The sequence below is a fragment of the Phoenix dactylifera genome, chromosome 13, assembly GCF_009389715.1.
Source record: "Phoenix dactylifera cultivar Barhee BC4 chromosome 13, palm_55x_up_171113_PBpolish2nd_filt_p, whole genome shotgun sequence".
NCBI classification, from domain to species: Eukaryota; Viridiplantae; Streptophyta; class Magnoliopsida; order Arecales; family Arecaceae; genus Phoenix; species Phoenix dactylifera.
In genome coordinates this window covers 12,780,708-12,834,841 of record NC_052404.1, presented here as the reverse complement: position 1 = coordinate 12,834,841, position 54,134 = coordinate 12,780,708, and the positions used below count along the sequence as shown (strand labels likewise).

Sequence of the window (54,134 nt, the reverse complement as noted above, 5' to 3'; positions counted from 1 at the left end):
CAGCGAGATTGGTTCTTATCTCGGCGGGGAGATCGGCTTCTCAGGCGGCCGCGCTCCTCACGGTGCTTCTTTAGCTTCTTTGAGGCCTGCTCGGTCGCGCCCTTTCTGGAGGCGACAGCCTCCTCGACCTTCGCGTACTTCCGAGCCCGGACCAGCATTTCTGTAAAGTCGGTGGGGAAGTTCTTTTCGATGGAGAAGAGGAATCTGTAGGAGCGAGCCCCAGTCTTTAGCGCCGACAGGAAGGTTGTTCCGGCTGGACTTGGAGAACCGGATCAGCTGGGGATGGCGAGTTCTGGACAGAGCGTCCAGGACTCGGTGGAAGTCGCCGGGAAGCATTGGAGGCTCCTTTACTTCTCAACTTCATGGCCACGACTTGGGCCCTTCCTCTAGCGCCAACTGTTGCTGGAAATTGGACCCGGGGACGACCGGTCCGCCGGAAAAGAGGAGCTCCGGCGAGAACTAGCGGGCGGCGATCCATCGGCGAGCGGTGTCCTCCGCGAGGGGCCTGCAAAAAGCCGGTGGCCGGGGTTTCCGGCGCCGGCCCTCCGATGCCTAAGTCAGAGAGGGCAAGTGTATTCAAAAGGGAGAGAGTATGTGTCCAGAGTTTCTTTTTTTGTCCAGCCTCCTCTAAGATGGGAGGGTTCCCCTTTTATAGAGGGGCGCTGGGTTACCTGTGATGTGACGGGGCGAAGTTGCCGTACGGATGAGCACGTCGCATGAGTTGATGCACGATCAAGTGAATTAATGCCTTGCTGTTGGAGACGAGGTCAGGATCAGGGAGTTGTCACGGCTGACTGGATGCAGCCGAGTTGACTTGCCATGGAGGACTGAAGATCCGTAAATAGCAGGAGCCATGCGCATTAATTGTTGAGTAAGCCGGAGGTCTGCAGCGACCATGCTCATTAATTGTTGAGTAAGCCGGAGGTCTGCAGAGACCATGCTTATTAATTGTTGAGTAAGCCGGAGGTCTGTAGAGACCATGCGCATTAATTGTTGAGTAAGCCGCTCAAGACGTGGTCCCAAATCGGGTCGTAGGAGGATGTGACCGCAGCGGACAGTCGGCGAGGTCCGACTTCCGGGGTCGGATGCCTTCCGAGATCGGGTGCTTTCTAGGTCGGGCGTCAGGTCGGTTGTCCGAGGTTGGGCGCCAAATCGGTCATCCGAGGTCGGGCGCCAGGTTGGTCGTCCAGGGTCGGCCGCCAGGCCGGTCGTCCGAGGTCGGGTGCTTCCGATCATGTTTTTTGGGGGGATTTGTATTTCCCTCAACACATGGCATCGGAGAGATGGGAGGACCAGGAAACAGAGAGGAGAGGCACGGGAGGTGAGGTGAGGATTTTTCTTTTTCATTTTCTCTCCGTTATGTTACGACTTACGACCCATGAAGCATACTGCATCCTTAGCAAAAAAAATGAAGCATACTGCATAACAAGAATTATTTTTTTATTCAAATTGCTGACATGGAGAGTGACTAGCGGCCCGATCAATAGCTGATGTGGTAGAGCAGGTATAAGTTATAATTTCTCCAGCTTTGCTGTGTCTTAAAAGACCAATGACGCTATGTAAACTATTGTTTATTGCGACCTGTTGAGTAGCATTAGGTAATTAAAAAAACAAATCCCTTCCCAAGAAAATAAAAAATTTAAAAAATGTATAGCTGGTTTGAAGCTTGTCCGCTGAAATTATGAAATTATGAATGGGTTTTGTTGCAGCCAAAACCTGATCTTGTAGATGGAAGGCCGCAGACAGATCTATATGCCAAGATGGAGATCTACACAGTAAGGAGGGAAGAAGAGCTCAACGGTTGTAGGAGCTGATCCAGCCAAGAGCCCTCTGATACTTAAGTGAGACAAGATTCGGAGAACAACAACAGCAGGAGGAGGAGACTCAGAAAAATAGAGAGAAAGAGATATGAGAGAGTATGTATGTATTTTTTGTGATGCGTACCTAGTATCTCGGGCCTTCTACTATAGATGAAGAATTCTTGTCCCGCCAGAGTTGAGCTCTAGAATTTTGAGTCGACTAGAGAATTATCTCTAAATTTTTCTTATTTAGATCAGCCCAAGAATTTGAGTGCAACTGAAACTAATCCCCTGTTGTACCATGTGTCATCCCACGATTGACTGATCTACTTTTAAAGCTTTAAATGTCGAGCCCTGCTCCGCTCTTTTTTTTCTTTTTTTTTTGCTTAAAAAAAAGGGAAGGGGGGAGGAAGGGACAAGCCCACCGTCGCGTAGCAGCTCCCACTGGACCCATACCCCACCAGAAGAATGTTCGATGCGGGTAGAAATGACCGTATGTGGGGCACCCCGACCGGTTTTACTCATATCCTCTCCACCCGTGGGCCCGGCTCGGTTACTCCTTCGGGCTCCGGCACGAATACCACATGTGAGTACGTCACACCTGGCACCATCGAGGCTACCAGCAGAGCGATACACCCTTTCAGACCCCGTATTTGAGCAGGGAGCATCTGGTCTCCATAATTTAATCGACGTCCGTGCATTTCGAACTTGGAACCACTTTGTTAGAAGTAAGACCATGCTCCTACTGGGCTACCACCTCAGTGGTTGCTCCGCTCTTTTTTGCATTTGAAGATCAATCCATTTACAACATCCAAAAGGAGAACCCCCGAACCCGTTACTCCACAGCTCGGCTTCCATTCTCACTTCCATAGGCAGAGCATATTCTACGATGAAGTCAGCTAAGACCTCTGCTTTTATTGCAGCGAGGTCGGTAACGAATGTTAAACCCCCACAGCTCCACTCTCTATTTGACGGGTCATCTGGACTTCTCTTGCTTCCACAACAATTGTCTAAGGGTTGCCTAGTGAGCACCCCAATGATATGAGCCTAGGAGTAAGGCCTTAGCTTTATCACCACTGCATGGACTATCTTCTCGAGGTTCTTATACCTAGTTTTGCATCCTCAAGGACTTTGCTAGCATAATAGATGGGCCTTTGTTACTTTTTTTCCTCCCGGATTAAGACCGAGCTCAGTGCCATGGGTGAGACGACTAAATAGAAGTAGAGTTCCTCCACTGCTTTCAGCTTCATGAGCATCGATGGCAAGCTAAAGTATTCCTTTAGCTTTTCAAAAGCCTTCTAGTATTAGCCAGACCATTGGAAGTTTTTGATCTTCTTGAGAGCTCTAGAGAAGGGAATACACTTTTCAATTGACCTAGACACAAAGCGGCTGACAACCACAATCCAACCTATGAAGCGCGGCACTTCTTTAATAGTTATGAATGGGGACATCTCCAGGATAGCTCGATTTTTTTTGAAGTTTGTTTCTATACCCCTCTTGATCACCATACACCTCAGGATCTTGTGGCAGTAACTCCAAATGCACACTTGCTCAGATTATGCTTCATTTAATAGGACCTCAGTGTCTAGAAGGCTTCCTTCAAGTTGAAGATGTGCTGCTCTACCGTCAAACTCTTCATAAGCATATCATCAATATATGCCTCCAAATTGCAGCCGAGCTGGTCCTTGAAAATCTTGTTCATCAGCCATTGGTAAGTTGCTTTTATATTCTTTAATCCAAAGGGCATGACTTTATAGCAGTACATCCCTCTCTCAATGATGAAGGTTGTTTTTTCCTCGTTTGTCGAATGTATTTAAGCTGATTGAATCCCGAGAAGGCATATATGAAGCTCAGTAGTTCATGTCTTGAGTAGCATTGACGAGATGGTCAATCCGGAGCAGAAAAAAGCTGTCCTTGGGGGATGCCTTGCTCAGGTCGGTGAAGTTGATGCGGATCCTCCACTTTATGTTGGCCTTCTTGACAAGGATGACATTAGCCAATTAGTTTGAATGGCACACATCTATGATAAAGTAGCCTCAAGGAGTTTGTCCACCTCATCATTGATGGTTTGCTGCCGCTCAGTGGTAAAATTTTGCTTCTTTTACCAAGCAGGCCTACAACTCAAGTCCATGTTCAAACTATAAACCACAATGAAAAAAATCAATACCTAGTATATTGGCTACCATCCAGGCAAACATATCAGCATTGGATTTGTGGAAACAAATGATTTGAGCCTTCATCCCCTCGTCTGGAAGTGACTGTCACTGTAATTGTCGGTACCGCCCGAAATGGAACTATTAATACTGACTTCAAAACGAAGATAATTATCAATGCGACTATTAATGTGATTATTCCAACTAGATTGAGTATCATATATGTCACCTAAAAAGAATAGCAGCAGCGTGGATGACAACGTCCTAGCTCATTTGAGGAAGATCCCGGCTCTTTTTACTGTCTACGTACGAGGAAAGTCTCAGACTGACTTCGCCAAGCTTTCCAAGTATCGTGAGGTAGCTTACGCTGAGACGGCGGGAGCCATTACATTCACCACGGAGGACATGATCCAACCTAACAGTCTAGTGATAGTCTTCTCTGTACAATTGGACCAAGTTAGGTCTTCTACCAATTTTGCTCGCTTCTTGTTCAGCTCGTCCCACATGTCCAAGCCTTGAGAGTGGCCACATAGCATTGTTGAGCCACAACTTGGTCACCTCTGGCTTGTTTAATGTCGTGCTTGGTGGGGAAGTGCATCAAGAGGTGATAAATGGACACGACGACCCTCATGGCATTCAGGCCAGGTTGGCCAAAGATGGTGTCATAGGTGGAAGGTACCTTGATGACCTAAAAGTCAATCATAGCAGTTACCTACCAAGGTTCCTGTCCACCGAATGGGGAGCATGATGAAATGTTCAACAGGTACTAAGTCTCCAAAAAATTTGACGACAGGAGATTTCACCTTCCTCAGTCGATCTGCCCTAATCTTCATCTTTTCAAAGGCTTTATAGAATAGGCTGCTAGCCAAGCTTCCATTGTCGACGAAGATGCATTGTACTCGATAGTTCGCCATAGTAAGTGCTACTATTACAGCATCATCGTGAGGAGTTTGTATCTTCTCTAGTCTACATCCAAGAAAAAGATCAGCTCTACCATCCTGGGCCTCTTCAAGATGGTTTCCCCAATGCTCGCTTTCCGAGCATAAGCTTTCCAAGATGACGAGCTATCACCCCAAGCCACTGATCCTCTAGAGATCATAGCAATTACCCCAGCCATGGGATGGTTCTCTTTTCTCCACTTGGGGGTCTGCCTGTTTTGCTCAACATCTCTATATCTTTGCTGGCTCTCCATGTACTGGCTGAGATGCCATCTTCAGATGAGGGCTTCAATTTCATTGGCTAGTTGCCAATAGCCCTTTATATTGTGGCCATGGTCATGATGAAACATGCAATACTTGCATAAATTCCACTTTAGGTAGATACTCTTCAACCTTTTCCAACCAGCGCATGTAGTCTCGATCTTTGATCTTCATTAGGATATAAGTCCTTAAGGTATTTAGAGGAGTATATCTTTCAAATCCATAAGGTAGGTTTCTAGCTCGTCGAGAGTTTTGCTCTTCTTGTTGATCTTCTTTTTGAGCTCTCTTTGGACCTCCTTTTGTTGTGACCCGATGCTTTTTCTCAACTCGGTATCCATTTACTTCCTTCTAAGTTGCTAATCGCCTCTTCAGCATTAATGTATTTTTCCTCTCGTATCAACAGCTCAGATAGATCTTTGGTCAGCCTCTTTGATAAAGAGAAGCTGAAGCACAAGTTTCTTAGGCCACTCACAATTGCAGCTATAGCCACGGCCTAGTCTAGGTCATGTATTTCCAATACCTCAATGTTGAAATAGTTTATAGAGTCCCAGAGTGACTTATCTTGCTTCTAATTAATGGTCATCAGACTCGTCGAGATCCTTCTGTACCTTTTGCTGTCGATAAAGTGATCGACAAACTACTGGCTGAGCTGATCAAAAGAGTGATAGAGCTAGGTTAGATCCCGAGTATCACGATCGAGATGCTTTCTAGAGTAGCAAGGCAAGGTCAACACATGATCGTATCTAAAGCTCCATGCAGCAGCATATAGGCTTTGAAGCTCTCCAAGTGATCCAAAGGATCTAAGGTGCCTTCATATTACTCAAACTATAACATCTTGAACTTTGGATGTAGGGACTCTACCATGATTTTTTTCGTAGGGGGTGGGGGCTCTAGGTCATCAGGTGCTTCTATCGGCTTTCCTTTTAAATTCATCATGATGGTTCTGATCTTCTGGTCCAACTCCTCAAATTTTCTATCAAGGCCAGTCTTCCATGTGGGAGTTCTCTCAGGTCATCTTGATAGAGACTTCCTGAGACTTGAACTCATCTCTAAGCAGGTCTGACCCCGGCTGTTGTGTCTAGTTCCTGCAGGGCTACTCGAACGAGGGCAATGGTTGTTCTATGCAAGTTGATCTAGAGGCCTATGCTTTAGCTTGATGATTATTATACGGTGGGAGTAGATTCTATACCATTGTAATCAGAGCTTGTACCTGTTGGATGAGCAGATTAAACTACTTCGTCGATACAGTAACTATAGTCTAAGGAGCTGCTGTCGCAGGTTGAGGATCCGAGCCATAAGTCAAGCAAGCTGGTTGTCCTGTGGGGCTTGTCTGTTGCTCCCGGTTTGGTAGTTTCTCTTCGACTTCATTCTTTTTGGTCTCATTCTTCGTTTCCCACTGTTGGGGGGAAAAAGCATTCCTCCGAGCAGGAGGCAACCAAGCATCCCTCCGAGCAGGAGGCAACCAAGCACCCCCTTCGAGCAGGAGGCGACCGGGCACCCCTCTGAGCAAGGGGCGGCCGAATGGATCCTGACTTAAGGACTTGAAAGTGCCCAAGCAGCTCCTCCGACTAGGAAGCATCCGAGCGGTAGACTGCCATTATCGCGTTCTCCCATGAATCGTGCCCTGTCCTTGCCAACAATCGATACGTATGGCCTTCCTAGACATTCAGCTTACGCAACAATTAAAATGTATGGCCTCTCCAAACGCCTAGTTCACTCAACAATCAATGCATGTGACCTCTGCAGGCATGTGGCTCATGTGGCTCACTCAACAATTAAGGCGCATGGCTCCTGTTGTCTACGAATGTTTAGCTCCACACGGCAAACCTATTTGGCCATAAACGACAGCATGGTTCCATAGTAATTCAAAGACTTCGGCCTGATCTCCTACGAAGACAGCATTGATTTACACGATCGAGCATTAACTTCCACTGTACATCCAACCATACGGCAGTGCCTTCGCCCTGTCACATTACAGATAAACCCGTTCCCCCCTATAAATAGAAAATTCCTGAGGGGGAGGGGGGGATTTTTCCCGACTCTCTGACTCGAGCTCTGCTCTTGCATATTCTTGGGCCATCTCTCTGACTTAAGCATCGGAGGGCCGGCGCCGGAAAAACCCGGCCATCGGCTTCTTGCAGGTCTCCCGGAGGATGCCGCACATCGCCAGATCGCCGTCATTCGCCAAGCCTTCCCGGAGCTCCTCCTTCCTAGCCCAGTGGTCGCCCTCGGGTCCAAATTCCAGCAACAGTTGGCGCTAGAGGAAGGGACCGAGTCGCGGCCATGAAGCTGAGAAGCAAGGGACCCTCTAATGCCTTCCGACGTCCTCCGCCTAGCCCTGGACACTCTGTCCAGAACTCACCACCTCCGACCGATCCGATTCCCCAAGTTCGGCCGGAACAGTTTGATGCCCTGGTGCAGCAGGTCCAGGCCTTGGCTGCTGCTGTCCAAGGCCTGCAACCCAGGGCCGTCCCGACAGCACCGTTCCCTCAGGCCCCGGTTCAGTCGGTGCCCCCTGTAAGTGGACCGGCCCTCCAAGGCCAAGATCTCCACGCCCAGGTATCCCCCTGGAGAGAACCCCCAGTGAGGGGTCCAGGCGACTGGCCGCAACCATCGGAGGTCGAGTCAGTCCCAGGGCAGCCTGCGCCAGAGCAGACCACCGTGGCGATCCCCCAGAGCGACAAGCTCGACAAGAAAGTCGACAGGTTGGAGCACCAGATCGAGGCGCTCCACAGCAAGAGGGCGGGACGCAAGGGCGACTTCGAGTTTACTACGAGGTCCCCCTTTTTCCAACAAATCGAGGACGAGCCGGTCCCGCTGAGGTTCAAGATGCCCCAGGTGGAGCCTTACAACGGCAAGACCGACCCCCTCGACCACCTGGAAAGCTATCGGGCCTAATGGCCCTGCAGGGAGCCTCAAAGGCCATGCTTTGCAAAGCCTTTCCAGCAACACTCTGGGGAGCAGCTCGGCTTTGGTTTACCGGGCTGAAGCCTAGTACCGTCTCTTCTTTCGAGCAACTCGGCAGGCAGTTTGCCACCAATTTTGCTGCCAGCCAACCCCAGCGGCAGACCTCATACTCCCTCCTTGATATAAAGCAAAAGGAGGGAGAATCCCTTAGGTAATATCTGGACCGCTTCACCGCCGTAACATGGGAGGTCCGGAAGCTCAACCAGTCGATTGCCATGTCGGCACTGAAGACTGGGGCCTGGTCTTATAGATTTCTCTTCTCCATCAAGAAGAATTTCCCTGCTGACCTCACTGAGATACTGGTCAGGGCGCGGAAGAACGCAAAGGCGGAGGAAGCTGTTGCTTCCAGACGGGGCGGAGCCGAGAAGACCTCCAAAAAGCAAAAGAGGCGTCGTGAGGAGCGCGGCCGTCCCAAAAGCCCGTCTCCACGTCGAGCCAAGAACCCGCCTTGTCTGAAAAGTCCACCCCGACTGCGGGGACCGCCTCGACCAAGGTCCCCGCCTCGTCCGAGATCTCCACCACGGTCCCGCATACCCAACGGGAAGTACGAAAATTACACTCCCCTTACCGCTCTTCGGACTGAGATCCTCATAGAGATCAAGGGTCAGGATTATTTTCGGCCTCCGCCCCCGAGGCGGGACCCCGGGGCCTGGCGCAATCCCAAGAAGTACTGCCATTTCCACCGGGATCACGGCCATGATACGGAGGACTGCTTCTAGCTCCGGGACGAGATCGAGGCACTCATTCGCCGAGAAGTGCTCAACCGGTTCGTGCGTAACCGGCGTGAAGAAAAAAGACCAGTGGAAGATGCCGAGCCGAATGCTAACAAACCCATAGCTGGCACCATCAACACCATAGACTGGGGGGCCCCAGTCGGAGAACCAGCTGGGGAAAGGCTTCTTTCAAAGCGCCCCCGTACTTCTGAAGTCATCTCTTTCTCGAATGAGGACCTAGAGGGAGTCGAGACTCCCCACGACGATGCAGTGGTCATCTCCATGATTGTAAATAAATTTGATGTAAAGCGTGTCCTAATAGATAATAGAAGCTCGGCAAATATTCTGTATCTCGATACCTACTCTAAAATGGGGATGACAGAAAAGCAGTTGCGGAGAATAAATGCTCCGCTAGTCGGATTTATTGGAGACTCAGTCCCAGTAGAGGGCGAGGTCGATCTCCTAGTTACGGTCGGACTCGCCCCCCAAGAAAGTACCGTGAGGACGAACTTCCTCGTGGTGCGTTTGCCCTCGGCCTACAACGCTATACTTGGAAGACTAGGGCTCAACGCTCTTCGGACCGTGGTCTCAACTTTCCATCTGCTTATGCGGTTCCCCACCAACCAAGGGGTCGGCGAAGTCTGTGGGGACCAGGCGGTAGCAAGGCGGTGCTACATGGCGACCTACGGAGCAAAGCAACCAACCAAGGCGTCAGCCTCGGCGCCGGAACACGGCCCCTCGGTCGAAGCCTTGGAAGCACGAGATGGCCCTCGAAAAAAGCGAGTGGAGCCTAGTGAGTTACTCATACAAATTCCTCTACGTGAAAACTGCCCCGAACTAACTGTGCAGGTCGGCTCCGGCCTTGATGCCCTCGAGAGGGATCGCCTCGTCAACTTCTTGCGGGCCAATAGGGACATTTTCGCCTGGTCGCCCGCCGACATGCCAGGGATAGATCCAGAGGTAGCGGTCCACCGACTTCAAGTGAAGCCAACCTGTAAGCCCGTGCGGCAGAAGAAGCGAAGCGCCGCCCCAGAATGCAACGAGCAGCGGCTGAGGAGGTTGACAAACTCCTCCGGGCCGGTTTCATCCGGGAAATATCCTATCCGGAGTGGCTCGCTAATGTGGTCCTCGTCAGAAAGACTAGCGGAAAATGGCGCATGTGTGTGGACTACACTGACTTGAACAAGGCCTATCCAAAAGATAGCTTTCCACTCCCTAGCATCGACCGGCTCGTGGATTCCACCTCGGGGCACAAACTACTATCTTTCATGGACGCATTCTCAGGGTACAACCAGATCCGGATGGCACTGGAGGATGAAGAGAAGACAGCCTTCATCACCGACGGGGGCACCTACTGCTACAGAGTAATGCCTTTCGGCCTAAAGAATGCTGGAGTGACTTATCAGCGGCTAATCAACCAAATTTTTAAAGACCAAATGGGCCGAAACATGGAGATCTATGTTGATGACATGTTGGTGAAAAGCCGAATGGCGCAAGATCATGTGACCGACCTCAACGAGGCATTCTCTACACTCCGAAGGTACCGGATGAAGCTCAATCCTGCCAAATGTGCGTTCGGAGTCACCTCGGGCAAGTTTCTTGGCTTTGTAATTACACAGCGGGGAATCGAGACCAATTTTGAGAAGATCCGAGCGCTCCAAGAGATGACGCCCCCAAGGACAGTCAAAGTACAATGGCTTACAGGCCGAGTTGCAACTCTCGGAAGATTCGTCTTCCGGTCAGCCGAGCGCTGCCTTCCATTCTTTGCAGCTCTCAAGAAGCCAAAGAACTTTTTGTGGTCGGCAGAATGCCAGCAAGCCTTCGAAGAGCTCAAGCGCCTTCTCGCTTCTCCTCCACTGCTTACGAAGCCTCAGTAGGGCGAGCTTCTCTACCTATACTTAGACATTTCTCCCGTAGCAATGAGCTTGGTCCTGGTTCGAGAGGAGAGCAAGCTTCAAAAGCCGGTATATTACACCAGCCGGGTTTTGAGGGATGCTGAGACCCAATACTCCAAACTGGAAAAGACCGTCTTTGCCCTGGTCGTCTCAGCTCGAAGGCTCCGGCCTTATTTTCAAGCTCACACGGTGGCCGTGTTGACTGACCAGCCAATAAAGCAGGTCCTCCAGCGATCAGATCGAGCTGGTCGGATCACGAAGTGGGCGGTCGAGCTCGGGAAGTTTGACCTCGAGTATCGTCCGAGGCCATCAATCAAAGCCCAAGCGCTGGCTGACTTCATCGTGGAGTGTACCGTGCCAGACAAACCTGAGCCCGCACCTACGGCGGAGGGGCCTTCGGAGCAGCTATGGACCTTACATGTGGACGGCTCCTCAACCTCGGGGGATAGCGGAGCTGGCCTCATCCTCGCCAGCCCGGATGGGGTGATCGCGGAACAAGCTCTGCGCCTCGAATTTTCCGCCTCGAATAATGCGGCGGAATATGAGGCACTCATAGCCGGGCTTAAACTGGCTAGAGAGTTGAAGGTCGAGAACTTGAAGGCCTTCAGCGACTCCCAATTGGTTGTGAGCCAAATTTTGGGGGACTTCGAAGTAAGGGAGCCGACAATGCAAAAATATCTCCAGAAGGTGCGACACCTCACTTCGACTCTGGGTTCCTTCCACATCCAACATATTGCCAGGTCGGAGAATCTCAAAGCGGACCAATTATCAAAACTGGCGTCCTCCCGCATGAGCGAGCTTCCAAAAGCGGCGACACTAGAGTACCTCCAGATCCCCAGCATAAAGGAGCCCGAACCAACTCTTTGTATCGACGTTGAGCCAAGCTGGATGGATGAGCTCGTTAGCTACCTACAGAATGAAGTCCTCCCCAACGATGAGCGTGAGGCTCGTCGAGTCAAGCGCCTAGCCTCGAGATTCATACTGTATAAAGGCAAGCTCTACAGAAGATCTTTTACCTCTCCCCTCCTCAGGTGTCTCCGCCCGTCGGAGGCGGATTATGCAATGCGTGAAGTCCACGAAGGCATCTGCGGAAACCATTTGGGAAGCCGAGCACTGGCATACAAAATTTTGCGCCAGGGATACTATTGGCCAACACTCCAGAAGGATGCGCTGGATTTTGTTCGGAGATGCGACCGGTGCCAGAGGAATGCCAACATCCAGCGCCGACCTTCAGCCCCCTTGACCTCAATCAGTTTCCCCTGGCCATTCGCTCAATGGGGAATTGATATCCTGAGACTGTTCCCCTTGGCGACTGGGCAGAGGAAATTTCTGATCGTCTCCATTGATTACTTCACGAAGTGGGTCGAGGCCGAGCCAGTGGCCCGGATCACCGAGCAGAAGATGCGGGACTTCGTTTGGAAGTTCATAATCTGTAGATTCGGGCTTTCCCACATCCTCATATCAGACAACGGCAGTCAGTTCGACAATGCTCGTTTCAGAGAGTAGGCCAATAGAAACCACATTGCAAGACCTTTGCAACAGTTTTCTTAGAGGCAAAGTGTCCACCGCAAGCATCAGTATGGCAGAAAGAAAGTACGCTTTGTATATCATGATCCGGTATGCATCGTCTAAGGATTTGATCGTTGCAATATTTAAATAAATAGGGATCGTCATAGTAATAATTTTTTACTTCGCGCAAGAAAATTTTTCTATCTGTCGACCCCCAATGCTCTGGCATCCGGTTTGTAACAAGAAAATTTACAATATCTGCATACCATGGCATACTAGAAAGTGCAAACAACTGCTTTTCAGGGAATGAGTCCTTGATGGAAAATTGTGGCATTGAATCATGAAAAACTAGCCGTGATAAATGGTCAGCAACCACATTCTCTACTCCCTTTTTATCTTTAATAGTGATGTCAAATTCTTGGAGTAGAAGTATCCATCGTATTAAACGTGGTTTGGCCTCTTTCTTATCCAACAAATATTTTAACGCTGCATGGTCTGTGAAGATAACAATAGGAGCACCAAGGATATAAAAGCGAAATTTATCTAAGGCAAATACTACTGCAAGCAATTCCTTCTCGGTGGTGGTGTAATTCATTTGAGCATCGTTTAAGGTTTTGCTTGCATAGTAAATGACATATGGCTTATTATCCTTGCGTTGTCCTAGGACAGCTCCTATTGCATAGTCGCTAGCGTCGCACATAATCTCAAAAGGTAATGACCAATCGGGTGGTTGCACGATGGGTGCAGTGCTAAGCATAGACTTCAACTTTTCGAATGCCTCCTGACAGGTTTCAGTCCAATTGAACGGTGTATCAAGGGATAGGAGGTTACATAATGGTCGAGCTATGACACTAAAGTCCTTAATGAACCTCCTATAGAATCCGGCATGACCCAAAAATGATCTGACATCTCTAACTGTCTTGGGTGCAGGTAGCTTAGCAATTAAATCAGTCTTAGCTCTATCTACTTCCATTCCTTTTGATGAAACAATGTGTCCTAGGACAATTCCCTTTGGCACCATGAAGTGGCATTTCTCCCAATTCAGTATCAAATTCTTTTCTATACATCGAGCTAAGACTGCTTGTAAATGTGACAGGCAATCATCAAATGAGTCACCAAAAATGGAGAAGTCATCCATGAACACTTCCAAAAATTTTTCGTTCATGTCTTCAAAAATGCTGAGCATGCATCTTTGAAATGTTGCGGGTGCATTACACAACCCAAATAGCATTCGTCGGAAAGCAAATGTGCCAAAAGGACAAGTAAAGGTAGTCTTCTCTTGATCTTCTGGTGAAATTTTAATTTGATAATATCCCGAATAGCCATCAAGAAAACAATAGAAATCATGCCCTGCAACCCTCTCCAATACTTGGTCTAGGAAGGGTAGAGGAAAGTGATCCTTTCGTGTGACTAAATTCAGCTTTCGGTAGTCAACACACATGCGCCAACTCGTCGGGACACGAGTTGGAACTAGTTCACCTTGTTCATTTTCTACTACCGTCAAACCCGACTTCTTAGGAACAACTTGAGTAGGGCTTACCCACTTGCTATCGGAAATTGGGTAAATAATACCCACATCAAGCAACTTGAGGACTTCTGCCTTAACCACATCTCTCATCGTAGGATTTAACCTTCGTTGCATTTGCCTTGTGGTTTTGGCATTGTCCTCCAAATATATTCGGTGCGTGCAAATTAAGGGGCTAATTCCCTTCAAGTCGGCAATAGACCACCCTAAGGCTCCCTTATGATTTTTTAGAGCACCAAGTAATTTTCTTTCTTGGATATGATCAAGTTCAGACGAGATAATTACAGGAAAAGTATCCTCGGGTCCAAGAAATGCATACTTAAGTTCCTTTGGTAAGGGTTTCAATTCGAGCTTGGGTGCTTGCTCATGGGATGGTATTATTTTCGTTTCTCGAGGTGGCAACTGTTCAAATTTTTCTACTTTTGGTCTCCACCCATTGATCATCATGGCGTTCGAAAAATTCATACTCGGTTTGACCAACAAATCATCTTTATTGGTGCCATTAGAACACCAATCAATTAAACTATCGCCGGATGGATCGTTAAATGCTTCAGCTAACAAATATTCCTCCGCGATAGTTTCAACCCAATCAACCTCCTTACTCTCTTCGGGATCATTAGGTTGTTTGCACACATTAAAAATGTTCAGTTCTAAGGTCATGTTACCAAAAGAAAGCTTCATGACGCCATTCCTACAATTAATTAATGCATTAGAAGTCGCAAGGAATGGACGTCCTAAAATGACCGGAATCTGAGACTGTGAGTTCGAAGCCGGATGTGTGTCCAATACGATAAAATCGACAGGAAAGTAGAACTTGTCTACTTGGACTAATACATCCTCGATAATCCCCCTTGGAATTTTAACTGACCTGTCAGCTAATTGCAAAGTGACGGAGGTTGGCTTCAACTCACCTAAACCAAGTTGCTCATATACAGAATATGGCAACAAATTCACACTTGCCCCTAAATCTAACAATGCTCGCTCTATCCTAAAGTCGCCTATGATGCATGAAATGGTTGGGCAACCTGGATCTTTATATTTAGGGAGAATGTTGTGCTGCAATATAGCACTCACATTTTCAGTTAAAAATGCCTTCTTTTTAACATTTAATCGGCGTTTGACAGTACACAAGTCCTTCAAAAATTTGGCATATGAGGGTACTTGTTTGATTGCATCAAGAAGAGGTATGTTGATCTTTACTTGTTTAAAAAGCTCAAGAATTTCAGAATTAGGTTCGAGCTTTTGCAACGGCTTTAACCGTTGTGGAAAAGGTGGAGGAAAAGGACATTCAACTTTCTTAGTAGAAGTTGGGACCTCAACTTCTTCTTTATCCCTTTCATCAACTTTGGGAGCATCAGAATCAGAAGTGACCTGCGGTCTCAATGGGACGGGTTGATCAATGACTTTCCCATTACGCAAAGTCATGATGCTCTTTGCATGCTCTGTATGCGAACTAGAAGGAGCTGTATTATTACTACCGTGCACTTGTGGGTTAGGTTGGGGTTGAGCTGGAAGCTTACCCTTCTCTTGGGTACTTAGGACGGTAGTCAACATTGACAATTGGTTCCTTATGTCTTCAAAATTTCGAGTATTTTGAGCATTGATATTAGCTTGACCTTATAGAAAAGTTTGTATGGATTGCAAGGTATCCTCGATATTTGGCTTTTGAGAGGGTGGTGATGCAAAAGTAGGATGTGCAGGTGGAGGAGCTGAATGGTGTGACTGTTGAGGATGATCGTTTCTCCACCTAAAGTTTGGATGATTCTTCCAACCAGGGTTATAGGTATTTGAGTATGGATTGTTATAAGGCTTTTGGTAGGAGTTCATAGCATTTGCTTGATCGTGCAAGACTTCTTTGAATGCCGGTATGGTGGGGCAATCTGTAGTGGTATGACCCGACATATCGCAGATGCCACAACACTCATTTCTAAGCTCTATAGTTTTGACAGGCTCAACCTTCCTAAGCTCAATTTCTTCTACCTTCCTAGTGAGGGCTGCCATTTTAGCATGAAGATCATCCTCAGTTCTGAGGTTGTAAAGGCCTCCCTGTACAGAGCTAGTAGGCTTAGGCAAAGACTTGTTGTTTCTATCCCCGTTATCCCAAAGTTGGGCAGTCTCAGCAAGGGAATCCAAATACTCCCATGCCTCATCAGGGTGTTTTTCTAAAAATCTACCATTGCACATGGTCTCTACAAACTGTTTCAACTGTGGAGATAAACCTTCATAAAAGAAGCTAATGGTTCTCCAAGTTTCGAACCCGTGATGAGGGCATGAGAGAAGAAGGTCTTTAAATCTTTCCCAACATTCATAAAATGTTTCATTATCTTTTTGTTGGAAATTGCTGATATGTCTCTTCAAAAAGTTGGTCCTTTGTGTGGGGAAGAACTTCTTTAAAAATTCTCTCTGCATATCTTGCCAATTTCTTATTGATCTAGGTCGCAAAGAGTTTAGCCATGTTTTGGCCTTATCCTTTAGAGAGAAAGGGAACAATGTCAATTTGAGGACATCCTCGGTGACGTTTGGCACTCTAAATGTAATACTCAATTCTTCAAAATCTTTTAAATGAAGATACGGACTCTCGGATTCTAACCCGTGAAACTTGGGCAGTAATTGAATTACCCCGGGTTTGATGTCAAAATGTCCTACATTATCAGGAAAAATTATGCATGATGGTTGACTAGTCCTAGCCGGTTGTAGGTATTGTCTTAGAGTCATAACATGGGGTTCTCGTTCTCGATTGTGGTGACTCCCCGCATCTTCATTTAGATCAGCCATCTCACAAGGTGTGAGATATTGTGAAGGAATTTCAGAGGTATGTCCTAAGGGATGATCTAAAGTTGTACGACTTAATCGACCGGTGTCGTCCCTATTCCACTTTAACATGCAAAATATTTCCCTCTCTTTTTTTTTCTTTCTTTTTTTTTAAAAAAAATAAATAAATATAAGTACCAACTAAAGATACCCTAAAACGACATCCTAAAACAAAAATCCTATTCACAATCAAACATGCAACAAAACATTACACCTCAATTTCTAATGTTTTTCTTAAATTTCTGGACAGCTCCTAACTGGTTTGAAGAGGGCACCTAAGCCTCCAATCCGGTCTAATGAACCGAGTTGACCAGGTAAGCTCCCAGGTAAGTGGAGGGGTCACGATGCGTTCGCAAAGGTCCCACTTAAAACCCACTTGCCTCGAACAGATGAACTGTCTCCCTTATAGGGACAAAGCTTGCCTAGACATCAACTAAGCCACAGAGCGAAATTGGTGCAACTTTCGGTGGTCTTCGTCCTATTGAGCTCGAATGTCCTTAGGGGCCAACGTCTAGTTGATTTTAGTTAAGCTTGGGACATTTATGCACTGGGGTGATTTTTGGGCTAAGGACGAGTGATGAAATCCCGACCTTATCTTTTTAAATGGGTTCAGCCCTTAGAATATTTTATGCTGATGCCTTATACTATATGCAACAATCAAGATATTTTTTTTTTAATATTTTATGACATGACATTAAATTTCATTGAATAGGTGATCAAGCAAATTATTTATTTATTTTTTTTTAAAATTTTATGAGTTGAAGTCTGAAATTTGAATTCTGAAATTTGAAATTTGAAATTTAAAATTTTAGGTTTTTTTTTCTTTTCTTTTTTTTTAGTTTTGAATAATCACCCTTGATCTTTTCTTAAAGTTTTTTTTTTAATCAATTTTCAATTAGCAACAAGGGTTGATGAGATATAATAACAATAAAATTCTGATTCTAAAAAAAATTAAATGCAGAAAATTCAAAGTAAAAAGCAGCAAGGTTTTATATTAATCTAATGGTCTTAAAAGTCTCAGAATGTCAATCAGACCGTTCCGATTATTGAACAATGTGTCTTACACTAGCTGACCAAATTTGAGTCAAATCAGACGGCTAATTTCTATGATATCAGAGTTTGATGCAAACTGTGCAGGGAATTAAAAATAGTAGTAAAGATGCAATTTTTTTTTTTTCAAAAGAAAAATACTAACTACTAAGGTAAAAATTAAATCTAAAATTATACTAATAACTCAGCCGTTCTCCGGCAACGGCGCCAAAAACTTGGTGCAAAAATAAAATTGCTCTCCCAAGTGCAGGAGAATCGCACAAGTAATATAACTCGGGAGTCCGAGGTCGATTCCTCAGGGAACGAAATATGGATTATTAGCGTAATTTCAGATGTAATTTTTAGTTAATCTTTAGAAATTAAAAGCAGAGAATAATATGTGATTAAACAACGTTCAAGAATATAGAGATGGCTAGGGATCCGGAATCCTCCTTAACAATATTACTTTCAATAAATAAACTCGGCGATTCTTGATTAAGGATTAATATGATAAAATAGTTCTAATCATGGAGTATACAATCTTAGAACATGAATTCAACATCCAAGTATTTATCGTGCCGATTACGTCTACGATAAATCAAGCATCAAAACAATCCATGCATCAATATATATATAAACCATACAAGATCTATCTTATAGATGAGTAAGCAAGAATCAAAATCATACCAATGGATATTAAACAATTAGAATACAAGTTTAGAGTATACTTGATGAAAGCAACATGCCAAGGGTTCATCCATCATCCTTTGCCAAAGGAATTAGGCTCTCATTACAAACATCACCTCTTCCCTATTTTTTTCTTTTTTTTCTTTTCGGAAACAGGGCATACCCTGTTTCCTTCTTCTCTTTTCTTTCCCCTGCCGCCGCCCAACTCCTCCCTTCAATCGCAGAGGCTCCTCTATTTTCCCGATGAGAACCCGCCTCCCTCTCAGCCGACTACCTTTTATAATCAACTCTCTCCCTCCATGGATCTTCGGAATGCGCTGGAATCAATGCTTTAGAGGCAAACGGCTGGGTCTTGGGCGCGTGAGGCTGAGGCGTTGGAGGAGCTGATCTCGGCCGGATCCGGCGCTGAGAACGGACGCGATGGAGGAGGCGGAATGGCTGGGATGCTCGGGACTTGATACGGGAGCTGGGATCACGGGCTCGGGGCTGATCGCGGACTGCTAGGAGGTCGCAGAGATGCGGGTTGAGGCTTATGAACGGCTGGGAGGCGCTGATCGCTGTGGAGGAGCGCGATCTGGAGGACGCCCGGAAGGGAGCTGATCACGGACGGCTGGGAGGTTTCACGGGCTTGGGAGGATGCTTGGGAGGTGATCGCGGACATGCTCAGGTTGTGAGGCTGAGAAGGAGGAGAACGCGGACGAGACGGATGCCGGAGGTGATCGCGGACGTGGACGTCGTGCGGATGCTGGGAATCCGGAAGCTTGGATGCGGGCGTTGATCGTTGGTGAGGTGGAATCTGGGAGAATCGCCAAAGACGCTGGCTCACGGATGCAGGGGATGAAACTCGGACTCGCGGAGGGTTGAATTGCGAAGCTGGGATGAGCGAACGAACGGGATGTCTGGATGGCTGAAATATGGCATGCTCTCCACCGTGCCAAGCATCTGCTGATCATTCTCTAGGCCATAGGTTGATGATGTGTAGTTCTAGGATGATCTTTCCTTAGATGTTTCATTGCTCGTTCCCTCTGGATGGTCGCCAAGTGTTGCTCCAGTGTGATTAGGCTTGACTGCTATTTGTGGTTGTGGGCTTGATAAATGATAGGTTCGACCACGCCATAGTGAGATTGGGTGCGTACGTCTTGGGGCCATGCATCTTTCTGAACCCAATTGTACCAAATGTACATTTTATCTCTAGTTTATGATAACCTGCACCCCTCAAAAAAATATAATATTAATGCAACACTTTTATCATTATTTATTAGCAGTAATACTAATTTAAGTGATGTGTAAATCGCACTTTTGTGCTCTCATCACACCCCCCAACTAGCTTATTGCTAGTCTCTAGCAATTAACGAGCAAATAATAATATGAGAGTACAAAAAGTGTTGGTCAATCATTTGACTTTTTATTAAAGTTAAAGACATAAAACTAAGATATGTACCCACTTTCGTAGGGTATCACGATTGCACTTAGCACGTGCAACAAGCCGTTAAACCTCTAGGTTACCCTAGTGGACGAGTGTTGTCTCGTGAGGGTTTGCAGTGATGTTACCCACAAACATCATTCATAAAATGATATATAATGAAATTTAAGTCAATGCACACGTGATATATATTTTTTTTCAAGCATGGCAACTATCAAAGCAAGGGTAATACTGAAGTGTAGTATGCATAAACAGATGACTTTCTTAGAGCACTAATACCTCCACCACAACATGGTACCGCTTGAATTTTAGGTGTACTACTCAAGTTCACAAGTGTTTACTACAGTTTATTAGGGCCTGATCCATCAAATTTTCGGAATATCTCATGTTGTCTAAAATTGTCAAGAATGGTTCGTATGTAAAGAAAGAGCTATCAATCCCAACTAAATATCCAAAGTACACAAAGGTCCAATACAATGGAGTCAAACCAGCCATTACCACATGTCACTGGGTTCAGCCCGACCAACCCTATTCATGTTTTTTTTTTTTTCCTTTTTTCAGACATATGGTGATTACAATAGTCCAACCCCCTTAGGCTCTAGCAAGGTCCATGTAGCGAGTTTTCGGCCAATGACTCTTGATCCAGTTGGCTCAAGGCATTAGGTGAAAACACCCCTCGGGCTTAATTACTCGAACCAAACTACACCACGAGGTTAGACTTGTCATCTCCTCATTTATTTATTTATTTTAAATTTTTTTTTTTCAAAATAGAGAAGGTAAACTGAACCATATAACGTGACTGCATTGTGACTATAGGTCAACCAAGGTCGGAACATAAGGCACTTAGGTGATCTAGCCAGGGTATTCAACCTCTATCTTTATGTGAAAACCAAATCATGAACCTTATAGTACGGACAAGGATACTCGTACTTCTTTTACAGATACGGCTTAATAAAAATGCATTAAACAAATATGAACTCCTGAGGCCTTCCTATAATCATTAAGTACATGTGCGGGGATCTAATAATAGGTCTCTGATCAGTCATAATATGCATGTGTTCCTTGCCGTAATAGTTGCACAAACTCAATATGAAAATACATGTGCATTTGCTTAGAAAAGAATGCAAATTTTTTTTTTTTTTAATCAAAATACTTCCCTCCCCCCAACTTAAACATTGCATTGTCCTCAATGTAATAGATACAAGAAAACTATATACGAGAGACAGTAGAGAAAATAATATTGGAGAGAAGAGGAATACCTTGAGCTGCTGATATCCAGAAAATAAGACTTACAAAACTAGAAAAATAATTCTGACTAATATACACATACCTTTGCCTTCATGTTCAGTCATAAGAAGGCTCCCCCAAGGAAAAGGAATCCTCTTCATCTGAAAAATTCTCAAGAAAAGGTTTTAACCTGTGTCCATTTACCTTAAAAATTCTACCATCCCGTGGATTCTGAATCTCTACCGCCCCATGTGGAAAAACAGTTTTTATGATGTAGGGACCTGTCCATCTTGATCGTAACTTACCAGGAAACAGATGTAAGCGGGAATCATATAAAAGAACTTTTTGCAAAGGTTCAAAAGATTTTTTCAAAATTGATTTATCATGTAAGATCTTTATTCGTTCTTTGCAAATTTTAGCGTTGTCATAAGCATCTCTGCGAATCTCATTAAGCTCGTTTAATTGCAATTTTCTAGCTAGACCGGCATCTTGTAAATCAAAATTCAATTTTCTAATTGCCCAATACGATTTATGTTCTATTTCTACGGGCAAATGACACGCTTTACCGTAGACTAGCCGGTAGGGAGACATGCCAAGAATGGTTTTGTATGCAGTACGATAGGCCCATAATGCATCTGATAGTTTTAAGGACCAATCTTTTCGTGATGGGTTCACCGTTTTCTCTAAAATACGCTTGATCTCTCGATTGGCTAACTCTACCTGGCCACTAGTTTGCGGATGATATGGGATAGCAATTCTATGGGTGACACCATATTTTTTCAATAAGGTTTCGAAAGGCTTATTACAAAAGTGTTTTCCACCGTCACTAATTATGATTTTAGGCATCCCAAATCGTGAAAAAATATTTTCTTTTAAAAACTTTAGGACAGGTTTGTGATCATTGGTCTTACAAGCAACAGCTTCTACCCATTTGGACACATATTCGACACCGACTAAAATGTACTCATATCCAAAAGATGCTGGGAATGGGCCCATAAAATCGATGCCCCAACAATCGAAAATTTCGATAATAGTAATGGGTTGAAGAGGCATCATTTGCCTACGAGTTAGGCTTCCAATACGTTGACATGGATCACATGTCCTGCAGAACTCGTGGGCATCTTTGAACATAGTAGGCCAATAGAAACCACATTGCAAGACCTTTGCAACAGTTTTCTTAGAGGCAAAGTGTCCACCGCAAGCATCAGTATGGCAGAAAGAAAGTACGCTTTGTATATCATGATCCGGTATGCATCGTCTAAGGATTTGATCGTTGCAATATTTAAATAAATAGGGATCGTCATAGTAATAATTTTTTACTTCGCGCAAGAAAATTTTTCTATCTGTCGACCCCCAATGCTCTGGCATCCGGTTTGTAACAAGAAAATTTACAATATCTGCATACCATGGCATACTAGAAAGTGCAAACAACTGCTCTTCAGGGAATGAGTCCTTGATGGAAAATTGTGGCATTGAATCATGAAAAACTAGCCGTGATAAATGGTCAGCAACCACATTCTCTACTCCCTTTTTATCTTTAATAGTGATGTCAAATTCTTGGAGTAGAAGTATCCATCGTATTAAACGTGGTTTGGCCTCTTTCTTATCCAACAAATATTTTAACGCTGCATGGTCTGTGAAGATAACAATAGGAGCACCAAGGATATAAGAGCGAAATTTATCTAAGGCAAATACTACTGCAAGCAATTCCTTCTCGGTGGTGGTGTAATTCATTTGAGCATCGTTTAAGGTTTTGCTTGCATAGTAAATGACATATGGCTTATTATCCTTGCGTTGTCCTAGGACAGCTCCTATTGCATAGTCGCTAGCGTCGCACATAATCTCAAAAGGTAATGACCAATCGGGTGGTTGCACGATGGGTGCAGTGCTAAGCATAGACTTCAACTTTTCGAATGCCTCCTGACAGGTTTCAGTCCAATTGAACGGTGTATCAAGGGATAGGAGGTTACATAATGGTCGAGCTATGACACTAAAGTCCTTAATGAACCTCCTATAGAATCCGGCATGACCCAAAAATGATCTGACATCTCTAACTGTCTTGGGTGCAGGTAGCTTAGCAATTAAATCAGTCTTAGCTCTATCTACTTCCATTCCTTTTGATGAAACAATGTGTCCTAGGACAATTCCCTTTGGCACCATGAAGTGGCATTTCTCCCAATTCAGTATCAAATTCTTTTCTATACATCGAGCTAAGACTGCTTGTAAATGTGACAGGCAATCATCAAATGAGTCACCAAAAATGGAGAAGTCATCCATGAACACTTCCAAAAATTTTTCGTTCATGTCTTCAAAAATGCTGAGCATGCATCTTTGAAATGTTGCGGGTGCATTACACAACCCAAATAGCATTCGTCGGAAAGCAAATGTGCCAAAAGGACAAGTGAAGGTAGTCTTCTCTTGATCTTCTGGTGAAATTTTAATTTGATAATATCCCGAATAGCCATCAAGAAAACAATAGAAATCATGCCCTGCAACCCTCTCCAATACTTGGTCTAGGAAGGGTAGAGGAAAGTGATCCTTTCGTGTGACTAAATTCAGCTTTCGGTAGTCAACACACATGCGCCAACTCGTCGGGACACGAGTTGGAACTAGTTCACCTTGTTCATTTTCTACTACCGTCAAACCCGACTTCTTAGGAACAACTTGAGTAGGGCTTACCCACTTGCTATCGGAAATTGGGTAAATAATACCCACATCAAGCAACTTGAGGACTTCTGCCTTAACCACATCTCTCATCGTAGGATTTAACCTTCGTTGCATTTGCCTTGTGGTTTTGGCATTGTCCTCCAAATATATTCGGTGCGTGCAAATTAAGGGGCTAATTCCCTTCAAGTCGGCAATAGACCACCCTAAGGCTCCCTTATGATTTTTTAGAGCACCAAGTAATTTTCTTTCTTGGATATGATCAAGTTCAGACGAGATAATTACAGGAAAAGTATCCTCGGGTCCAAGAAATGCATACTTAAGTTCCTTTGGTAAGGGTTTCAATTCGAGCTTGGGTGCTTGCTCATGGGATGGTATTATTTTCGTTTCTCGAGGTGGCAACTGTTCAAATTTTTCTACTTTTGGTCTCCACCCATTGATCATCATGGCGTTCGAAAAATTCATACTCGGTTTGACCAACAAATCATCTTTATTGGTGCCATTAGAACACCAATCAATTAAACTATCGCCGGATGGATCGTTAAATGCTTCAGCTAACAAATATTCCTCCGCGATAGTTTCAACCCAATCAACCTCCTTACTCTCTTCGGGATCATTAGGTTGTTTGCACACATTAAAAATGTTCAGTTCTAAGGTCATGTTACCAAAAGAAAGCTTCATGACGCCATTCCTACAAAGTCGCAAGGAATGGACGTCCTAAAATGACCGGAATCTGAGACTGTGAGTTCGAAGCCGGATGTGTGTCCAATACGATAAAATCGACAGGAAAGTAGAACTTGTCTACTTGGACTAATACATCCTCGATAATCCCCCTTGGAATTTTAACTGACCTGTCAGCTAATTGCAAAGTGACGGAGGTTGGCTTCAACTCACCTAAACCAAGTTGCTCATATACAGAATATGGCAACAAATTCACACTTGCCCCTAAATCTAACAATGCTCGCTCTATCCTAAAGTCGCCTATGATGCATGAAATGGTTGGGCAACCTGGATCTTTATATTTAGGGAGAATGTTGTGCTGCAATATAGCACTCACATTTTCAGTTAAAAATGCCTTCTTTTTAACATTTAATCGGCGTTTGACAGTACACAAGTCCTTCAAAAATTTGGCATATGAGGGTACTTGTTTGATTGCATCAAGAAGAGGTATGTTGATCTTTACTTGTTTAAAAAGCTCAAGAATTTCAGAATTAGGTTCGAGCTTTTGCAACGGCTTTAACCGTTGTGGAAAAGGTGGAGGAAAAGGACATTCAACTTTCTTAGTAGAAGTTGGGACCTCAACTTCTTCTTTGTCCCTTTCATCAACTTTGGGAGCATCAGAATCAGAAGTGACCTGCGGTCTCAATGGGACGGGTTGATCAATGACTTTCCCATTACGCAAAGTCATGATGCTCTTTGCATGCTCTGTATGCGAACTAGAAGGAGCCGTATTATTACTACCGTGCACTTGTGGGTTAGGTTGGGGTTGAGCTGGAAGCTTACCCTTCTCTTGGGTACTTAGGACGGTAGTCAACATTGACAATTGGTTCCTTATGTCTTCAAAATTTCGAGTATTTTGAGCATTGATATTAGCTTGACCTTGTAGAAAAGTTTGTATGGATTGCAAGGTATCCTCGATATTTGGCTTTTGAGAGGGTGGTGATGCAAAAGTAGGATGTGCAGGTGGAGGAGCTGAATGGTGTGACTGTTGAGGATGATCGTTTCTCCACCTAAAGTTTGGATGATTCTTCCAACCAGGGTTATAGGTATTTGAGTATGGATCGTTATAAGGCTTTTGGTAGGAGTTCATAGCATTTGCTTGATCGTGCAAGACTTCTTTGAATGCCGGTATGGTGGGGCAATCTGTAGTGGTATGACCCGACATATCGCAGATGCCACAACACTCGTTTCTAAGCTCTATAGTTTTGACAGGCTCAACCTTCCTAAGCTCAATTTCTTCTACCTTCCTAGTGAGGGCTGCCATTTTAGCATGAAGATCATCCTCAGTTCTGAGGTTGTAAAGGCCTCCCTGTACAGAGCTAGTAGGCTTAGGCAAAGACTTGTTGTTTCTATCCCCGTTATCCCAAAGTTGGGCAGTCTCAGCAAGGGAATCCAAATACTCCCATGCCTCATCAGGGTGTTTTTCTAAAAATCTACCATTGCACATGGTCTCTACAAACTGTTTCAACTGTGGAGATAAACCTTCATAAAAGAAGCTAATGGTTCTCCAAGTTTCGAACCCGTGATGAGGGCATGAGAGAAGAAGGTCTTTAAATCTTTCCCAACATTCATAAAATGTTTCATTATCTTTTTGTTGGAAATTGCTGATATGTCTCTTCAAAAAGTTGGTCCTTTGTGTGGGGAAGAACTTCTTTAAAAATTCTCTCTGCATATCTTGCCAATTTCTTATTGATCTAGGTCGCAAAGAGTTTAGCCATGTTTTGGCCTTATCCTTTAGAGAGAAAGGGAACAATGTCAATTTGAGGACATCCTCGGTGACGTTTGGCACTCTAAATGTAATACTCAATTCTTCAAAATCTTTTAAATGAAGATACGGACTCTCGGATTCTAACCCGTGAAACTTGGGCAGTAATTGAATTACCCCGGGTTTGATGTCAAAATGTCCTACATTATCAGGAAAAATTATGCATGATGGTTGACTAGTCCTAGCCGGTTGTAGGTATTGTCTTAGAGTCATAACATGGGGTTCTCGTTCTCGATTGTGGTGACTCCCCGCATCTTCATTTAGATCAGCCATCTCACAAGGTGTGAGATATTGTGAAGGAATTTCAGAGGTATGTCCTAAGGGATGATCTAAAGTTGTACGACTTAATCGACCGGTGTCGTCCCTATTCCACTTTAACATGCAAAATATTTCCCTCTCTTTTTTTTTCTTTCTTTTTTTTTAAAAAAAAAATAAATAAATATAAGTACCAACTAAAGATACCCTAAAACGACATCCTAAAACAAAAATCCTATTCACAATCAAACATGCAACAAAACATTACACCTCAATTTCTAATGTTTTTCTTAAATTTCTGGACAGCTCCTAACTGGTTTGAAGAGGGCACCTAAGCCTCCAATCCGGTCTAATGAACCGAGTTGACCAGGTAAGCTCCCAGGTAAGTGGAGGGGTCACGATGCGTTCGCAAAGGTCCCACTTAAAACCCACTTGCTTCGAACAGATGAACTGTCTCCCTTATAGGGACAAAGCTTGCCTAGACATCAACTAAGCCACAGAGCGAAATTGGTGCAACTTTCGGTGGTCTTCGTCCTATTGAGCTCGAATGTCCTTAGGGGCCAACGTCTAGTTGATTTTAGTTAAGCTTGGGACATTTATGCACTGGGGTGATTTTTGGGCTAAGGACGAGTGATGAAATCCCGACCTTATCTTTTTAAATGGGTTCAGCCCTTAGAATATTTTATGCTGATGCCTTATACTATATGCAACAATCAAGATATTTTTTTTTAATATTTTATGACATGACATTAAATTTCATTGAATAGGTGATCAAGCAAATTATTTATTTATTTTTTTTTAAAATTTTATGAGTTGAAGTCTGAAATTTGAATTCTGAAATTTGAAATTTGAAATTTAAAATTTTAGGTTTTTTTTTTTTTCTTTTTTTTTAGTTTTGAATAATCACCCTTGATCTTTTCTTAAAGTTTTTTTTTTAATCAATTTTCAATTAGCAACAAGGGTTGATGAGATATAATAACAATAAAATTCTGATTCTAAAAAAAATTAAATGCAGAAAATTCAAAGTAAAAAGCAGCAAGGTTTTATATTAATCTAATGGTCTTAAAAGTCTCAGAATGTCAATCAGACCGTTCCGATTATTGAACAATGTGTCTTACACTAGCTGACCAAATTTGAGTCAAATCAGACGGCTAATTTCTATGATATCAGAGTTTGATGCAAACTGTGCAGGGAATTAAAAATAGTAGTAAAGATGCAATTTTTTTTTTTTCAAAAGAAAAATACTAACTACTAAGGTAAAAATTAAATCTAAAATTATACTAATAACTCAGCCGTTCTCCGGCAACGGCGCCAAAAACTTGGTGCAAAAATAAAATTGCTCTCCCAAGTGCAGGAGAATCGCACAAGTAATATAACTCGGGAGTCCGAGGTCGATTCCTCAGGGAACGAAATATGAATTATTAGCGTAATTTCAGATGTAATTTTTAGTTAATCTTTAGAAATTAAAAGCAGAGAATAATATGTGATTAAACAATGTTCAAGAATATAGAGATGGCTAGGGATCCGGAATCCTCCTTAACAATATTACTTTCAATAAATAAACTCGGCGATTCTTGATTAAGGATTAATATGATAAAATAGTTCTAATCATGGAGTATACAATCTTAGAACATGAATTCAACATCCAAGTATTTATCGTGCCGATTACGTCTACGATAAATCAAGCATCAAAACAATCCATGCATCAATATATATATAAACCATACAAGATCTATCTTATAGATGAGTAAGCAAGAATCAAAATCATACCAATGGATATTAAACAATTAGAATACAAGTTTAGAGTATACTTGATGAAAGCAACATGCCAAGGGTTCATCCATCACCCTTTGCCAAAGGAATTAGGCTCTCATTACAAACATCACCTCTTCCCTATTTTTTTCTTTTTTTTCTTTTCGGAAACAGGGCATACCCTGTTTCCTTCTTCTCTTTTCTTTCCCCTGCCGCCGCCCAACTCCTCCCTTCAATCGCAGAGGCTCCTCTGTTTTCCCGATGAGAACCCGCCTCCCTCTCAGCCGACTACCTTTTATAATCAACTCTCTCCCTCCATGGATCTTCGGAATGCGCTGGAATCAATGCTTTAGAGGCAAACGGCTGGGTCTTGGGCGCGTGAGGCTGAGGCGTTGGAGGAGCTGATCTCGGCCGGATCCGGCGCTGAGAACGGACGCGATGGAGGAGGCGGAATGGCTGGGATGCTCGGGACTTGATACGGGAGCTGGGATCACGGGCTCGGGGCTGATCGCGGACTGCTAGGAGGTCGCAGAGATGCGGGTTGAGGCTTATGAACGGCTGGGAGGCGCTGATCGCTGTGGAGGAGCGCGATCTGGAGGACGCCCGGAAGGGAGCTGATCACGGACGGCTGGGAGGTTTCACGGGCTTGGGAGGATGCTTGGGAGGTGATCGCGGACATGCTCAGGTTGTGAGGCTGAGAAGGAGGAGAACGCGGACGAGACGGATGCCGGAGGTGATCGCGGACGTGGACGTCGTGCGGATGCTGGGAATCCGGAAGCTTGGATGCGGGCGTTGATCGTTGGTGAGGTGGAATCTGGGAGAATCGCCAAAGACGCTGGCTCACGGATGCAGGGGATGAAACTCGGACTCGCGGAGGGTTGAATTGCGAAGCTGGGATGAGCGAACGAACGGGATGTCTGGATGGCTGAAATATGGCATGCTCTCCACCGTGCCAAGCATCTGCTGATCATTCTCTAGGCCATAGGTTGATGATGTGTAGTTCTAGGATGATCTTTCCTTAGATGTTTCATTGCTCGTTCCCTCTGGATGGTCGCCAAGTGTTGCTCCAGTGTGATTAGGCTTGACTGCTATTTGTGGTTGTGGGCTTGATAAATGATAGGTTCGACCACGCCATAGTGAGATTGGGTGCGTACGTCTTGGGGCCATGCATCTTTCTGAACCCAATTGTACCAAATGTATATTTTATCTCTAGTTTATGATAACCTGCACCCCTCAAAAAAATATAATATTAATGCAATACTTTTATCATTATTTATTAGCAGTAATACTAATTTAAGTGATGTGTAAATCGCACTTTTGTGCTCTCATCAGTAGTGGCCCCAACCTCGCCGCCTTCGGTGCTCTCGGGCGCGACTTCGGAAATAGCCGCAACACCCTCGGGAGCGGTTCCCCGAGCAGCTTCTTCTGGGGCAGACTCCAGAGCTGCCTCTTCGGCCGTTTCACCCGACCTCGCCCCGAGGCCTTCGACTCCAGCTCCGAGCTGAAGTAGATTGAGATTGAAATCGGGGCAAAGCAGGCGCAGTTGATTGCGGAAGTCGTTGAACCCGTGAATAAGGCCGTTCATGGCCTCCTCCTCGAGCAGCTCTTGAAACTCTTTCGATTCTCGGAAGAGCCGGACGGCATCCTGAGCCCATTCTTGGGCCTTCTTTTTCCGAGCTTCGAGCTGCTCCCGCTCTGCTTCCTTTACTCTCTGCTCGCGGATGGCGAGCAGAGATTGCGCCTCGGCCAAGCGAGCCTCGGCGGCCCGCAACTCTGATCTAGCCAGAGTATGAGCGGCCTTCTCTTCCTCGAGCGCCATGGTCAGAAGCTGGACTTCGTCCTCGGTGGCCCCCACTCTAAGCAAAAGCTCCTTCTTGTGGAGCTCGAGCTCCGCCAGCTTTCTCTCGGCCTCTTCTAGTGCCCGTGAACTCCGACGAGCTCGTTCTTTGTAATCCGCCCCGAGTGAGATCAGTGTCTCGATCTTGTGGAGGTGCTGTAACCAAGACAGAAATTAGGCCGAGGATAAAATTACGGTATAAAACCTAAAAGTGTAAGGAATAAATAACGGCAAATAATGAAGACCTACCCGAATAACAGAGAGGCGAGTTGACTCCAAAAATTATTCAGGCTCATGGCCTGAATTTTTGACCTGTCGGCTGGAAGGAGCGCGACGCGGAAGATCTGCCACGCCGTCTCAACATTCTCGAGGGCTGAGTCACCCTCGAACCCCGCCCATTCCGGAGCGTAGGGCCGCCTTTCTTCTTGGCCCTTATCCTCCAGTGGGTCGGAAAGGCTGGGCCTTGTCGCCTTCGGCGAGGGCGGCCTCACAGCCCCTCGGCTGCTGCCCGGCCCGGATGCCGGGCGCTCGGGTCGGACAGGCGACCGAGGGGGGACCTGTAAGATCGGCATCGGGCATGCAAGCGCCATTGTGGCTCCAGCCGAGCTCTTGGGCTCGGAGCTCAAGCCTCCCCTCCGAGCAGCTTCGAAGGATCCGATCCGGAGAGCGCTCTTCTCGACGGCTCCGTCAGCCGAGACCTTTGCCTTCTTCTTCGGCTCGAGCTGTTCTCCTCCGAGCTCGGCAGCCCTCTTTCGGAACCGAGCGTACAAAGTTTCGCTCTTGGTCACCATCTTCGCAATATCTGCAAGGACGAGCAAGATAAATTCGCAAAATATTACAAAGAAAAAGAAAAAGAAAACCTTTCTATTACTACCCTTACCCTGAGGACGCGCCGAGCTCAGACCGACATTGACTAAAGCGTCCTCGCTCACGAGGCCGCTCAGAAGAATACCATCCCCGAGGCTGCGAACAGCGTTAAGGATCCCCTGCTCGCATGAAGAAAGCCTGGGGAGTTTGTTGGCGGTTCTGAGCTGGCTCTGCCTCCACCTAGGGTCGAACCCCCACGTCCGCTCGGAACCCAAAAAGAAAAACTTTTTCTTCCAATCATGAATGGACGACGGAGCGCCCTGGAAGAGCGGCCGACCCACCCGAAGGGCAATATAGAGCCACTCCCCATCTCCCGGATTGGACTTCAACATGAAGAGCCGCCGGAAGACGTTCACGGAAGTCGGGATCCCGTATGCCATGCACAGGGACAAGAACCCGATAATCGTCCTCCGTGCGTTCGGAGCAAGTTGCGCCGGGACGAGTTGGTACTACCCGAGCAACTCGTTCACGAACCTATGGAGGGGAAACCGTAGGCCGGCCCAGAGTGCCTCTAAGTACACTCCGATCCGACCTACCGGGGGGTTCGTTACCCGATCCCCCAACCCAGCGGGTTCCAAACGAAACCCTCGCCGAGGAAAAAACCACTCCTCAACCATCTCAACCTCTAACTCACTCATCATGGACCCGATTTCAGTCGGACCAAGACCCATTAGGAAAAAGAAAGAAGAAGGGAGAAAAGAAGGGTTCCGAGCAATAAAAAGAGGGACACCTGTGGGAGTTCACCGGAGGCAATGGAAGATCTGCCGCTTCGGACTGGAAAGAAGATGAGAAGAAGATGGGAAGGAGAGGAAGACAATGGGAGAGAAATCAAAGACGACCAAGGAGGGGTTTATATATAGACCCCTCCAACGACTCAGATCCGCTCAGCAGAGCGCTCTTCCCTATCCAGATCACGACACATGTCAACCCAGGGAATTAAGGCGCAGCATTCAATTAGGACCGACGCTTCGGAAAAGGAGACGCCCCGTCGGATCGTGTAGCCCCATCATGAGCTCACGGCGCAAGAACGCTCGGAAAAATGGGAGGTACTAATGATGAGACACTTCTGGAAAGAAGGGACGCCATCCACCTACTCCCATTAAAGTGTCTCGAAGCACGCGATAATTCAAAATTCCCCCCTAATCCACTTTAACTACTTTCCGCGCTCGAGCCTGCGAGCAGCTCGAGCTCGAAAGTCGGGGGTAGTGTTGGGGGGAAAAAGCATCCCCTCCGAGTAGGAGGCAACCAAGCATCCCTCCGAGCAGAAGGCAACCCGAGCGCTCCCTCCGAGTAGGAGGCGACCGGGCACCCCTCCGAGCAAGGGGCGGCCGAATGGATCCTGACTTAAGGGCTTGAAAGTGCCCAAGCGGCTCCTCCGACTAGGAAGCATCCGAGCGGTAGACCGCCATTATCGCGTTCTCCCACGAATCGTGCCCTGTCCTTGCCAACAATCGATACATATGGCCTCCCCAGACATTCAGCTTACGCAACAATTAAAGCGTATGGCCTCTCCAAACGCCTAGTTCACTCAACAATCAATGCATGTGACCTCTGCAGGCATGTGGCTCATTCAATAATTAAGGCGCATGGCTCCTGTTGTCTACGAATGTTTAGCTCCACACGGCAAACTTGTTTGGCCATAAACGACAGCATGGTTCCGTAGTAATTCAAAGGCTTCGGCCTGATCTCCTATGAAGACAGCATTGATTTACACGATCGAGCATTAACTTCCACTATACGTCCAACCATATGGCAGTGCCTTCGCCCTGTCACATCACAGGTAAATCCGTTCCCCCCTATAAATAGGGAATTCCTGAGGGGGAGGGGGGATTTTTCCCGACTCTCTAACTCGAGCTCCGCTCTTGCATATTCTTGGGCCATCTCTCTGACTTAAGCATCGGAGGGCCGGCGCCGGAAAAATCCGGCCACCGGCTTCTTGCAGGTCTTCCGGAGGACGCCGCACATCGTCGAATCGCCGTCATTCGCCAAGCCTTCCTGGAGCTCCTCCTTCCTGGCCCAGTGGTCGCCTCCGGGTCCAAATTCCAGCAACACCCACAAATAGTGTCAATTTGTTGCCATCAAAATTTGATCTGGTAGGTGGAAGGTTGCAGATGAATCCGCATGTGGAGATGGAGATCCGATCTGTGCTGGGCCTGGACGATCTGTATGTAGGGAATGAAGAAGAGCTTGAAGGTCACCGGGGCTAGTCCGTTGAGGGCCTCTAGGAACAGCAAAAGGAGGAAGAGATCCGGAAAATAGAGAGAATAGAGAGTATGCATATATTTTTCATGGTACGTACGTGGTACCTTGGACCTTCTTTTCTGCCAAAGTTGAGTTCTAAAATTCTGAGTCAGTAGCGATCTATTTTGGAGCTTTTTCTTATCTAGATTCATTCAGACATCTGAGTCCATTTGAAATTGGTTTTTCCTATGCCACGTATCATCAGCGAAGAATGAGTATGGAACAAGAAAACAGCAAACAATGAAAAATAATAAAGAATACCTAGAAATTCATACACATGGAAGGAAAAATAGAAATTGAAAGAAAAGGAAAATTGAAAGAGGGGAACGGAAAAAGTGAAAAAGAAAAAGGGACGGACGACAGGGCGTGATCGCTTTTGCTTTTTGTTTTTTCTTTTTTTCTTTCTCTAATTTTCATTTATTCTTTTCCGTTTTTTTTAATCCCCTTTTCCCCACTTTACAGTCTTTTGAAAAATCCTTTACCCAATGCCGTCTCCCTCGCTGGGTCTCAAAGACCCTCCTCCTCCTCCTCCTCCTCCTCCTCTCCCCCTTCCCATTCCCAAAATCCATTGAGAAGGAATATCTCGCCCTACACTCTCTATCTCTCACTCCAGGCCCAACTGGCCGACAGTGTTAACGTGCCAGGAAGTATAACCGTACAACGACCATCAGTAGTTTTTAAAGAAGACCGCCGCGGCATCAAATACTAGGTACTAACCAGAAGCAGAAGCATGAGTCTCCAGGTCCAGCGCCTCCCTTCTTCCTCCTGCCACCTCCACCCCGACGAGCTCGTCACCGGCTTCTGCGCTTCCTGCCTCCGCGAGCGCCTCGCCCACCTCGACTCTGCCTCCTCCGGCCGCAAGTCCGCTTCGTCCTCCGCCTTCAAATCCCTCTTCTTCAAGGCCGTTGGAGGAGGGCAACCCGCTTCATCAAACTCCACCTCCTCTTCGTTTTCGCGCCCGGAGCTCCGCCGCTGCAAGTCCTTTTCCTGCGGTCGCGGCGACGGCTTCTCCGGGCCCCGTGCCTCCGCTTCATTCGAGCTCCACCGCAAGTCCTGCGACGTCCGCGTCCGCAACACCCTCTGGTCCCTCTTCCACCAGGACAACAGCGAGAGGGACAAGAACCGGGCGCGAGACCCTTTCCTCCCCTCGGCCTCCTCCTCCTCCTCCGCCTCCGCCGCGGCGGGCGGGGAGGTCGAGGGCGAGTGCCCGAACCTACGATTCCCTCCCCCGTCTTCCTCCGTCGCGGCTCCCGTGCTCGAAACCTGGGAAGCGGAGGAGGAGGAGGAGGGGAGAGACAACGGGGACGAAATCAGGGTCGTGGGCCCCGTCCTCGTGGTCGGAACGTCGGGGGAGATCGAGGGAGGAGAGCGGGAGGAGGCGGAGCTGAAACCGATGAAGGACCACAGAGGTTTCGACTCCGCTGGCCAAGCCAAGAAGCCCCCTCCTAAAGACCTCAAGGACATCGCCGGCAGCTTCTGGCTCGCCGCCTCCGTCTTCAGCAAGAAGCTCCAGAAGTGGCGGCGGAAGCAGAAGCTCAAGAAGCAGCAGGGCGGCAGCAAGGCGGCCGCGTCCACCATGCCGCCGTCGGAAAAGCCCCCCAGGTCGTCCCGGCGATTCCGCGACACGCATTCGGAGATCGCCATCGATGCGTTCGGCCGGCGGTCCTGCGACAGCGACCCGCGGTTCTCCCTCGACGCCGGCCGGTTCTCCTTCGACGACCCCCGGTTCTCGTGGGACGAGCCCAGGGCCTCCTGGGACGGCTTCCTCAGCGGAGGCCGATCCCTGTTCCCTCGCCTCCCTCCCATGCTCTCCGTCGTCGAGGACGCCCCCGCCCCGGCCGTACAGCGGTCGGACGGCCAGATCCCCGTCGAGGAGGACGCCATGACCCCGGGCGGCTCCACCCAGACACGGGACTACTCCTTGGACTTATCTAGCTGGCGGCGGCGGAGCTTCGAGCGGTCAAACTCTGTCCGGAAGGCGACCATCGAGACTGACGAGCGACAGCCGGCCTCCAATGCCAAGGCGTCTCCTGCCAGTGGCACCGAGTTCTTCCCCTTCCACCCGGGAAGCTTGCTCGACAGGGATCTAAGAGATTTCAGCTCAAATTCTTTGAGGGACGATCGCTCCGAGAGCTTTGTATCGGCTTTCAGAGACTCCTGCAAGGGGAGTTGTACAAAGAAGTCCGGGAGGTGGAGCAAGGCATGGAACATCTGGGGGCTTATACACCGCCGAGGCAGCAGCAGAGGAGGAGACGATGTGGTTAGGAGATCCTACTCGGAGTCGTGGCCCGAGCTGCGGGCTCGGGGCTGCAGTGGGAAGATTTCGCGGTGCAACAGCAGTGTGAGTTCGAGGAGCTCATTCAACGGCGATGGTGGTGGCGGTTTTGGGAGCATGACGAGGAACAGCGTGGTGGAGACCGACGGACATGGGAAGAGGAGGAGGGAGGAGATCGTGTTGGAGAGGAACCGGAGTGCGAGGTACTCTCCCAGCCATTTTGAGAAGGGCTTGCTAAGGTTCCACTTGACACCAATGCGGAATAGCCGGAGGAATGGGGGGTCGTCGGGGAAGGGAAAGCACGTCGGTTCTCATTACCTGACAAGGAGCGTGCTAGGATCGCACCGAGCCGGTTCATGTTCTTCCTGGGAGTAGGCGCGTATATTTCTGTATTGCTCTCCTTGCTGGGTGAAAAAGCAAGCATTATATTTGCTGCATTGGCTTATAACATGTTTGATTGTTTATCCCCTGTTATCCTGCTCGCTTGGATAATAACATCTCTGTTTGTCCTGTCTTAGCTCGCGGTGCTAAAAAAAAGAATATGAGGACGGAAATACAATCTTCACGTTGTTGATTAGTTGTTTTTTAGGTATACAATCTTGAACCTTTTGTAGAGTTCCTAGCTGCCATCATCAAGTTATGCTAGCTTTTAAACCGTATATGAAATGCTATCCCGTCAATACAGGTCGCACTTTGTGACACGACTCAGCCCTGATTACTATTTTTGACTAGTTTGTAGGGACTCTACCATTGTTATTCCATGCTAGGGGAGCCCTCGAGCACAATCCAAACTGCATTCACAAATTCATGTATTTGGCTCTCCGCATCAAGCTACACTGTTCGGACATAATTCTTTCTTTCCTCCTTTTTGAACAAATGGGCTTAACTGTTTATCTATGCTTTTTTTCAGGGATGATATATTCTTGATCGGTACAACAGTTCAACTAAATTTAAACATCATGCCTTAGAGATCATGACATACCATTGCGACAACTGTAAAAGTTCTCATATCCCCACAAACGTTACCGTTGTTGGCCCCACTATAGTTCAGTTCAATCAACGTGGTCCACCCAGCGATCTTTCTGCTATGCGCCACGGGCTGCGTGCCCTGCTCCTTATCTTTGGATGCTCTTTAAGTAATGTCCGCAGCCGGATATTCGACAATGTAATTTCGAATGGTGCAACTTTTTGAGAACTTGGAAAAGAAGTACTCGAGAGACCAAATGACAGCATCGTGCAGATTTCAGAGGCCTACCAGTCACAGTTTGCCGGCGGAAGACCAAGCAAAACCACTTCCAAAAGTTTTAACTGACTTACGAGGGGCAGGGCATGAATTTGTTAGACCATAAGAGGAGCTAATCATGAAATCGAGAAAACTTCCCAAGTCTTGTTAATCGGAATGCCATGCTATATATAGTTGATTTCGATGGCATATGGAATGATATGCCATTGAAATGATACGGCATACGGAACTAATGCTATCGATATTTTTAGGGTTAAACAGCTTGGTTGATTTAGCCGCCGCTAAGAGTTTCCAGTTCAGCAGCGAGACTGACTTTTGATTTCACTTGGAAGATACAATGCTGTAGTACCTGTATAGATAGATGTATGCCATTATAGTTTGGCATTTCAATTTCTCTTTTGTGCAGATAATCTGGTCGACGGGGGAATCTCTGGGCATGATCTGCAGAGAGTACTATGATTTTTTTTTTTCTTTCTTTTGCTGTTCATTCACATGTCCAAACTGCAAAATTATGCATCAGGTAAGTGGCACATCTAGCTTGACACTGAGGAGATAATGTACAGCTTGCATGTGGGTGGGCTTAATGTCTAAAGGTCGGACAAGAAGCTGGAGTTGGGGAGACGCGAAACAGGAAGTAGGGAGATATGGGCCGGAATTGCACTTCAAAACCAGATCTTGATCAAGTTCCTTGATCGTACGATTAATCTTCGGTAAAAGCCGGGTGGCTCCTTTTGCCTCCCCTTTACATCAAAATTCTTGATCGTAAGAAAAATCTGTGGCTCGTCTTCTGTATAGATCCTGCATTCCCTCAAATGATTTTCTTCTCCTACGAGCCACCACCCTCTTACTCCCTCAAGATCAGCTTCAATGGCAGCGTGCATGACACGCGAGTCTATGGTAGACCTAGTATTTATACGACCCCTTTGAATTACAATGGGGTACCTGTGCTTTTCAAATGATGTCAAGGAACCAACAAAGGCCCAAGCACACTTGGCCAAGAGTGTTCTAGTGAAAGTGGATCGACAATTAGTTTAGTGATAAATAATTCACTTTGTTCTTACAGTACGATTATAGGAAAGAAAATTTACAGAAGATGATTGAAAAATTATGCCTACAAGAATCATGCATCAAACTTAGATACATATGTTATAATCTTCACGGTAAAGGGGGAAGCTAGAATAGAGTCCAATTGGCTCTGGATTAATTAGCTACACACAGAGTCCTCCAGCTGAGGTCAAGAATCATACAACTTTGTTACCGATTAACAATCAAATCTGAATATCATATGCCACTCAGGTTATCCAACTCAGTTTGGCATGAAACAGTCCTTTAATGAAATTGCAAGTTCATGCGGCAGTTCTTTTTTTTTTTTTTCCCGACGTTGATGTACATTTTCCTATAGTACTTCTATTGTATCTATACAAATGTCCTCTTTTAGTAGCCCAAAGGAAAGCCCAGATACAAATCAATTAGTACATATGTCATTATCATTCTATATAGTTGATTGGATTGAGAGGAAGGAAGCTGAATTCGAATCTTTCAAAAAAAATTAGAAAAAAATAGAAAATTTGGCAAAAGTACGGTCTAGGTCATTTTTTTTCTTTTATTGATCATCCTTAAATCAATATACATAGCTTTTCTATTCAGGTAAGATCCCTTTTTTAGTTCAGACAAGACTCGGTTTTCTAAAATAGACCCGACCCATTGATAGGTCTAAACTGCACGGCTTATTTTCATCTCTGGACAGCGAAGTCATCGAATGTTTATGCTAACCATCTTTGCTTTGATGAAGAGGGATAACAAACTCAGCTGGCACATTGGCTGCTACATTCAGCACAATAGGGACAGGTTATTTCGTGCAGTGGTTGGGCTCTTTCCATGCCTTCCTCACACTGACAGCAGTGCTTCCCTTCAGCGCTAACCATTTTCTGGAATTTTTATATGTGACCGGAGAACAAGTTTTCTTCTAGATTTCCAAATTTTTCCTCTGCTGAAACAGAAAAGTGTCTCTGCATCCCATTATGTGCAGTGCGACAGCAAAATCCCCGGGGAAAAATCAATAAATAGAGATATCGATTCGTCTGCTATTTTTCGAACTGCACGCAGCAGAGTTGACCCCCGGTTATAACATGAAAAGGATTTAACTGGTCGTATTTGCTTACCTGATGTATTTCTTAACAGCGGTGTCTACGTGTGCGTTACTGCATTATGGAGATGGATATCCGCCAGGTATTGTTTGGGATGACGATGCCAGATGAATAGATATCGCTTGGCAGCTGAACAAATTCGCGGCTCATAAAATGCTGCCAGAGCTTTACATTCTATCTTTCTGTCGATGAAGTATTTAATGCACTACGACATGTCAAGAAAATAACGGTTCCTTATCTTTTCAACATTGTTTGTTCCAACCTCGCCTCATGGTGCATTCTTTTTTTTTTTAAAAAAAAAAGAAGAATCTTGACATCTCTCTGTCTGACTGAACCAATCTGGTATTTTTGCGCGTATCCGAAATATGAGAAAACAAATGCCTTTTGGAGTAGAACGAATCAATCGCAAAGCCTAAAATAATTCTCCTACGACATAAAATAAATACGACATCTATATCGTGAATTGATATTTTCTTAAATTATTCTGCGGAAAAGGTAATGGAGTAACGGCTACGCAATGTCTCAAGGCTGGGATCGTTTGGCCAAATTAAAAATAATCCGACGAGTTTGAATGAATCGGCAACGCAGCTGTGCTTGCTTTTCATGATTTGTATGGAAGGCAATAAACATCGCCGCGCATGCCTATAATCCAACACTAATTAAAGCCGCAATCCTTGGCTTTTCTGGATGGCGTAACTAAGTCTCATAAATAACAGGGCCACAGAGCATATAATCTAATGTTCCAATTGTCATCAATATTTATTTCATTGAGACTTTGGCCGCCACCTACGTCACTTATCCCGTGCAGACTGCCTTCCCTAGACCTGCATGCATTTCAGCAACCTTGAACGAGTCTTGGGAAGCACGAGCGCCCGGAGCTCATAACTGGAAAGAGACACGACGGCCATTTGTGAGTAGAGATATCGGACTCGGTTTTTCCTATATATTATGCAGGAATCCGGCCGTCAGCTGCTCAGCTTCAGCCGTCGGGAAGAAGACTCCGGTATCGGTCATGGGCTACCATCAAATCCTGATTTCTCAGAGTCATCAACTTGCACCGCTCTCACCATCAGTTTTGATCAGAACCGGATCTACAGGAGGAACTCATTCAGAGCTGCAGCGCGAGGAGTTGCCGGTGCACTCATCCCATGTTTCGTGCCCCGCCGCAGTAAATCTGTGGAGGAAGCTGACTGGGAGGGCAGCACAATCCAACACCGTGATGTTTCCTCCGCATCCAGTATGTTAATTCTTCCATATTAAATAATTCGCACCTTCAAGGATTTCACCATAAGAGAATACTGCAGTACGTAGTAAAGCATCCCACCCACCCCACTGAAACCACCACCAAGTGGTAAAATCCTTTTGTCGGCTTCTTAATTTTCACGGATTGCATGGAACCTTCCATCCATGGTGCTCCATCTCGGCACCCCCGTTCTCTAGTCGAGAAACAGCGGTAAACGGAGGAATGAAACTAGTTCATACAAGAATCTACAATTAAGCACGACGTTGTTCGCAGTTTCATAAGAATCGAAATTCGAATTTCCAACTCCTCCCCCGATACGGCCATGCCGATCTCTTTCAAATCCGGCACAAATTGCAGCATAATATACAGAAAAACGAAGAAATTTAGAGATAAAATATTTATAACTCATACCTGAATATCAATAAATTTAAGAGGCAAAACAGGAACACCACGGACATATTTTCGTATAATGATAAAATATTTATTGATAATATCTATTTAGCTTCTACCAAGAACAATTTGTGGCATCCATCACACCGACATTAGGTATTAAGATGTTAAATTCTAGATGTACAATTCATACCTCTGCACCAACATAAAATTCCTTCCCGTATTTATTCTTCTGCTCTCTTTCATCGTCCGCACCAAAAGGCCTTTTTATTAGCATCAGCACACGGTGGCGCCCTTTCAATTCATGGCTTGCACATTGCCAGTCCACCATCAGCATGCAGTGGCTTTGTTTGCCCTTTTGTCACTTCCAAGTTTAGCCCTTTATTAATACCTGATCTTGTTTGACTATTTCAAAGTTACAACGGGTCCCAACAGTCGCATAGGATCCACCTCATCGTTCCAGGCCATAGCCTAAAGCATCCACATGGTGGTCCACCTTTCCGCTAGTCATATCAACCTTTCCTTGAACAATGCTGGATCCCATTCTTCACCAGACATAAACTTTTATCTTTGAGTTCTATATTATCTTTTTATTTCTACAAACTTGCAATACTAGTGTCCGATCATCTGATCACAACCATGTACTAAGATTGGTCTTTCTTCTTGTAGTTTGATAGTAAGTGTTTCTCTCTTTTTTTCTTTTTTATTATTTTTTTTGCATTTGAAACAATTATATATAGAATGTGATATGGAACAGAAAATAAAATGCTGCTTCCGACTTGGCATCGCAAACACATTATTGAGTCCCCGAAAGTTCACTGCATCGCAGAAGTTCTAAGATAGGTGAGTGTCCCTACTCTGCTGCAGGCTCAAAGATATCGACAACAAACAACGGCAGCATCTCTAATTTCAGGCATGGCAGCTCCCGCAGTAGGAATGAAGCACGGCAAGAAACAACAATGTTCTCAATTGCAGATATCTACAAAGCCACTGCAAACTTCTCTGTAGAAAACAGAATCGGGCTAGGAGGTTTTGGAGCAGTGTACAAGGGGAAACTCAAGGATGGGTCGCTTATTGCTGTAAAACGTGCCACCAAGGTTGGACCCCTTTATTTCCACTGGCCAGCATGCATGTCTTCTCATGCTTTGTTGACCATGCATTAGAATGTAACTAATATTTATCCAGGAACTTATTTACGGGAACTTTGATGCAGAACATCTATAACAGGAACCTGTCCGCAGAGTTTAAGAGCGAAGTCCAAATCATGTCAAAGGTAGAGCATTTGAACTTGGTCAGATTCCTTGGATTCCTAGAGCGTGATGATGAGCGTTTACTTGTGGTCGAGTACGTCGGCAATGGCACTCTCCGCGAACACCTGGACGGTATGTTATATGAATCGCTAAGCCTCAAACGACGACAGGACCGATAAAGGTACCTTCGTAAAGTTGAGAACGATAGGATTGCTTCATAAAGATGGAAAGTGGTATCTCATCTTAGGTCGTTCTTGGAGTTCAGCAGAAAGAACAAATTAAGAGTCCAACATTTCAAGGCTTAGAGCCTTAATTCGCTTAGTTGGCTAGGGAATGATCAGAAATCATATAATGCAATGCAGGTTCTCGTGGAGATGGGTTAGAGCTTGAACATCGGCTTAACATTGCTACTGATGTAGCTCATGCTATCACCTATCTGCACATGTATACAGGTAATCTCCAAGTCAGAAATCGATCGAGAATCATCGGTCTCGAGTAGTTTTACTTAATAGAAGTGTTTATTTCCAAAAGAATTTAATCATTCATGGAGGAAAGATTTGTGCGGCACTCAATGTTGATTGGCACACTTCCACAATAGCCCAAAGAGGAGATTGCACCAAGCTCGGCTGTTAACACAAGTCGTATGAATCTCCTTAACATGTCATCATAACATGCATACAGTACATTAATTAAGAAGTAATGTTTGGATAATCAATTTGTGAATGAAGATATGAATCTTGCGTAGCCAGCCATCTTTTTAACATGCTGAGCTCAGAATAACAGTCCCTTGGACGCCCAAAAACATAAAAGCTACCAATTATAGAGTTATCAGGTATCCAGAAATGAAGATAATGATCCTCTAAGCATGCTAAGGTTGCATAAAGAAAACAAATACAAATAGCACGAGAGCTTTATCAATCAGACTGTTCAACAAATTATTACTGTAGCATAAGCCGCGCCGGTTTGCATGGACTTGTTCCCCGATTTTCTTCTGCCATATTTTCTTTTTCTTTCCTGATCGCAATCTGACTCTAAAACAATTTATTTTGTTTTATTTTATTTTTTTCTCTAGATGTCAAATAAGTACTGAGATGGTAAATGATATTTCCTCTTCTAATGTCATTGGCATTAAATCATGTTTAATTTAGAGAAATGAAGTTAGCATTCAGCAAAATGAAGCATCCACACTGCTGTGCTACGCAGATCATCCCATCATCCACAGGGACATAAAGGCGTCGAACATCCTGCTGACGGAGAAGCTCCGAGCGAAGGTCGCCGACTTCGGGTTCGCCCGCCTGGCGCCGGACGACCCGGACGCCACCCATATCTCCACCCAGATCAAAGGCACTGCCGGGTACGTGGACCCGGAATACCTCCAGACCTACCAGCTCACCGACAAGAGCGACGTCTACTCCTTCGGCGTCCTCCTCGTGGAGCTCGTCACAGGGCGGCGCCCCATCGAGCGCAACCGCAACCACAAGGAGCGCGTCACCACCAAATGGGTAACACCGTCGAGCACTAAGCTTTACGCCAAAAAATAAAAAAATATGATAAAAAGAGCGTCCATCTCTTCTCTCGTCTTCTCCTAACAATCGACGATCTGGATGGACAGGCGATACGTCGATTCAAGGAAGGAGATGCGGTGCTGGCGATGGACCCGAGGCTGCGGCGGAGCCAGGCGGCGATCGCGGCGGTGGAGAAGGTGATGGGGCTGGCCCTCCAGTGCATGGCGCCGTCCAAGAGATCTCGACCGGCCATGAAGAGGTGCGCGGAGGTGCTGTGGGCGATCCGGAGGGAACACCGGGAGATGCTGCCGCCGCTCGCCGTCCCGAGGAGGAGCAAAAATCTGCCGAGTGTCGGCTGATTTGGTAGGGCGAGCTTTCGCAACCAGCTTGCGGAGGTAGCAAATTATGTGGAGACCGTGGTGTTGATTGTTTCTAGTCGATCCGAGTATTCGTGAGGTTTCCATAGTATGCAGTGCCAGTCACTAATCTGTAGTTAAATTGACCTAAGATCTTTCAACATTTAAGCTGGTGGTTTAAGTAAGTAGACTCGACCATTCCATCAATCGCCCTACGCAACATTTTGCAGTATCCTTTTTACGTTAACCCGGAGGTCATTCGACAATCCCAGAATAAAAACATCCACCGCAGTCAGAGTACAAAATATCACCAATTTGGCTGACCATATCTGGTAGTGTTCTAGTAGGCATAGTAATGCTCGCAGTATCATCTGTGCTATTTCCCGCATCAATGAAATCAAAAGTCCTTAACTAGATACTCGCAGGCAAGGCAATAGCAGGTAAACTTGAGAACAGAGTTTAGAATATGCCCGTCCAATGCTGATGGAAATGTTAGTCCTAGTCTAGAAGCGTATAAGGTTAGTTGTTACTTTGGTGGAAGAAAAAGCCTATTGTTTATATTTGTATAATTTGAGATATTAAAAAATGTCAAAAATCCTTGGCACATTATAAGGAATCATAAGAGGAGAAGGCTAAAATGTTGGTCTTCTTTTTTATGCCGTCCGTTATTTTTTTTTTTTTTTGGACTGATAAGGCTGTTTGGAGATTTTTTATCAGGCAAGTGTTTGTTAGGGGCGCTCCTTGGCTGTACAAGCTTAAGAAGCTGACTAATATGCAACTCCTCTCTCCTATGCGCCCTTTCAGTTCTTTTGATAAACTGCGTGAGGCTTTTGCCCTACTTTTCTTCTGAAAAAAATGTAAAGGCTTCTTGAAGATGATCATATTTCTATTAAATCACATTCCAAATTTCTCAAATTTGTTTGGGTTGGGGTAGGGGTTTAAGGGAAGTCCGTAATCCTTGGAGGATTTTTTTGGGGTGGCAATCAGCGATAAACATTTGGCTGTCCAAAATCTCCGAAAAAAAGTTTCACCTTTCTTCGCACGAATCCAACATCGAATTACCCACCATACAGATCTCAAAGCATTCTGTCATTCATCTGTCGGCGTAAATCTCAAAGCAAAGCGAAAGGAAAGTGCATCCTTCCGTCGTACAAAAGATACAACCCCCTTCCATCTCAAGTTATTTAGAGCTTGCAGTTTGGAATTCTTACTAGCCTGTAAAGCTCACAACCTCCTTTCTTTTTTTTTTTCAGAGTTACAGGTTGCATAGTATTTGACGATGGTTGAAATCACAAGTAAAAAGAATAGATAGATAGAACATCAGTGATACTAGTTGAATAATTAAATTCTGTAATTGGATTAGTTTTATTGTTCGTTATGAATTGAGATTATTATTATTTATGGACATTGAGATTGTGATAAATTTTTTTTAGATCTAGCATATTCTTTGGGGTTTTACTCTAGAAAGTATGTAACCGACTAACCGTGCCGTGTTCTGAACTTGGGTATTCGGTTCGAGGCATGACGGAGAAAAAAAGTGATCTGCAGTCCAGCAGCTTTGCTCCTGCTTGGACTCGGTCATTTTGATCATTCAGACGTAAATGTAGAAGAATGGGTTTTTATTCTAGAATTAGCTTCGAAGGAAGGAGTAAGAAAGATGCTCAGAAGATCAAATATTTCGCCGGAAATGGCTTCCTCGACGCATGGTGCGCCAAGAAAATTAATTTTGAACATTATCACCAGCAATTTACTTGACAATGAAGAAATGAAACCCAACCCCATCCAAGAAAGTCAGGTTGCATTCCACAAATCTGCCCGGCCCGTACAGATGCTCTCCAATCATCACATCTCCTGACCCTCTTCTTCTTCTTCTTCTTCCTCGTAGTATTCCTCCTCATCAGCAGTTGCATCCTGGTACTGCTGGTACTCCGAAACCAGATCGTTCATATTACTCTCTGCCTCCGTGAACTCCATCTCGTCCATCCCTTCCCCTGTGTACCAGTGCAAGAAAGCCTTCCTCCTGAACATGGCGGTGAATTGCTCGCTCACCCTGCGGAACATCTCCTGAATCGAAGTTGAATTCCCAATGAAGGTTGATGCCATCTTCAAACCGGTCGGTGGAATATCACACACAGTGGATTTGACATTGTTGGGGATCCACTCCACAAAGTAGGAAGAGTTTTTATTCTGCACATTGATCATCTGCTCATCCACTTCCTTTGTGCTCATCTTACCCCGGAACATGGCCGATGCTGTAAGATACCTCCCATGGCGTGGATCAGCAGCGCACATCATGTTCTTGGCGTCCCACATCTGCTGGGTCAGCTCTGGGACCGTGAGAGCACGGTACTGCTGCGACCCACTGGACGTTAATGGAGCAAACCCCACCATGAAGAAGTGAAGCCGTGGGAAGGGGACGAGATTAACGGCAAGCTTTCGGAGGTCGGAGTTGAGCTGACCAGGGAACCTCAGGCAGCATGTCACTCCCGACATGGTTGCGGAGATCAAATGGTTCAAGTCGCCAACTGCTCCAATGGAAGATGACAGAATTAGTCAGAATGGCAAAATGAAGTGCGCGTGCAAGCATATAGCAGGTGGCTTACAGCTGGGGGTAGTGAGTTTGAGAGTTCTGAAGCAGATGTCGTAAAGAGCTTCGTTGTCGAGGACCATGCATTCATCAGCATTCTCCACCAGCTGGTGCACCGATAAGGTGGCATTGTAAGGCTCGACGACGGTGTCAGAGACCTTGGGGGAGGGGAAAACAGAGAAGGTCATCATCATTCGATCCGGGTACTCTTCCCTTATCTTAGATATCAGTAGCGTCCCCATGCCTGACCCGGTTCCTCCTCCCAGCGAGTGACAGACCTGAAACCCTGCAAGATTCCCAAGTGACAACCTCTAAACAGACGAGCAGAAAAGAACGGCACAGAACTGTCGGACTCTGAAAATTTCCAATCATAAAAATCCGACGGATCAGCACCCAGAAAGTTCGAAAACTTCTTTAGATACGAATTGTCACATGTTCCAAACATTTTGCAGTCAAATAACTGCAACATGAGCATCAACCGAAAACAAAAGACGAAGACCAATGAAACGCTTAGAATTGGATGGGGGGCAAAAAAAAAAAAAAGAAAAAAGAGGAGAAAAGTATAAAAACCAGGGGAAATCTGCAAAAAAAGATGTTCAGATCACGAAAAACCTCAAGATTTAAGGCAGGAGATCGTACCCTGCAAGCAATCACAATTCTCTGCTTCCTTCCGAACCACATCAAGCACGGAATCAATCAGCTCGGCACCTTCGGTGTAGTGCCCCTTGGCCCAATTGTTCCCAGCACCAGACTGCCCAAAGACAAAGTTGTCGGGGCGGAAGATCTGGCCGTAGGGGCCGGAGCGGACGCTGTCCATGGTGCCGGGCTCCAAATCCATGAGCACGGCTCGAGGAACAAACCGCCCGCAGCCGGCCTCATTGTAGTAGACGTCGACCCTCTCAAGCTGGAGATGGGAGGTCCCATGGTACCTCCCGGTGGCATCAATGCCGTGCTCGGCACAGACCACCTCCCAGAACTTGGCACCGATCTGGTTGCCGCATTGACCTCCCTGGATGTGAAGAATCTCGCGCATTTTTCTCTTACCCTTCCAAGCAAAGAAGAGTGAGACTTCAGAATTAAATAAGGATGATGGGCTCGCCTCGTAAATAACGCGGCGCAACGGCTAGTCGCCTCTTTTTTGTTTTTTTTTTTTTAACTTTATTCTTGGGCAATCGGATTTCCGCTGGAAATGGGAGGCTCTGAAAGGCTGGATGGAGCAGCGAAGTTCGAACGGTTTGGAGAGCAACGGTCGAATGCGTTCGGGGATTTCAAATTTCGAATTCTCGGGGCAGCCGGATGAAGACAAGGAGAGCGTGCACGACGGTTGGTACCCCTAGACCGCACTGGATTCTGGACCAAGGTTCAAAATAGGCCCCGTTAGGCCACGCTATTTAAAAAACGGCCGCAATTGACATGCCTTCTAGTTGGAGGACGCGTGCACAAAAGGAATCACGGGCTTTATTTGTAAAAATATTTTAAAGGGGAATAAGTTATTGGTTAGCTCCTACCATTTTTTACTCTGGAATGAATTATGCTACCCTACATGATGAAATGCATCCGAGGGCGGCCCAATATATTTGGAGGCCTAAGACGGATTTAGTGAATAAGATTTTTTTTAATAATAAAAAATTTTAATAAGTATAAAATATTTAAAAAAAGATATAAAAATAGATAGCTGTCAAGCATATTATTTCAACAAAAATACATGAATGCAATAAAGATGGATAAAAAGCTTCTTCAATTAAATATAATTTTTGAATGGAAGCACAGAAAAGTAATTATGCTTAAGGAAGAGCCCATGAGATAATGCTTGGCAGTACTGTTTCTAATGTAAAAAAGGAAAAAAAAAAAGCGGAATAGGAAAAGGTTATCCCATGGCACTTCATAGCCAAGGTAGAGTAAATAATTTGTCCCAGAAAGGGACCTCTCTATAAGAGAAAGTAGGGGCATTATGGGAAATTCACTCTATCTAATTAATAAAAATCCCATCCCACCATCTCCCCTTCAAGCGAGTACCCAAGCAGCAACTGCAACATCGCAGCACAGCAGCCATTCAATCCCCCCTCCCTCCTTTTCTCTCTCTACCAACCAAGAGGGGAGAAGACACCGAGAGGAAAATTAAAAGAATCTCCACCCTCCAAGAAGTCCATCTCCAATCCCCCTATCTTTCTTCCTGACGGCCCAGCTAGATCAGGAGTAATGTGAGGGAAGTAAAACCAAGACCAAAACCAAAAAAGAGAAGGGATGCAAGATAAGAGTGGCTTCAGACGTGTACCAAATCTCTCCTCCCTCTTTCTCGGGTAGTTCTATATACACCCCCCTATTGCTCAGGACACCCCCCAAAAACCAAAAAAAAAATACCCAAACTAACCTTTAGTGTAATTACCATATTGCCCTTGAAATTTTCTCATACACCCCCCTTCCTCCTCCTCCGTTTCGTTTTGAAAAGAAAAAAAAAAAATACCCCTCAAACCCCCCTTAAACCCCTCCTCCCCCGTTCCCCCTTCTCCCTCTCGTCGCCGGCATTCTCCCGATCTCCGACCACCTCGCCGGCTTCTCTCGGAACCACCTCGCCGGCTTCTTCCGAATTTTTTTTTTTTCACGGTTCGTGCTCCGTTCGGCACTGGATCGCCGAACAAAAGGCTTCTGTTCGGCTGAACAGTGCCGAACAGAAGCCTTCTGTTCGGCAACCCTCAACCGAACAGATCTGTTCGGCTGCACAGTGCCGAACAGAAGGCTTCTGTCCGGCACTGTTCAGCCGAACAGAAGCCTTTTGTTCGGCGATCCAGTGCCGAACGGAGCACGAACCGTGAAAAAAAAAAATTTCGGGAGAAGCCGGCGAGGTGGTTCCGGGAGAAGCCGGCGAGGTGGTCGGAGATCGGGAGAATGCCGGCGACGAGAGGGAGAAGGGGGAACGGGGGGGTTTTGGGCGTTGGCGACGTGTTTTGGAGGGAAAGAGCGGGGTGGGGGGGGGTTTGGGGGGTGTAGAGAGCAATTTAGGTGAGGGGGTGGGGAGGGTGGGGGGTAATTTAGGAATTTTCAATTTTTTAGGGGTGTCCTTAGCAAATGGGGGGGTGTAGAGAGTATTTAATTTTTTTTTAATTTTTGGGGGGTGTCCTGAGCAATAGGGGGGGTGTATATAGAACCACCCCTCTTTCTCTCCACCCGAAACAAAACTACAGTCCCCAACTTCCCAAATTGCCCCTATGCAGGCCACTCCATTCCATCAAGGGGGAAGACTCGTAGCCAGCTCCTGTTCCCGTTTTATATGGGGCCTTTGTGTCCTTTTGGTCATCAGATATAGAAAACAGGGCAAGGAACCTCCCTCTCCCTTTCCCCCTCCCTTCCTTATGTGGTTATCTTTCTTTTGCTTCCTGGAGGCTTTTCATTGGCTCGAGGCCTTAGGCGACCGCCTCCCCCCCTCTCCCTTCCTTCAGTGATTATCTTTCCTTTGCCTCCTGGAGGCCTTCCATTGGTCCGAGGCCTTAGGCGACCGCCTCCCCCCTCTCCCCTTCTGGATGCCTCGGTCGCCTAAAGCTCGGGCCGGCCCTGAGTGCGCCTATAATTTTTTCACATCGATATTGTAAAAAAAATAGTGTCATAAACACTTTTGGCCAACACATATTGGAATCCTCAAGGGACATCCCTCTTGTTCGAAAATCATGTCATACAAGATTATATAAGGTTTCTTTCTTCACAGCACAGCCCTAAAATTCTCTAGTCCTTTTGTTTCCCCATCGGGAATAGAAACTCATCTTAAAACTCCATCTCATATTTATACTTCCAAGGAAAGTATGTTCTTTTCTAAATTCTAATACCAATTAAACATTTAAAAATTTTAAAATTAAATACATTAATTTTTTATCATGATAAATTTATTTAGTTATCATATATTATTTTAAATTTTTAGAGTTATTAAAAATTTATTCACGCATGATCTTTCAAACACCGTTCTTAAATTTATAGGGTCGTGTTACGTAATTGACCCTTGACCCTCTCGGCTTCCGAGCCAAAGCCTTCGACCCCTTCTCCAAAACCAAGAGCAAAGAGGTGTGTCCCTTGATCTCTTTCTAAATCTTCTCTTGTTATTTCTCTTCTTCCCTATTTTTTTTCTTTTGCTGAAACAGAAGTATCATACATAACGTGTAAAGATACATCCAAAAAAATTAAAAAGCAATATATCGCGGAGTGCATGGGCAGCTCCGCCTCGCCCACCCATAGAAAGTCTCATATATGGTTGGCGACAAAGAAAGCCACCCAATCCGTAGTCTCATTCGCCTTTATAAACACATGCTTCGCCTGAATAACTATCCCATCACACACCATGGCCCGGATGTCTCTCACCAACGGGTGGTAATCACCGATCCCGCCTGAATCAGGTAGAATCCACCCAATGATTGTTGCAGAGTCGCACTCCAGAAGAACATCTCTAGCCTGCAACGTGCGTCGCACATACCTCAATCCTGACCATACTACTCTCAACTCCGCCCCTAGCACCGAGATGTCAAATAACTGGCAACCTCCAGCGGCAATCACCCTAGAGTCTGGGCCCCTAACAACAAAATCCGCACCTTCTCTCTCACCGCCCTGTAGGACGCAACCAACGAAATTGACCTTGAGAAAATTTGGGGGTAAGGGCTTCCAGGTGAAAAACACAATGCGGGGTGCTCCACGAGCAGAGGTAGAGCCCCAAGTATCCCGAGCTATCAAAGGTCTATTCGAATAGGTCACCTGAGAGACCTCCATCGCCAGTAACCGCGCTCTCTCCACCACCACCCCCAGAGAGGGTCCACTCTCTCCAAACGTCCAAGCGTTCCTCACAAGCCAGATCTGGTAGGCAATATAGGTCGCTCGCACCACCTCCAGTCTGAATTGTGAAGACCTGGCCAAACGTCCAAGTACGAAGGAAGCAGCATGACACCAGACCTCCGTGGGAAACTCCACCCACTTCCAGACCCTCCTAGCTCGATGGCACTGAAAAATAGCATGGTCCAGCGACTCCTCTATCTGATACTCAGGGCATTGGGAATGGATCCCCATGCCCCTCCCACTTAATAGAAGTCTCGTCGGTAGCCTACCCCAAGCAACCTTCTAAAGGATTAAGGTCACTATGGGGTGCAGTCCAAAACGCCAGATCTAGCCGAAATCCGCCGCCACCTGCCCGCCACCCTGAACGATGCAGCAAACATCGGCGACCTTGACACTAGTCCTGCAAGACGTGCTCCAAACCCTGATATCAGGATAGGGGTGCTCCGAAATGGGGAGTGATCTAATCTACTTAGCAAGTGGCTCGCCAAACAACTGGCCGAGCTGGAGTAAGTCCCACCCCCCTCCTCCAGGAAGAAGAAGAAGGTCACCCACCTGGAGTCTCTCCACTGCCTCAAAAGGGGGTTAGATTGCAATCACATTGGAAATGAAATGGGCAGGTGCCGAAGGGTTTCTTGGGCTTGGGGAAGATGTTGATCCAGTACATAAGCTTGAAGGAGCAGAGTGTGATGATGAATGAGGAGAAGCGGAGGGTGCAGATGACGTTGCAGGGCATTCAAGATGTGATGCGGGCCTACCACTCTGCCGGAACTCCCGCTCTTCCTCCACCCTCTCCAGTTCGTGGCAACGCCAGCGGCTCCACTTCTTCCGGCATTGTACCCCAGCAGCGGGTCTCCTGCAGGCATCATTGGATCTTGTAAATCACATCGTAGTTGTGTAGATTGACTTCTCTCGACTGAATTTTAAAGGGGGAAAAAAATGATATTACTTGGTGTTTGACTCCCATGACATGCAACTGCTGTCGTTTTGCTCCTTCGAGTAATTCAATAAGAATCACAGGGGTCTAGATCCGGGCTAGAGTAGAGATGGAGATGATTGATCAATGTGAAAGGAAATCTAGAACGCACTAGCACTGCCAGGATCTCAATGTTATCTTCAACATGCTTGCATCAACACATATACAATCCACCCAATGCAACATAGAAATTGATGGCTACTTTCATATATATGCAACTTAAAGTGAGAGAATTTCAAGCTTTGCATCACGTGTAAGAAACAACACAGTTGTCACCTTCCACCATAGTTGCTGACTTTCTGGAGATGTGATTATAGACTTCAAACTGGACCAACAAATTCACAATTTGTTACCATCGGCCAGGCCTTTCCTTCAATTTCAACTTGATTCTCCTTGCCTAATACCGTCAAGGGGCAACTTGTAGTTTTAGGGTAAGAAGGGGCAACGGTCCTTGGATTAGAAATCTGCACACAGTCAGTAGTCATATGATTTTCCAATGTAGGGACCATGAATGATAGATAGAAGAGCTACTAAGAAGCACAATAGCTACCTACAATAGATGTCAGATAAATATATATATATATATATATATATATATATATATATATATATGCTCTCTTGATAGCAGATTTGCTGCATGTAGATCAATCTCATTCTTTGCTTACATATCTTGACTGACCGACCCTAGTGAGATTACATTGACTCTGGGGTTAAGAATCATGATGCTGAGATATCATATCTGCTGTTGCCCTAGTTAGTGTTTATATCTTATTATGTGTTTAAGAGTTGCTAAATGAATACTGATCAGCTTCCAGCATTAAAACGAGAACGATGCATCATCGGAAGCTTAATGAAGAGGACTCCTAAATATGCAGGCCATACAGTAAATGGAGCTGCTGTCATCGAAGTTATACACAGCCAGCAACCGTGCTCACATTTAAAGCATCCGAACCTCCCAAATTTTCAGCTCCAATACATAACTCTTCATCAGCTAATAAGAGAAAAAGCTTCTAATTCTTCTCCTCGAGTTCCTTCAGCTTCAAAAAAAATCATGCACTCGACCACCTGGTGAATCATCCATGATAGGAGGTAGTACTATATGTCCTAGACGAATATACAGCCGTTGCCTTATTCTTTCCTGTAATATATATTTCTTTTTGGTTCCTTTAGGTATTTCATCACCCCTTTTCTTTTTTTTTGGTGGTGGTGCAACGGCAACTTACACGCGCCGGGCGTGGGTACAATGGCAAAACCCTCCAATGGCAAACAAAATGGCATGGATGCTTCAGTTCTCCGGCCAACATCCATGAACAGTCAGTCCTACGGTTTCATCTCCAGTTCGAGGATCCTCTGCTGCAAAGAGCCTATTCAAGCAGCCACGAGTCCCAGACCAATTCTTCTTCTAAAACCCCTCCACATGCAGCCGCTCTCTTCTCGAGCTGGCAGATCAATTTCTCCATCAGAAAATCGGTCCCGTCAAGTCACTGATGCTAGCAACTCGCAATATATTCCTTCATCCAACGGCACCTTAATTTCATCCAAAACTGTTATAAATGAAATTCGAAGAAGGTGATCAAAAGAGAGCATGTGGAAGGGAAGATGGATTTTGATAACCCTCATCTACAAATGGGTTTAGAAGTTCCAGTTGCTGTTTTGCCACCGAGGCACTGGATCTAGCCATGCCTGTGTAATTTACACCCCTTTTGTAAAGATCTGAATTTGAGCCCGTTATTGGGCCCAAAGAACTGAAGTCGGCAATGGATGCCAACTTCAATTTGCTCTTCGTGGTCTCCCCACGATGACCACGCCGGCCGAACGGCCAGCGATTCCCCCGCAAACCCCTCTCTCCCCCTCTCTCTCTCTCTTCGTGAAGAAGGTTGGGAAACCCTCAGAGAAGCTCTATCCCTCCCCCATCCCTCTAAAAAAAAAAGTAAACTCATTCTTTCCTCCTCTTCTTTTCTTTTTTTTGAGAGGATCGCTGGAGCCACCGTCGCCGCCATCGCCGCCGGAAAACCACTCGTCGACGACCGGAGGTGAGAAAGGCAACCTATCTATTATTTTTTTTTTGGATTTAAGGGGAAAGGAATGAGGGATGTCAACCGGTTTCACTTCCCCTGTTTCGGAGAAATTTTTTTGGTGAGTTTCGGCCGGCCGGGGTCAATCCGGCCGAAACGAGTTCGGCCGAAGGTGGGCGAACGCGAGGGGGGGGGGTACCCAGCCTTGGTCTCTTGGTCTCTCTCTTCCTCCTTCTCTTCTTCTTCTCTTCCGCCACTCGTGACAGTGGGGTGGCCGACGGCGACTGGCCGAGCGCCGCCGCC

At 45.8% G+C, this 54,134-nt stretch overlaps 4 protein-coding genes and 2 non-coding genes across 6 annotated transcripts; 5 read left to right on the top strand and 1 right to left on the bottom strand.

Moving 5' to 3' along the window:
* Positions 1–10,750: 10,750 nt before the first annotated feature.
* LOC103697239 lies at positions 10,751–12,232 on the top strand. Its single transcript, XM_008779059.2, has one exon. It carries the CDS (start codon positions 10,751–10,753, stop codon positions 12,230–12,232), a length of 1,482 nt encoding a protein of 493 aa, XP_008777281.2.
* A 3,782-nt stretch (positions 12,233–16,014) lies between these two features.
* On the top strand, positions 16,015–16,123 carry LOC120112969. Its single transcript, XR_005514619.1, has one exon. It is a non-coding gene; the product is annotated as a small nucleolar RNA R71 (small nucleolar RNA).
* Positions 16,124–25,838: 9,715 nt separating this feature from the next.
* On the top strand, positions 25,839–25,947 carry LOC120112968. Its single transcript, XR_005514618.1, has one exon. It is a non-coding gene; the product is annotated as a small nucleolar RNA R71 (small nucleolar RNA).
* Positions 25,948–32,924: 6,977 nt separating this feature from the next.
* LOC103697237 (protein OCTOPUS-like) lies at positions 32,925–35,890 on the top strand. Its single transcript, XM_008779057.4, has one exon. It carries the CDS (start codon positions 33,769–33,771, stop codon positions 35,686–35,688), a length of 1,920 nt encoding a protein of 639 aa, XP_008777279.2. The 5' UTR covers positions 32,925–33,768; the 3' UTR covers positions 35,689–35,890.
* A 3,636-nt stretch (positions 35,891–39,526) lies between these two features.
* LOC103697238 (calmodulin-binding receptor-like cytoplasmic kinase 2) lies at positions 39,527–43,654 on the top strand. The gene is made up of 6 exons (XM_026801172.2): positions 39,527–39,940; positions 41,204–41,433; positions 41,550–41,718; positions 41,949–42,038; positions 42,790–43,088; positions 43,199–43,654. The coding sequence occupies exons 1-6, from the start codon at positions 39,652–39,654 to the stop codon at positions 43,448–43,450; spliced, it is 1,329 nt and encodes a 442-aa protein (XP_026656973.2). The 5' UTR covers positions 39,527–39,651; the 3' UTR covers positions 43,451–43,654.
* A 1,442-nt stretch (positions 43,655–45,096) lies between these two features.
* LOC103697236 (tubulin beta-8 chain-like) lies at positions 45,097–47,079 on the bottom strand. The gene is made up of 3 exons (XM_008779056.1): positions 46,674–47,079; positions 46,051–46,320; positions 45,097–45,972 (listed from the first exon to the last, which is right to left on the bottom strand). The coding sequence occupies exons 1-3, from the start codon at positions 47,065–47,067 to the stop codon at positions 45,290–45,292; spliced, it is 1,347 nt and encodes a 448-aa protein (XP_008777278.1). The 5' UTR covers positions 47,068–47,079; the 3' UTR covers positions 45,097–45,289.
* Between the last annotated feature and the right edge of the window lie 7,055 nt (positions 47,080–54,134).

What these genes read in the sequence shown, in the direction of transcription:
- LOC103697239 (XM_008779059.2), top strand. Translation starts at nt 10,751, where the DNA reads ATGAGCTTGGTCCTGGTTCGAGAGGAGAGCAAGCTTCAAAAGCCGGTA.
- LOC103697237 (XM_008779057.4), top strand. Translation starts at nt 33,769, where the DNA reads ATGAGTCTCCAGGTCCAGCGCCTCCCTTCTTCCTCCTGCCACCTCCAC.
- LOC103697238 (XM_026801172.2), top strand. Translation starts at nt 39,652, where the DNA reads ATGCAGGAATCCGGCCGTCAGCTGCTCAGCTTCAGCCGTCGGGAAGAA. An exon ending in CTGTAAAACGTGCCACCAAG is followed by an intron (nt 41,434 to 41,549) that starts GTTGGACCCCTT and finishes ACTTTGATGCAG; the next exon opens with AACATCTATAACAGGAACCT. An exon ending in CTATCTGCACATGTATACAG is followed by an intron (nt 42,039 to 42,789) that starts GTAATCTCCAAG and finishes TGTGCTACGCAG; the next exon opens with ATCATCCCATCATCCACAGG.
- LOC103697236 (XM_008779056.1), bottom strand. Translation starts at nt 47,067, where the DNA reads ATGCGCGAGATTCTTCACATCCAGGGAGGTCAATGCGGCAACCAGATC. An exon ending in GAATTGTGATTGCTTGCAGG is followed by an intron (nt 46,321 to 46,673) that starts GTACGATCTCCT and finishes GGAATCTTGCAG; the next exon opens with GGTTTCAGGTCTGTCACTCG. An exon ending in CAAACTCACTACCCCCAGCT is followed by an intron (nt 45,973 to 46,050) that starts GTAAGCCACCTG and finishes CCATTGGAGCAG; the next exon opens with TTGGCGACTTGAACCATTTG.